This window comes from Gossypium raimondii, chromosome 3, assembly GCF_025698545.1.
Source record: "Gossypium raimondii isolate GPD5lz chromosome 3, ASM2569854v1, whole genome shotgun sequence".
Lineage (NCBI taxonomy): Eukaryota > Viridiplantae > Streptophyta > Magnoliopsida > Malvales > Malvaceae > Gossypium > Gossypium raimondii.
The window spans coordinates 22,413,623-22,485,711 of NC_068567.1; the positions used below are offsets into that span (position 1 = coordinate 22,413,623).

At 33.1% G+C, this 72,089-nt stretch overlaps 3 protein-coding genes across 4 annotated transcripts; 2 read left to right on the forward strand and 1 right to left on the reverse strand.

Moving 5' to 3' along the window:
* Nucleotides 1-19,607: 19,607 nt before the first annotated feature.
* Nucleotides 19,608-31,731, forward strand: LOC105793873 (biotin carboxylase 1, chloroplastic). 2 transcript variants are annotated; one of them, XM_012622746.2, is made up of 17 exons: nucleotides 19,608-19,773; nucleotides 19,888-19,957; nucleotides 20,485-20,810; nucleotides 21,749-21,890; nucleotides 22,696-22,794; nucleotides 22,892-22,948; nucleotides 23,588-23,659; nucleotides 24,185-24,274; nucleotides 24,919-24,978; nucleotides 26,526-26,711; nucleotides 26,806-26,898; nucleotides 26,982-27,063; nucleotides 29,732-29,838; nucleotides 30,240-30,315; nucleotides 30,762-30,808; nucleotides 30,911-30,973; nucleotides 31,477-31,731. In XM_012622746.2, exons 2-17 carry the CDS (start codon nucleotides 19,907-19,909, stop codon nucleotides 31,534-31,536), a joined length of 1,611 nt encoding a protein of 536 aa, XP_012478200.1. In that variant the 5' UTR covers nucleotides 19,608-19,773; nucleotides 19,888-19,906; the 3' UTR covers nucleotides 31,537-31,731. The 2 variants fall into 2 exon arrangements, with proteins under 2 accessions (XP_012478200.1, XP_012478201.1); XM_012622747.2 differs by lacking the exon at nucleotides 19,608-19,773 and adding an exon at nucleotides 20,097-20,163.
* Nucleotides 31,732-41,475: 9,744 nt separating this feature from the next.
* LOC105795749 (uncharacterized) lies at nucleotides 41,476-42,287 on the forward strand. Its single transcript, XM_012625412.2, has 3 exons — nucleotides 41,476-41,532; nucleotides 41,628-41,903; nucleotides 41,967-42,287. Exons 1-3 carry the CDS (start codon nucleotides 41,476-41,478, stop codon nucleotides 42,285-42,287), a joined length of 654 nt encoding a protein of 217 aa, XP_012480866.1.
* Nucleotides 42,288-51,879: 9,592 nt separating this feature from the next.
* LOC105793874 (uncharacterized) lies at nucleotides 51,880-54,355 on the reverse strand. Its single transcript, XM_012622748.1, has 3 exons — nucleotides 53,997-54,355; nucleotides 53,545-53,696; nucleotides 51,880-52,713 (listed from the first exon to the last, which is right to left on the reverse strand). The coding sequence occupies exons 1-3, from the start codon at nucleotides 54,238-54,240 to the stop codon at nucleotides 52,036-52,038; spliced, it is 1,074 nt and encodes a 357-aa protein (XP_012478202.1). The 5' UTR covers nucleotides 54,241-54,355; the 3' UTR covers nucleotides 51,880-52,035.
* Nucleotides 54,356-72,089: the final 17,734 nt, after the last annotated feature.

The following is a 72,089-nucleotide window of genomic DNA, read 5'->3' on the forward strand; positions in this document are numbered from 1 at the left end:
TCACATTCACCTCTTCAATTTTTCCCTTAGAACAAAAACTTTGGAGAATAAAAATTGTTTGATTGACTTTTGTAAATAATTGAATGTGAATTTTATAAAATTGTTATAGCATGTCATGCATATATGAGATAAATCTGCCATATAGTTTAGGAAAGAATGCCACATGTACTTGTTATGCATATATTGATCATACATGATTAAAATTATATATAAAAAACCTTGCATGTTTTTCAAAATATTGAGTGGGAGAATGTGCTTAAACAAGACCTACGGTGAGATTGTGGTAGGTATTATCATGCAATAAGTCAAGAAATTCTACCTTTAAAAGTGGACAACTAGACAAAGCATGCCACTCGGTGAGATTGTCCCACGATGACTCATTTGTAGTGCATGATGCGATAGGTGTTGAGTTGATGGTTATACACTCAAGATCTTATATTTAAGTAACACCCCAAGGAGCTCAAATTAAGTTAGAATGATTGCCAAATGTTACACAATTATTAGTATGTGTGAATGCCTTAGGAATTAGGTTCATGTACTACTTGGATGGAAATTCATGTTCTTACTAGTTGATCGTGATCACCCCACGGTAGCTTAATACAAAGATATTAATATGTGACTGTTTTATTTTTAGTTTGAAAATGGCACCAACTTCTTTATTGAACATACACACTGAAAACAAACTAAATGGAACAACTATAAGGATTGGAAAAGGAACCTGATAATTGTCCTGAGCTGTGAGAAACTTACAACAATTTTTGATACTAAGTCCCCTTTAACAACTCAAGCTAAGGTTAGAAAACGCTGCGAAGAGTCTGATGAGATAGCTTGTTGCTATATGCTGGCAAGCATGACAAGCACTCTATATAAGCAACTAGAGAGCTGTAAGATTGCTAAAGCGATTCAAGATAAGCTAGAAGACATGTTCAGAGGCCAAGCTGGATTGGCTCGACAGTCTGCTATAACTAGCTTGATAAATGCCCAACAAAAGCCTAGTATTCTGGTCAAAGACCATATGATTACTCTTATGGGATACTTAGCCGAGGTCGCAGATAATAAGGCCAATTTGGACCAGAACACTCAAATTAATATGGTTTTTAAGAGCTAATCTAAAGATCTAATTGGTTTTCGGGCCACATTTATCCTTGGCAACAAAAACCTGACGCTTACATGACTGATGAAGGATTTACAATCCTATGAGTTGATGTTGAATGGTAGTCAGTCGATCCGAAGAGCAAAAGTGAATATATTCGTTGCTTCTTCCTCAAAAGGGAAGTGAAAGTGCACTAAGAAAGACAAGGCTAAGGTTTTGGGCCACCACAAGTAGAAAGAAAGAGAACTAGAAAGCCTAAAGCCTAAAGAGAACTAGAAAGCCCATGAGAGTAAGTGCAAGAGGTGGTTACGAGTATTATGCAACATTTTTTTATGACTATTCCAAATATGTGTATGTATACCTGATGTACCACAAGAATGAAACCTTTGATAAATTCAAAGAGTTTCATGCTAAGTGGAGAAATAACGAGGTTTACCCATAAAGGCATTTAGGTCTGATCGATGTGGGAATATTAATCTAATGAGTTCTTAGGGTACCTCATAGAGAATGAGATTCTATCCCAGTTAATCACGTCGAGCACTCCATAACAGAATGGCATGGCAGAGAGGAGAAATCAAATGCTGTTAGACATGGTACATTCCATGCAAAGTTAAATGACGTTGCCAATCTCTTTTTGCGGATACATTATACAAATGGCTTACTATATTTTGAATGATATCTCGATTAAGGTAGCATCGAAAAGCCCATACAAATTGTGGCATGAAAGGAAGTCAAATCTTAATCATTTTAGGATTTAGGGATGCTCGACCCACGTATTGGATAAATATGTGTGGAAGTTGGACTCGCGGACATAATTGTATATGTTTGTACAATATCCAAAGGGAAAAAATGGTGGTTTGTTTTATAACCCAAAAGAGCAAACTGTTATAGTCTCAACTCGTGCTAATTTCTTTGAAGAAATTTACATGAATGACTTCAAACCTCGGAGTAAATAGGTACTCGAGGAGCTTTTAGGAAATATACAAAACCTTATGGAAAGGATTTCAGGACCAACTTCTAATAGTAGACCTACAAACAATCTAAGCATAGGGAGCTTCATCACAATGGGAAGGTCTCTCATATGCCTGAGTTCTTCCAATCTGAAAAGAGTGTTTTTAAGATTGAGTCTACCTAACAAAAAGATAATGATCCACTCACATATGATAAAGCGATGTAGAGTGCTGATTCCAAGCTCTGGGAAAAAGCCATAAAAACTAAGATGGACTCTATGTATTCCAACTTAGTGTAGGAACTTGTAAACTTACTAGAAGGGATAAAACTCATATAGTGTAAGTGGATCTAGAAGAGGAAAAGAAATGTGGAAGGAAAAGTCAAAACTTATAAAGTCAAACTTGTAGCAAAAGGATATACTAAAAAAGAAGGCATCGATTACGAAGAAACCTTCTCTCCGATTGCCATGCTCAAGTCAATCCACATATTGCTATCCATTGCGGCGACTCTCAATTATGAGATCTAGAAAATGGGTGTCAAGATAACGTTTTTGAACAGATATCTTGAAGAGAGCATCTAAATGATGCAACTCACCGAATATATAGCTAAAGGAAACGAGCATTAATTTTGAAAACTACTTAGATCCATATAACGACTTAAGCAAGCATCACGCTCATGGAATCAACGATTTGATCAAGAGATCAAGACTTTTGGATTTGAGTAAAACATAGAAGAACCTTGTGTTTATAAATGTTTAGGTATGGAAAGGAAATATTTCTTATTCTATATGTTGATGACACTCTACTCATTAGAAATTATGTAGGGACATTGTTATCAGTTAAAGTGTAGTTAACCCAACAGTTTAGCATGAAGGACATGGGAAAAGCTAATTTTGTTCTAAGTATTCGAATACTAAGGGATCGAAAGAAAAAAGTGATAGCTCTGTCTCAGGCTTCATACGTAGACAAGATATTGGAGCATTATACAATGATCGATTCGAAGAAGGGATATCAAACCCCCTATTTTGGGATTTCATCTCTCTTTACAAGACTATCCTAAGACAAGGGAAGAAAGAGAGAACATGAGAAAGGTTCTTTATGCTTCAACAATAGGAAGTCTCATGTATGCTATGCTATGCTATGCACACCCCATATATCTATTTTGCAATAGGATTGGCGAGACGATATCAGGCGAATCCAGGACCAAGAAATTGATAAGAAATTAAGCATATAATCAAGTATTTTAGGAGAACGAGGGATTATTGATTGTGTGTTTCGAAGAAGATTTCACTCTTATTGGATATACTAATTTTGACTGCCAAACGTGTTGGGATTCAAGGAAATCAACATCAGGCTATTTCATTGTCCTAAACAACAATTCTATAGTGTGAATAAGTGTCAATTAAGGTTGCACTGCTAAGTTTACTATGAAGGGCCAAATATGAGGCATGGAAAAGCTATGTCACTGTAATAGTGTGGGTATAGCTAAGCTGAAAGAAACCATACAAAGACAAAACACATTGATAAAAAGTATCATAAGGGAGACAGTAGTGTTTGACAGAATAGTAGATGTAGTAAAAAATTTCATATGAGGACAAAGCTTGGGGATTTGTTTAGCCAAGACTCTTATAGTTAGAGGGCTCTTGAGAAACATATGGAGGCCATAGGAATGCGAAACATGACTCATCTACTTCACTAAGGCAAGTGGGAGACTGTTGGATCTGGTGCCTTAAGTGTAGTATTTTCGTCCAAGTAACTTGTAATTTTTTGAACAGATTGATTGATAAAATTATAAATTAATTACATTAGTACTTTCTATATTTTCCAGACATGGTTTTTGCACCCAAAGCAAAATGGAAGCAAATGTTGGTTATTGGTTGTCTAATGTTTAACTAACACTAAGTGGTATAATGTGGTCAGATCGTGATATGGAAAGACAACTTGTATCAGTAGACCAATATAAACATGTCCTTCGTCTAATCAGAAATGAGCAAACTAATTAAAAGACTAATATGTTGTCTATCAAGTCCAATTGGAGAGATGCCTTATCTTGGCATCAAAGCGGATGACTCCCAGAAGATAAAGAGGTTGATGTGACTAACTGGGTTGACAATGCATCGGAGATGACCCAAACAGAATAGATCCTGAATCTGTTTATAGATTTATTCACTTGTGATGTCCATAGTGTAGCATACCTAAATCCTAAGTGGATGACAGACTATGTATGCATGACTCATACACTTTGATGTAAGTAAAAGCTTGAGTTCAAATAGATAAGGAATCAAAAGCTAGTGCATTGGGTGTACAACTTCTACAATACGTAACGTCATTCAAAATAGTGGAATTCATGGCCCTAGACATGGGTAAATGATATTCTCTCTTTGGCATTACATGATTGATGAAAACTAAAAATAGTCATAATTTGTTTGTCTTTGTGATGAAAGACTTAATTACTATTCTATTGTAATTGAGTTTTCATAAAAGAAGATGTAATGGTTACCAAGAGATAAAATATTATCATATTGGGAGAACAAATATTATCCCAAAGAGATCAATGATATCTTATGAGGGTAACACACTTATGACAAGGTCATTAGACGAGCACTGAATAGTTGATTTTATAATGGTATGTCATGGGGGAGAGCTCAGTCACAATACTATATTGGAATGAATTCATGACTAAATGAGTTTACAATTAATAGGCGAAAAGCTTAAACTTATTATAAATCATTTAAGCCCCAACTAAATATGTCCAATTGGTCACTCCGCTAGCTCGTTGAAACCAAAAGTGAATTGTATGTTTAAATAGAAATTAACAAAATGAATAGAAAAAGAGAATTTGGGAACATTTAGGAATGATTACGATTTTCTCCGAAGTGGAGAAATGAAATCATTTGGAACTGAATATAGGTTTCCAAAAATGGAAATGATCCATTTGTAATGATTTTATGTTTTTGAGTTATTTTGAAGCCCGAAAATGAAAATAAATCATACTGTCATAGTAAACATATTGAGTTGTGAAATATTGAATGAAATTTCTCAAAATTTTACCAAGGGTAAAATCATCAAATTTTTAACGGGGGTAAAATTGTCAAAATTTTATTAGAGGTAAAATTGGGATGGGAAAATCATTTAATATATATAATGAAGTATATTTTAGGAAATAGAAAAATAGAGTCGAGTTGGATCAAATTACAAAGTATTGGGGTTGAAAAGCTCGAGAAGTACTTGTAATTGGACCGGATGTGAGAGAGGCCCAAAAACCCTTCTTGGACATGAAGGGGTGAGAACCCTAATAGGAATACTAGGGTATGCCATCTACCCTAGTTCTATTCTAAGTAGGATGTTGCTTTTCTATTTGAAATAAACCACTACAACTCAACAAGGGTTTTACCTTCTCTTCCTATAAATAGATGACACTAGTAGAGTTATTTACACAACTTTGAAATATTGTTACTCTTCCAAAAAATAGAGACGATTTATTCTCAACTATCACATATAGTTTTTTAGAATATCAATTCTACATGTTTCTATTAAAGACGAGAGAATTTTCATTTTCACCTTAAAAAGGAGAGATCTTTTTTCTAGTTTTGTGTTTATATTCAATTGGTTCAAGCCCACACTCAAAGCAGTTTGTGATATGAGAATAAGGAAGAAGATTGTTTGGTTGAAAGCTAGGAACAACAAACACCCGCTAAGACAAAACACATGTCTGAATTCAATTGGTCAAGTGAGTCACAACTATGTCTTTATCTTCTGGGAGGCATCTCCTTAATTGAACTTGACAAAATCTTAGGAGAAACCCAGTTCGAAAATGGTTTCCTTACACAGCGGAAAATATTTTTTTTTAAAAAATGAGCTAGTATACGAGTCATGCATAGATAATTTTTCATCCACTCAGAATTTTGACTTGTTACACTATGAACGTCATAAGTGAATAAATCCATAAACGAATTCAAGATCTATTCTTCTTGGGTCTAGTCTGTTGTACTGATAGCCTAATTAGTCACATCTATGTCTCTATCTTCTAGGAGTCATCTGCTCCGATGCCCATGATAAAGTATCTCTCCAATTGGACTTGATAGACGACATATTATTCTTTCAATCAGTTTGCTCATTTTCGATTATACTAAGGACATGCTTAGGTTCGTCTACTAAAAGAAGTTTTCATTTTGTATTACGATCCAATCACGTAATACCGATTAGTATTAGTTAAACATTAGATAACTAGTGAGCTAGTATTTGCTTCTATTTTTTTACATGCAAAAAAATGTTAGTACAATATACAAAAGGTATTAATGTAATTCTTAAATAATTTTATTAACTAATCTGTTAGAAAAAATTACAAGTGTACAAAAAAAATATACTACACATAAGGCACCAGATCCAACAGACTTAGCTTTCCCTAATGGCATACAATTACGAAAGCTACTTGATCAATGCTCGTCTAAAAACCTTCTCATATGTGTGTTACCCTCAACAGGATATCCTTCATCTATTTAGGATAAATCTGTTTTCCCGATTTGATCTTATTTTATCTCATAGTAACCATTACATGTTCCTTTATGAAAAGTCAACTATTATCAAATAGTAATTAAGTTATTCATCACAAAGACGAATAACTCCTGGCCATGTTTACTTTTCATCTATCATGTAATACCAATGAGAAGATATCATTAATCAATGTCTTGGGCTATGAATTCTACTATTGTGAATGATGTTATATATTGTAAATGTCATATACCCAATGCAACTGCTTTTGATTCCTAATCTATTTGAACTTAAACTTCTTACTTACATCAAAGTATACGAGTCATGCATACATAGTCCATCATCCACTCAGGATTAAGATATGTCAAACTATGAATGTAACAAGTGAATAAATCCATAAACGGATTCAGGATCTACTCTACTTTGCTCCAGTCTGATGTATTGTCAGTCTATTCAATCACATTTATGTTTCTATCTTCTGGGAATTATCCACTCTGATGCCCATCATAAAGAGCCTCCTCAATTGGACTTGACAAACTCATGGAAAAAAGTCTGATTCAAAAACGATTTTCTTCCACAGTAGAAAATAAAAATTTTGAAAATTAATTTGGTTTGTGATATTTATAGCAATAAACCCTAAACCAGATTTGCACATGTGTTTTCGGATAGACGAATCCTTATCGTTCCCAACTTTCAACCAAATGATTTTTTTTCTCTATTCTCTTACCATGAACTATTTCGAGTGTAGACTCAAATGAATCGAATCAAACACAAAATTAGGAATAGTTTTCTTTTCTTTAGTGTGAGAACGAAAATCTCTTCTCAAATAGAAACCAACAAAACCATTATTCTGGAAAATATATTTAATTCTTAGAAAATAAAAGTCTCTCTATTTTTGGGCAAAATAATGATATCTGAAAGTTGTGTAAAGAGCCCTACCGGTGTCATCTATTTAAAGGGAGAGAAGGTAGAACCCTTGTTGAATTGTAGAAATTTATTTCAACTAGAAAAATGAACTCCTAATCTAACTAAAAGTATAGGTGGCGATAACACTAGCTATTTTTACTAAGGTTTGTCGTCCACCCCTTTTTACATAAGGAAATTTTGGGCCTCTTCCATATCAAGTCCAATTATAAGTATTCTTTAGGCTTTTAACCCAATACTTTATAATTTGATCCAACCCAATATTTGTTTTTCTATTTCCCAAAATAAATATCAACATATTTCCAATTAAATACTTTTCTCAACTCAATTCTAATCCAGCTTAAAATCATGACGACTTTACCATAAAAGAATCTATGAGAAAATATATTTAATATTTTCATATTCAATGGTTCACTATGACCAAATGATTTATATTCATTTTCGAATTTTTGAAAAACATAAATTCATTTCCAGGTCATTTTTATTTTTCATTTTCATTTAGAAAAAATCACAATCCATTTCTAAGTGCTTCTATTTCTCAATTTTCATTTTCATTTTGGAGAAAACCATAACCATTTCCAAATGTTTCCCATTTCTTCATATTCACCATTTCTGTTCATTTTTATTCATTTGACTCAACATGCAATTCATTTATGGTTTCAACAAGCTAGCAGAGGGATCTGTTGGACATATGTGATTAGGACTCAAATTATTTATAACTAAGATCTAGCTTTTCGTCTATTAATTATAAACTTATTTAGTCACAAAATTATTCAACCATTGTATCGTGACTGGGCTCTACCTAACGACATACCATTACGAAAGTAACTTGATCAGGGCTCGTCCAATGTCCTTGTCATAAGTGTGTTACCCTGATTAAATATCCTTGACCTTTTTGGGATAATATCCATTCTCCCAATATGATCTCATTTTATCTCATGGTAATCATTACATCTTCTTTCATGAAAATTCAATTACTATCAAATAGTAATCAAGTCATTCAGTCAAAAAGATGAACAACCCATGACCACGTTTCCTTTTCATCAGCCATGTAAAGCTAATGAGAGGATATCATTTACCTATGTCTCAGGCTATGAATTTCACTATTATGAATGACACTACATACTGTAGAAGTCGTATACCCAATACACTAGCTTTCGGTTCCTTATCTATTCGAACTCAAGCTTTTACTTACATCAAAGTATTTGAGTCATGCATACATAGTCTATGATCCACTCAGGATTTAGGTATGTCATATTATTAACGTCACAAGTGAATAAATCCATAAACAGATTCATGATCTATTCTTCTTGGGTCAAGTCTGATGTGGAAAGAAAAATTCTATTCTTTTATGTAGAAAGAAAAATTCTTTTTTCAAATAGAAATAGGTAGAATCATTATTCCGAAAAATATGCTAATTCTAAGGGAATAAAAGTCTCTCTATTTTCGGGCAGAATAACGATATCTTAAAGTTGTCTAAATAGCTCTACTCGTGCAATCTAATTATAGGGAAAGAAGGCAAAACCCTTGTTAAATTAGAGAAGTTTATTTCAAATAGAAAAACGAACTCATTTTCTAGTTAGGAACATAGGTGCTGACAACCCTAGTTAATATTAACTAGGGTTAGCCATCCACCCTATTAACATAAAGGGCTTTTGGGCCTCTTCCAAATCAGGTCCAATTACAAGTACTTTCCAGGTTTTTAACCCGATACTTTATAATTTGACCCAACCCAATATTTATTTTTCTATTTCCCAAAAATAATCTTCAATATTTATATTAAATATTTTTTTCATCCCAATTTTATCCCCGATAAAATTATGACGATTTTACCCCTGGTAAAATTTCTGAGAAAATATATTTAATATTTCACCATTCAACTTGTTCACTATGATACTATGATCGAATGGTTTATTTTCATTTTTAGGCTTTAAAATAACTCAAAAACATAAACTCATTCTTCCAATCATTTCTGAGTAATACATGTTTATTTACAAATAAATCATTTCTCATTTTCATTTTCATTTTGAAAAAACCACATTCATTTCCAAATGATTTTATTTCTCCATTTCAGAGATAACCATAATCATTTTTGAATGTTTCTCATTCCTCTATTTCTATTCATTCGGTTTATTTTGATTCAAACATGCAATTCATTTATGGTTTCAACGAGCTAGTGGAGGGACTGATTGGACTTATGCAATTGAGGCTCAAATGATTTATCATTAAGTTCTAGCTTTTCCCCTATTAATTATAAACTCATTTAGTCACGAAGTCATTCCACTATAGTATCGTGACTGAGCTTTCCCCAATGATATACCATTACGAAAGCAACTCGACTAGTGCTCATCCAATGACCTTGTTATACATGTTTTACCCCCATATGATATCCTTAATCTCTTTGGGATAATATTCGTTCTCCCAATATGATCATATTTTATCTCATTGTAATCATTACATTTTCTTTCATAAAAAGTCAATTACTATCGAATAGTAATCAAGTCATTCATCACAAAGACGAACAATTCGTGACCACGTTTACTTTTCATCAACCATGTAATGCCAATTAGAGGTTATCATTTACCCATGTCTCAGGTTATGAATTCCACTATTGTGAATGACGCTACATACTATAGAAATCGTACACCTAATGCACTAACTTTTGGTCCCTTATCTATTTGAACTCAGGCTTTTACTTACATCAAAATGTACGAGTCACGCATACGTAGTTCGTCATCCACTCATGATTTAGGTATGTCACAATATGAACGTCACAAGTGAAAAATTCATAAATGGATTCAGGATTTATTCTTCTTGGGTCCAGTCTGATATAATGTCAGTCTAGTTAGTTACATCTATGTCTATCTTCTGGAAGTCATCCGTTCTGGTGCTCATGATAAAACATCTCGCCAATTGGACTTAATAGACAACATATTATTTTTTTCAATCGATTTGCCCTTTTCTGATTAGACTAAGGACATGTTTAGGTTCGTCTACTAATATAAGTTGTCTTTCTGTATCATAATCCAACCACGTGATACCATTTAATATTAGTTCAAACATCAGGCAACCAATTATCAACATTTGCTTCCATTTTACATTGCGTGCAAAAATTATTTGAGGACAATCATAGAAAGTATATTAATGTAATCGATGAATTTTTTTATTAATAATTTTTTTCGAAAAAATTACAAAAATCATTTTACTACACTCAAGACACCAGATCCAATAGTGACCTCATGAACGTCAGTACAAGAGGTTGTTACAAGTATAGGCCTAAAATTTTACCCAAGCTTGCCCATATTTGTCAATAGCTAACCCAAGCCCATTTTAGGTCTGTCAATATTATTTTTTTAAAAATATATCTATATTATGTTAATTTAATATTTAATATTTAATAATTTTTTGTTTATTAAAATTTTATATATAATTATCTTAACATTTTTTAATGTTTATAGTATTATTATATGTGGAAAAATATTTTGTACATTGCTAGTAGAGTTTTTAAACTCCACAAGTAGGGCAATGAAATTGATAATTTCCTACAATGGTATAGTAAAATATTAAAATAATAAATATTTTTAAAAAGAGACACATGCCAATTTTTTAATGTTGCTTGTGGAATAAAAAAATACACTATTAGTGTACCAAATACTAACCCATTATATATTACTATAGATTTAACTTTTAAACGAGGTTAAATTTTTTTTTTTGCTTAAACCCATTTTTCTGGCCTAATATTTTTACCCAAATCCTTCTAAATTTTAGGCGAACCTTCGAATATGGTTTGGTGACTTGGCCTAGGAACAAGTGCCTATTCCATACCCAACTTTAACCTTGGAAATGATTTCCGGTCTTGCTTCTATTCGAAATTTTAAATAACATTTCATAAGATATTAATTTTTAGAAAGTTCTTTTTTCAATTAAACTGGCCTGCGTTTTATTCAAAAAAAAAAGTAAAGTAAAAAACAATTACCTTAACTAAAAATAAAGGCCCATAAAAACCAAAACCGGCCTTATTACAAAAACCTAAAAAGGTCCAATCCCTAAATAAACAACTATTCTTAACAAAACCCTAAAGAAACCATCCCATAGCCAGTCTTCATCTTCGACGGTCACTCGCCTTCTCAACAGATCTTCTTTCCAAGCTTCAGAAAAATGGTCGTCAACAACCCAGATCTTCTTATGGTCAAAGGCATCCTTTATGAGCGATTTTACTCGTTGTTTGGTTGTTGTTTCACTAAAACAAATTTTAGATTTGAAAGGCCTTACCTCTGATAACTCTTGAAAAGAGTTATATTTCATGCCTTTAGTCCTAGCTAATTGCTTGCACTTAAGCAAATTTAGTTTCATTTTAGGACATTCCATTCGTATTTTTCATTGCATTACATTAAGAAGATTGGACTGTGCTTAAATGTTATAATATGTTACTTTTACTTGTTTGCATGAAGGATTTGTTTGGTAGTAATTGACAGGTGCAGGATGCGAAAAAAGAAATAAAAGAATGAATGTTTGTCGTGGCAAAAGGTTAGATAGTTTGCCAACACGAATATCATGGCAATTCTAGGAAGACTAAGTCAACACTCAACGCATAACAGTCTTAGCGCAACTCTACTTGTACCAAAAAATCTTCCTAAAAAAGAGGAAAAAAAGATCATGAGATCATGGGCTGGTAACCATCTACCTTAAAGGAAGAGTTATTAAACCAAAAAGAAAATCTAAAAAAGAGGAGAAGATATCTTGGGTTGTTGGATTTACCTTAGGGAAAAAGCCAAATGAGGAAACCCAAAAAGGAGGAACAAAGGTAGAGATCCATAGGCGAAACTAGAAGGTAGCGATTGAGTAGAGATGGAAAAAGAAAGACAAAAGCAGTCTCTTTCAGCCACCACAGGACACTGTGCCGCTAGAGTGTAATCTAGGCACGCGAAAGTTGTTTTCCCGACGTTCTTTTGTTATTTCTTAACTATTTCTCTATAAATTGATTTGATGAAAACGATGTTGAATGATATTTTGGTTTTGAATTTTATTTGCCAACCCATGAGTTAAATCTTATAGGGTTGGGATTACTTGATGAAAGCTTTATTTTTTTTTGGTTGAAGCATAGATCTAAATTAATTTACTATTTCATTCAATTGTTTTAGTTCTAAATTGTATGTGTGCAATCCCTAGACATAGATGACTGTACAGCATGCCCATAAACTAATTTAATTTTGAAAAGGTTGGATTAGTTGGACCGAAATTGAATGATATGAGCAAGTACTTGATAGATACTTATAGTAGACTCTTGACATAGAGCAACGTTCATATAGAAGGAAACAGTGCAGGGTACCGTATTAAAGGCCTATACACACGGGAAAGGTAACTTGAGGTTTTTGCTATCGAAAGAAATAGACCACTTTAGAACTTTTCTGAGCAGTAAATTGATTATGATTTTTCCGAGGCAATTCTGACAGTAAGGATAGATTCTTAGTAATTCTAACCTTCCATATCAATATTGTATATCCCTTATCCATCACCGTAGTATATTTGTTATAGCATCCTTAGTTGTTTATTTGTTTAGTTACATATTATTCATATAATCATTTTCATAATTGCCATTTCATTTTTACTCTTGCGTTGCCATAGCATTTTCAATTATTCATCAGTTACACATTTTGTTCACATTAATATTCCTTTTGTTTTCCACTCCATCCTTATCATTATTTTTCTTAACATTAATTTAAATTTATTATAATAACTTAACCATTTGTATACCTAATCCTATCCCTGTGGAGATGGTCTCACTTATCACTTTATTACTTGATTTGACGTGTATTCTTGCGCAAATCGTATATCATTTCACACGCGAAAACCACTTTCCTCCTTATTTTCTTCTCTAAAAAATTGAAGTATTCTCCTTCTAACACTTTAATCTTTAATTCCTTATCTTTCAAATTTGCAGTGTTCTTTTGATTTCACCATAATCCTGTCAACTACCCATTCCTCCACCTTGTATGTCATCCTCAACAGCCCAGGCTACCGAACTAGAGAGGCCATTAGCCAGATAAGTATTCGCATCTTTGTTTAACCCTTTTTTTGCTATGATATGTGCTACTTTCTTTGTTTGTCTCCATGCATGCTTAAATTTACAAGTTATAAAATTGCTCCTCAATCTTTTGGCATCTGAAATGTAAGCCCTAATTTTATATATATCCTCTTTCTCACTTTGTATCTTTTTAATAATAGTTAATGTGCCACCTTCAACTTCAACTCTTAAGAAGCTTGACTCTACCCCAAATCTAATCGCCTGAACACATGCAAGTGCCTCTGATGCAAACATCGTTGGTATGTACCCGTTATTTTAAACTTTTACTTTTAAATCTTGACCGGTTGAGTTTCTAATGACGATTACTGTATATGACTTCCTATGTTGTTTATCAAATGTAGCATCAAAGTTGACTTTAACATTCATGCCCTCTGGTGGATTCTAGTATTCATTTGCCTCAATACTAACAAGTACTTTCTTGTTAACTCATTCCAATTCCCGCAAATATTCTGTAATGAATTGAACCAAACTTGCCCATATTTGTATCTTATTTTCATGAACCAATTTATTTCTAGCTTTCCATAATCCCTATGTTGTGCCCACTATTGTTCTAATTCGATGCTTAGATTCTGTTTCAAATAAAGCCTACATCCTGTCATTATACTATAACTGATCTTGCTCCAACGTCCACCCGATTCCTAGTTTGGACCAAACATTAGCTGTAAATGGGCAGTCTCTAAACACATTATCTGTGGTTTCAGTATTGTTTAAACACCACAGATAGTTTATTGCATTCCCCAATCTACGTTGATATAGATTAGAAAGAGTAGGTAGAAAGTTATTTAAGGTTTTCCACATCAAGATTTTTGTTTTTTAGGGTAATTCCACCATCCATAGTTTTTTGTACATGGGTTTGTAATAATTTTGATTTGCTTGTAATTTTTTTGTTCTGTCATTCTCTATTAAAATTTTGTAACCACTCTGTACCGGATAAACCCCTGAAGCTTTTCCTCGTCATAACAATCTATCTGCTTCTTGCTCAATAGGGAGGGGAATCCATAGAATCCTCTCAGCATCTTCGGGATAAAATGTACTTCTAATTAGCTCTTCCTTGCAGCAATTTGAATTTTGTTCAATTAAATCTGAAACATATACTAGATTCTAGTCAATTTCTGATAATTGAATCTTCTAATCTTCAGTGCTAGAGACCCACGCCTCATTCCAAATTCGTATATGCTTTCTTGAGCCAACTCGCCAACACATCCCCTTCTTAAGAAGTCATTTTGCTAACCATAAACTTTTCCATGTATATGATGGTAAGTTTCCTAATCTTGCTTGCATGAAATTTGAATTTGGATAGTACTTCGTTTTTAATGACTTTACTAATAACGAATATGGATAACAAATTAAACGCTAGCCTTACTTTTCTAACAATGCCACATTAAACTTCGATAAGCATCTAAAGCCCATTCCACCATCTTCTTTCAATTCATCAAGCTTCCTTTATTTACTTCAATGAATTCCACATTTATCATGTCGTTTTTGCCACCAAAATCGACCCATAATGTTTTCCAATTCCGCACAAAATGATTTAGCTAACAAAAAGCATGTCATAGAGTAGGTAGGAATTGCCTATAGTACTGCTTTTATAAACACCTCATTTCCTCCTATTGACAAAAATCTTGTACTCCACCCTTTAACCTTATTGATCATCCTATCTTTTAGGAGCTGGAAAGTTCTTTCCTTATCCCTCCATACAATATTTCGTAGACCCAGGTATTTCTTTGGATTTTTTGAGGTTCGTACTTCCAGTATGTTTACTAATTGCTCCCTCTTCTACTCTGAAACATTTGAGCTGAAATATGCCATTGACTTATCAAAGTTTATGCATTGACCAGAACAAATTTCATACTCTCATAAGATAGTCTTAAGGTTTTGGGCTCCCCTTTTTGTAGCATCCCCAAATAAAATGCAATCGTCTGCAAAAAGTAAGTGTGTAATAGTTGGACCCTTATGACATACCTTTGCCCCTTTAATAGTACCTTCCCATGACGTTAACCTTATTAAAGATGAAAGGCCTTCACTACTAATTAAGAATAAATAGGGGCTTAATGGATCACCTTGATGCAACCCCTTCATTGGTTTGAACCAGTCGCCCATCTCACCATTCATGAATTCCGAATAATTCATTGATATTACCGCATGATTATGGACACAAAGGGCTCTCCAAATCCCATTCTATGCAAAGACCACTCCACCCTATCATCACCTTGTTCATGTCTAGCTTTTGAGCTAAACTTCCATGTTAGCCCATTCTTCTCTATTTTAGAGAATGCATTAATTCATACGCTAATAGAACATTATCTGTAATGAGTCTTCCTAGCACAAATGCACTTTGGGCTTTATCGATACATACACTTAGTACTTTTTGGAGTTGATTAGCCACTGCCTTTGATATAATCTTGTAAATTACTATACATAGGCTGATAGGCCGAAAATTCTTGAGGTTGGTTGAACTCGCCACTTTAGGTATAAGAACAATGTTTGTCATATTAACCCCATCAAACGGACCTCTGTCATTTAATATGTCAAGATAGAAATCTCCAACCTCTTGCCCAATAGTATGCCAATATTTTTGGAAGAAAACTGCCAGAAACCATCACTCCTAGAAGCTTTGGTTGGCCCCATGCTTTTAAGAGTAAGAATAGCTTCTTCTTTAGTATAGTTTTTGGTTAAGCCTTGATTCATTCTATCCACAATGCACACTTCAGTCCTTGAAAGTATGTACTTAGGATTGTCGATCCTTCCTGAGGAAAATATGTTTTCGAAATATCTCTTTGCCACCTCAACCATCTCTCTTTTGTCCGTAATTATTTGCCCCTGTTCATTCTTGAGGTCATCGACCCGATTTTCTCTTCTTCTTTGAGACGCAAAATTATGGAAAATTTTTGTATTTTTATCTCCTTATTTTAACCAATTCATCGGCGCTCATTTGCTCCCAAGACCTCTCATCTCTTCTTTTTCAATTTCCAAATTTAAATGAATTTTGGCGTCAATTAATTCTGCCAAATTCTCATTCGTTCTCTCTATTCCATCGAGTTCCTCAATTCAAGCAAGTAATTTCCTTGATAGCCCTTTATGTAATTTTTTTATTCCTATTTCCCACATTTGTAATCCTTTCCTTACTAATTATAATTTCTCCATCACCCCTCCCCTACTTATCGCTCATAACCTCTTCACTTCCTCTTCACAAGAAATCTCAATGGTCCACCATGCTTCAAATCTAAAACCTTCCATTCTTTTACTCATCCCCTTTTGTTTAGTTTGAAAAAAATAAAGGGCAATAGTCAAAAAAGGGATGAGACAAATGTTGGATTGTGTATTCAGGAAATAGATTGATCCATTTTCTATTTGTAACCCCTCTTTCAAGCCGTTCTTTAATATTTGTTTTAGGAAGGTTCCTTCATTCCCACGTAAACCACCTACCAACATCTCCCATTTCCTTTAATCGACAATCATTTATAGTTGTCCTAAATTCTTCCATTCGACCTTCATCCGTTGGCAAACCCCTTTCCTTTTCAAAAGAGTAAAAAATCTCATTAAAATCACCACAAACCAACCATGGCGTAACTTGCTCCCTCCCCAGTCTCCTCAGTATGTCCCATGCCTCACTTCTTCTTCGAGTTTCTAATACCCTATAAAATCCAATCATTCATCAAGTTAATCTTACTTCACCATCCTTAATGTCAAAATCAATGTGATTATTAGAAAAACTCCTTAATTTTATCGATACCTCACTTTTCTATCAAAGGCTTAACTCGCCCCTTTGTTCCTATTGCCGACACATCTATACCATAATGAAACCTGCATCATCATCTAACTCTTTCCATCAGAGAACTGTCTAATTTTGTCTCCATAAAGAAGACAACCTGAGGACTAACCCATGGACATTCCAACTTAAGATTTTCATTACGTCCAGTTGGCTTGCCAATTGGCAACTACCGATATCAATTTTGTTGCAAATTGTTCATTTTTGTTCTCCTGGTCCAACCTCGCCTGCATGCGTAAATCTACCTTGTACTTGACTGTTTGACCTATGTCTATTTTTCCCTTCTTTATTCTCCAACGGTAGCTCCTCACTTTCCTCATCCATATCTTCCTTATCCCCCTCACTTAACAATACTACCCTTTTTCTTATGTCTTACCTCCCCCTACCTTCTAAATTAAACCCTAAAGTATGGTTAATAAACCCCAAGTTATGTCGTGTATCGAAGCTACTCATCCCTTTGCAGTTATTCCCAACTTCTTCTTTGCCAGCTTCTTTCCCATAATTTCTCCCCATATTGTCTTCCTTCAACCATATGCTTGGCGTGACGCTTGCTCTCCTTGGGTGTGCCCTTAATGATATATCCCATCCACATCCTACATCTTTCAACCCTAGATTAATCCTTTTTTGGCAGAATCTATCTCAATGCCCCAAACATCCACAAAGAAAACAAAATAAGGATAGTTTTTCATATCGAAATTTCACATAAACTGAATCTGACTGGGAAATCAAAATCTTTTTCATCCTCTTCAAGAGCTTTCTAATATCTGTTTGAACCTTGATGCATATAAAGTTTCTAAATCCTTGATTAAGCTGTTATGTATAGTGTTCCAGAAATTTACCAACAAAATCCCCTAATTGTTGCACCACATAATTAGAAAAGAAACCCGTCGAAAATCATGAACTTGCACCTAGAAATCAGCATACACCAACAATACTAAATTCGGATCTTTGCCATCTTTTAGTCTATGAAGCAAAATGAGATGGTTATTGAAAGTCCATGGCGTTCCACTTATCACCCGTTCCATATCTATCTCATAAAAGAATCAAAAAACGTAATGTTTCTCAATTAGGTTAGAGATCTGAATTCCCCCCAACAAGTGCCATAAAATAGCCATCGTATTCTTCATTGCAGGAAAGTGAACCACACTGGCTACGAGGTAGCATCCAACTAAGCACAATTCATATAACGATCTTTGCGGTCTAGCCTCCGTCGCAAATTGCATGCCTTCATCCTCTTCCTCGTCAAGGCTTAAATCTGCCAACTCCTTCTCCATTAGTGCCATCTCTACCGCGCTTCAGCAATCGTAAAAACCCTAGACTTTGTTAGACGAAATCGTGCTACTTTGATAGCAAACTTGAGTAATTAACTATTCATGGCTTTTTTTTTGTTAGAATAAAGAAAAGAATTAATTCTAATTTTTAGAAAGTTAAATGGAATATATAGTATAAAATTTTAAATGAAATTTTATAAAAATCATAATGAAAGATATGAATATATTTATAAAATTATAATATAAATTATTACAAAATTAATATAATAATATTTTAATAAAGGGTGAATTACATCATTAGCCACTAAATTATGGATAAGTTTTCGTTTTGGTCACTTAACTAAACAAATTTACAATTTGGTCACTAAACTATTCAAAGTTTTCAATTAAGCCGTTAAATTTTTCAAAAGTTTTTATTTATGTCATTTGGATTATTAATTTTTTTAAAGTTCCACTAGCGAGCTTCAAACAACGATTCAATGATTGACATGGTGAATCAGTACTCTTCGATGAGTAGAAGAACATATTTTAGATCCAAGTTGATCTGATGGTCAGTGGTGGGGATTGGAGAAAAAAACATTTTAAATTTTGGTTTACAGATTTGTAACATCTAAATCTGTTTCATAAAAAAATTAAATAGAAAAAAAAAGATATTAATGCAAACATTTCGAACAAAAAAAAGTAATATATCATTAATTTTAACAATCTAATTACTTAAATAAAAATTTTCGAATACAATTTTTAATTTATAGTGACATTTAAGACAAATTTAAGTAAAGCCAACTATGACCCTGACCCGTAAATCTTAATAAAAGGGTCCAACTGCCCGACGATTCTCAAAAGTAAAAGAAAAAAAGAAAAAGAAAAAAAAAATTTGTTATGGGCATGAGTCGAGCTGTTTTTCCTTTTTCCGGCCCAATCCAAACAGAGCTAAGTGGGTGCTGACAATTGTGAGATGCAAACGTGGAATGAAAACATTGGAGGAATGGACCCAACCGTAGAGATAGAACCGTAGGGAAAGGTCTGGGCTTATATGCCTGATGAGTGATAACCCCAACCATTTAGGCGGAGCATTCAATAAAACACTTGCCTCGTTTCCATCGACAACTTCTCCATATCTCTCTCTTCTCTCTATTTCCCCATCTCCCTGTCTCACTACATTGCTCTGATTCTTGTTCACGTCAAGCTTGGTATCTTTCTCTCTCTCTTTCTTTCTTTAAATTGTGTTTCATTAGATCTATTTTTTTTTATGCTTAGACATGTAGCACTGAAGCTTTGGCTTAAATGGGTATTTGCTATTGTAGGCATTTTCTGTTTTTCTCAATGGCAATGGATGCTTCACTGACTATGTGCAAGTCGGTCACATCACCTCCTGTAAGTCTCCCTTCTCTTTTCGCATCATAATTTTCACTTTGTTCCTTCTGCTGGATGCTAGATTCTTTCTTCTATATAGTTTTGGAAATTGGGTATAGATTCCTAGAGTGAATTCCGGCAATGCTCCGATGTTTTCTAGTTTCCTAGGACGAAATCTGCCAAAGCTCCGATACCCCGTTAAGTACTTACTGTGATTTTACGTATGGGTAATTCCTCAATCTCTTTGCTCCCAACAACATATTTTCTTTATCTGGTGGTAAAAAAGAGCATGCTTTTTTGGGGAGATGCTATTTTACACTCACGTATCTAATCGCAAGTATCTTACGTATTCATATCTAATGATTTTCCCACAAAGTGCTAATGAAACTTATAAATCACATGCATTAAATCCTAAGAGCTATTTGATCGATTGCAGACATCTCTAGATTGCCTCTGATAGAGGGATAAACTTTTAACATATCGTTAATCAAAGTTTCGAGTTACTTTATTATGATATATAGCTAATATCATGGATTCTCCTATTGAAGGGCTTATTCTTGGGGAGAAGTAGAGTTATTAGGAGTTCCCAGTGTACCTTTATGGTGGGAAGCAGGATCAACTTTCCTAGGCAGAAAGCTCAGTCAACCCAAGTTAGATGTAAATCTAGCAGGTGTGGAGGAGCTCTTGGTGCTAAATGCCGTGCTGAGAAAATTTTGGTGGCAAATAGAGGAGAAATTGCTGTTCGTGTAATCCGAACAGCTCATGAGATGGGAATACCATGTGTTGCTGTTTACTCTACAATTGATAAGGATGCACTTCATGTGAAGCTGGCTGATGAATCAGTTTGCATAGGCGAAGCACCAAGCAGTCAATCGTAAGTAGTCATATCTTGAGCATCTATGGTTTCCTTGTTATGTTTCTATTACAATTGTCTTAGCTTTTACATCAAAGTTTGTTATGAAATTTGTCTTGTTAGATGCTCCTCATTTAATCTTTATTTGTTCATTGAATTAGAGATCTGTAGTTTGGAGATTAAGAAAGAAGGGGACTGAAGCAATTACCACTACAAAAACACTGTTTTAAATTGTTCTGTTAGATAAGTTTCAACTAGCAATAGTGCTTGAAAAAGACTGATTTAAATTATATCTGTTAGATAAGTTTCAACTAGCTATAATACATGAAGAAGTACCGAAAGTCTTATGAAGATTTAACTGGAAATAATTTGCATGTAACAATTCAATGGAATTTGGAAGGTTCTTATCATTTTGGCTGTTCTCTTTTATCACCTCTGCCCTGTGTTAAAGCCTTGGCGAGGTCTATTTATGTGTACTAATAGCAACAGTGTTAAGTTTTAAATTATTTCCAAATATATTTTGGGCTGAAAAATGCGAATCTAGTTAACTTTGAATTCTGGTAAAGTTTACTACCTTCTTTTCTTCTTTTAAGAGTAGGAAGCTTAATTTCATTTTGAATTCAATTGAAAATTGAAAATATGTACAAGGCCAAAAAAGACCATTTATACAAATCATGAAGTGTATTTTGTTGTCTTCACTTGAAGAATCAAGTATAAATTCTCTTTAGATTGTTTCCACTTCCATAGGCATATATTATCGAGCATATATAAGCCATCTCTATATTCTTCTTTAATGCACATGCCTTGAGTTCATTCTCTGCTTTTACAATCCTTATCTATGTTTTTGTATTCTGTATTGCAAGCATACCAAAGCATGCTTTTGTGCTTAGGGTTTGTGTATTTATTCAGTTTGAGTATGATAACAGCTCAATTTGTATGTTTGGCTGTGTTTTGTTCAGGTATTTATTGATTCCAAATGTCCTATCTGCTGCAATTAGCCGTAACTGTACTATGCTTCATCCTGGGTATGGTTTCCTTTCTGAGAATGCGGTTTTTGTAGAAATGTGCAGAGATCACAGGATCAACTTTATTGGGCCTAACGTAAGTGCACAACTGTCAAGTTATTTGACAATAATTTTATTATTGGAAAACTAGTTTTTTTCCCCCTAATTGATTGGAGTATTCAGTATGGCATTTTCCCGCTCAAAAGCAACAAATGTGCATAATGGTGGATAACATATTGATATATAGAGTTGCAACCTGTGCTTTCTATTGAGACTGGTGAAGTTAGTTTTGGTACTCATATTGGATACCTTAGAGGGCCATTAGCCATTGGCTAATACGAGCTACCTAAATACCAAAGTGTTTTTAGATGTTTGAAATTGATACTGAGCATAGAAAAGCAAAATTTCTTCTGAACATACATTTTAATTACTTCAAAGTTTCAGTTAGCTATATTTGAGTGCAGCTCATAGATCCACTCATGAGATGATATATCTCTTTGCTTGTTTCCTCATCCTGAATGTTCGTTAATCTGAATTTGCTGCTGTATTTTGACTCAGTTTTGTGCAGTTATTTTAGCCTATCTTTCTTAGTTGGAGTTGCTTGCTTTCAGCATTTAGTTTCAATTCATCACTGCAAAATAATTCTGTATGGCAAACAGATTGCTTGACAATTTGTGAGATATGTCTGCTACTTCATGAGGTCACTAGAAATTTTATCTCCAAGACTTGTTTACTGTGGCCAGATTCTTTTTCTTTTAATTCTTTTTGCTAATAAGTTTGATGAGTTTTAAACTAAATCTTCATGAAATTCTTTTAGCTCATATGTCCGGCTTGGATACTTTTTGGTTTTAGCTCATCCTCAGCCCTAATTTAAAGAATAAATTCTGGCTATGCTTGGGCAGCCTGACAGTATTCGTGTTATGGGTGACAAATCAACTGCACGAGAAACAATGAAGAACGCGGGTGTTCCTACTGTTCCGGGAAGTGATGGATTGTTACAGGTATTATATTTTGGGTAAATAAATGTTTATGCAGCTCAAACATAGTATTCATATTGTCAGTTTACAGTTCTTTTGTTAACTTTCTGTTTTTTTAAAGAGTACAGAGGAAGCAATCAAGCTTGCCCATGAGATTGGCTTTCCTGTGATGATCAAGGTGATTATTTTGCTCCCCAGCAATCAATTTATGTTCTATAGTGTCAGTTTAATTTGCCGACTGAACATGCGAATTTGGTGCACCTTTTCGCTATTCTACTTATGCTTTGTTTAGAAAATTTAGATTAAAATTTCATATATTCTCGTTAGTTCCAAGATTAAGTGTTAAAAAGGAAACAATCTAGCAGACATGCATGCTGACTGGAAAATTGGCCTAAAAGCCTATATTAGGAAGAGAAGACATCTATGTAAAGCAGATCCAGGAATAATAATGGAGAGTTATTCCTTTTTTTTAAAAAAAAAAATAAAAATTGATTTTTGAGTCCTATCCTAGCATATAGTTCATAAACCTTTCTTTTGCTCTGGCTGTATCTTCTTGAAAATCATTACGAAATCTAATATCTTCTATTGATCGCCATTTGAAAATTATTAGGTGTTCATTTTATTGCTCCTAGAATTGTAGTGGTTCAATGGTGGTTTTTGTTAAGGGATGCAGTGAATATCTTGTATTCTTTTTCTGGCACTGTTATCAAAAGACAGCTATGAAATATGATTTTGAATGTCAAGAGGGTACCATTGTTTGTGAAACTGCATTGAAATCTGTGTTAGTCATTAATTTTTATTCTTTTATATATTCAAGGCCACAGCAGGTGGTGGAGGGCGTGGAATGCGTCTTGCTAAAGAGCCTGATGAGTTTGTGAAGTTACTGCAGGTATTACTTCAAATACGAGTCGCTCTAATTATTTTACAGATCTCCCTTTAGAAGTCAGTTTTATGTAATTTATGTAATCATTGGATTGTCATTTGATTCATATCTGCTTTTCTATTTGTCCTCCTGGGGTAGAGCATAACTGATGTGAATATGGAATACATCCTTTTCCTGATTTGATTTTTAAATGGATTTTTGGAACAGTATTTGTTGATAAGAGAGAAAAAAGGAAAGTAGGGAAATAATGTAGGTTTGTTTACTTGCTTGAAGGCACCACTGTTTACTCAGGAGTGTTTCTTTGATCTACTAAACAATTACTTACATTTTTTTTTTCTTTTCACATAATTTCTTGATCCATCTTTTACACAATATGTGACAAAGTTTTTACTTATTTTTTTATATATACTCTAAAATGCTGGTTATATCCCTTTGAGGTAGAAATGAATGTTCTCCAAAAAGATTGGAGCATGCATTATCTAACTGAAGTGTATCTCCTCTCAGTTTTAATTTAATTTCTACACATTACAGCAAGCCAAAAGTGAAGCTGCAGCTGCATTTGGAAATGATGGAGTTTATTTGGAGAAGTACATCCAAAATCCAAGGCACATTGAGTTCCAGGTTATTTGTCTGTGCTTTAAGTTCCCTCCTCTTTTTGGGCTTGAATCACTCTTAAGAATGTAAATCTGGAGAGCGTACTAATGGAGTTTTTCTTAATAGCTAGAATGTTTTTGTGGTGACATCGTATAATATGTGACAGTATTTGTGCTAGGATAATTGTTGTGGTTTAGGGGGAAAAACAGCAGTAAACAAAGAAATAGAAAAGATAAACTCTAGAAAACTTAGGTTATAAAAAACCTCTGGTTTTTCTATTAATTCAAAGAAAAGAATCAGAATAATAATCATGGCTGTAAAGCCTACAACTTATTTAGATTTTCTTTCTTGCAAGTAAAGTTATTAGGCTTTCTTGCAAACAAAGTTTTATTCCAAGCCCTAGGTTTAAATACTTAAGACAACTAATAACCCTAGCCGTCTGTAATATATCTAATACTTAAAATAAATATTACAAGATAAAACTAAAATAATAAAATATTATAATATAAATAAAGCTCCTGCGTCAATAATACTGTGTTTTCCTTAGCCTTCACTGTTGGCTTCACCTGTGTTTAAGCCATAGTGTCCTTTGCTTCATGTGTTCTCTGTTATAGAATATAGACTCCATGCAAGTTTTTGATTTTCCTATGTTATGTGGTATGGTTTTGCAGGTTCTTGCGGATAAATATGGTAATGTTGTTCACTTTGGTGAGCGAGACTGCAGCATCCAGGTACTATAACCATGCTTAGCCCAGAACTTTGCTGCATCTTGTTTTAGCAAATCAATTCATAAAGGAATCACTTTTAACCTTCAAAAAAGAAAAAAAAGAAAAGAAAGAAAGAGCCTACTCAACTTGAAGGCTGAAGTTCTGGAAAGGCAAAACCATCTTTAGCTACTCCTTTAGAGTATCTGTTAAAGCTTCTCAGTTCCAAACTCTTTGTAATGTGGGACATAATATATTTGAAAAGATATGCCTACTTATATGTATGGTGTAATAGGGTCAGAAAACTAGGGATCTTAAGACTTGTGGCTATTATAGGAATTATTTTTAACGTTTAGGAATCAGACCAGGTTTGTAGCAATTGAAATTTATCTTAAAAAATTGCTGAAACTGAAGGAAAAAGGTTTGCTTGAAATTCTGGAAAGCAATAATATTAGGAATTAGGATTTATTGGTTAATTGTGGGATTTGTCTGATGGAAATTGATGGGTACTTTGGGGCAAGAATTTGGTTTGATAGTCATAGAAAAGAGGATGTGATTTTTCTTTGAATGAAAATGAGTGATTCTTGGCATCCATTCCTTAATCAACTAAAACACTCAAAATGTAATATGTTAAACCCATCTTGAAATATGATGATTTCAGTTGTAATGGTTCTTGAGGATTAACTCTACTAGAGATAGGATTCCTACTACAAAGTTTACTAGAGCATATGAAATTCAATGTCTCACTTATGAGTGCTAGAGTATGAATGACAGACCCTTCTACAAGTCCAACATGGGCACAGCAGAATACATGTTGGACATGTGAGGGCTCGTTAAAAAAAATCAGACACAGTTGAAAACATGGTCAAGACACTGCTGGACACATCCAGATATGAGTAGACACGTCTAAGCACATGATGAATTTCGTTTTTCCTCTCAAATATGGAATCAACCATTGATATTTCACCTTAACCTTTGCTTTGTTTTAACAAATATAGTCATCTCTTATAGTATTTCAACATATATTATTCCAACATCATAGAAGGTAAACGCAAGTTGTCAAAATAACAACTAAACGGAGACTAGATGCCGATTTGAACTCAAGGGAAAACTTTACTCCTAGAAGCTCCAAAAATAAGCTAAGCTTGACAAGCTAACCCTTGGGTGCATAAATTGGATCTGGCCCTCTATAGGAAAATAACTAAAGTTAAAAAAAAACCTTTATGATTAGTACTAAAGTTATAAGTATGAAAACAAATAAGTTAAACTTTTCATGGGTTCATCACAATGAATCAAACAGGTCTGATCACTAATTTGTGTTAGTAATTAAAGCATCTTTCTCATGATAATAACTTCCAAATATTGTATCCTTATGTTAGGAGGAGCAAAAATGCTTACAAAGGCTACTAGGCTAGTGGCTATTTCTCAATCTTTGCTGCAAGATGTAATGTGCTAAAATTTAATTGTTTTAGCAGCACAATGTTCTCTATTGCTTTTGCTTTATTTCCCTTTATTATTTGAACAGGTAACTAGCTTACTGATATAAAATGTTGTTGAATGTGACTTCTATACAGAGACGTAATCAAAAACTTCTTGAAGAGGCTCCTTCTCCAGCATTGACACCAGAGTTGCGGAAGGCCATGGGTGATGCAGCAGTAGCTGCAGCAGCATCTATTGGTTACATTGGTGTAGGAACTGTTGAGTTCCTATTGGATGAAAGAGGTTCCTTCTACTTCATGGAAATGAACACTAGAATTCAGGTCAATAAGGATTGGGGACTCTGATTCATGCATTACCTATTAGCAGATTAATTAGAAGTGCTGCTAAATGTGTATTTTCATCAAATAAACTCAGGTGGAGCATCCTGTAACTGAAATGATTTCCTCTGTTGACTTGATTGAAGAACAAATTCGTGTAGCTATGGGAGAAAAACTGCGCTACAAACAGGTATTGAAATGCAAAAGGTTAAGTGAAATGCTTTGGACCATAGAACACAATGTATTCAACTGCTCATAAATTATGATTTGCAGGAAGATATTGTGCTCAGAGGGCATTCCATTGAATGTCGTATCAATGCAGAAGATGCATTTAAAGGGTTCAGACCCAGACCAGGTATGTGTTCATTGTAAATTTTTTTTCTGTTTGTGTGCAAAATTATTGCAATGGTCTCTTTTTTGAGAATTGCTACATTAAGTATTTTATTGGATATTTTGGTCCTTTGTACACAATGTTCTAACATAAATATTTTGGAGCCCATCACATTGGTAGACTACTTTTCCCCCAGTTCTCCATCATTAACATGGTACAAGAGCTGTGCAAGCTGTGCTGAGTATTTACCCTTCCAAACAATAATAGGAAGATATAAACCGTTAGGACAACACAGAGAAGAATTTGATGACCAGAAATTTGTTGGAGGACTGGATTGTGCTCATGTATTTGAAGGAGGCTCTCTGTTGCTTGACGGTGCATCTGGTGTATTCCTTCAAGTTAGGGCAAGATAATCAATCAGGACTTAAAGAGTGACCTGTATTTTGTGGAGTAGAAGCAATAGGATTGGGCTCAACCGGTAAAGGTGTAAGAATTATAGTAGAGCATCTTCAACTGAAGTAACATCAGCATTTATTCAAAACTAGATTATAAGACCAGCATCCTAAAAATATACAAATTATTGATCAATTATCCAATTTTCCTGACCCAGTGAAAGTTGAACAAATGACACAACCAAAGATTCGAGGAAATAAGAAGGTTTGCTATAGAGGAACAAAGTACAGAATGAGAAGATTGGTCATTGAGAACTGAAGAAGGCATTTGATTAATGAATCAGACTATGCTCTTGCATGAAGGAATTGGAGTTAGAGAATACTCCTGAGTGTTATCATTGTGAAGTACTCAAATAGTGAGAGTAAATTGAGATTAATTTCAGCATGAAATTGCAAACAACTCTTGAGTATTATCTTCGTGAAGTACTCGAATAGAGAGAGTAAATTGAGATTAATTTCAGAAAGAGAAGATTGACCATTGAGAACTGAAGAAGGCATTCGACTAATCAAATAACATAGTTTAAGTAATTTGTCAATCCAAAATGTTTAGGAAAATGCATTTGATATGATAAACAATGAGTAACCGTTTTTTTTCTTCCTGTTGTGGCCCCTACAACTGATGAATCAGACCATGCTCTTGCATGAAGGAACTGAAGGAGTTAGAGAATACACTTTAGCATCATCATTGTGAAGTACTTGAATAGACAGTAAATTGAGATTAATTTCAGCATGAAAGGGACATGAAATTGAGAACACCTCAGAGGATCTTTGATCGATAAAAACGCGGAACACAAGAATAATCATTTGCAAAGGTAAGTTATGAAATCCCAATTTGGAGGTAACATAACAGGGATGTCAAACAGCTGAGTGGACTATCATAAAGGAATTTTGAGCTTGTTTATTGAAGCAGGGGACCAAATCAACTACAATGATGGTTTCCCAACTAACTCGACTGTCACTTAAGACAACACGACTAAGTCTAGAATCCACTGCTTCATATTCTCCAAAGATGGGTGACCAAGATGACAATGAAAATTGAAATGGTGGAAGCAACACTGACATGCAAAAAGTTGCAATAGATCAAAATAGTAGAGCCCATTTAATTCACCCCATCTCCGATATTTTTTTCCGCAAATCCTGGATAATATTAGAATCAAGGAAGGTAACAACAATTTGGTGTTTTGGTTTGCTTACTAATAGACATGATGAAAGGAAAAGGAAAACTGAGGTATGTATTCAATAGAAAATGGGGAAAGTAAAGAACTAGGCTGCGAAGCACTAGTGCCAGTGGGTAACAAAGTTGTTAACAAAATGATAGATAACAAATTAGTACTTGTCATATAGTCATTGGCACCATAATCGAGAAGGAAAGATTTTGGATGAGAAGAATTGGACGATAGACAGGTAAGAGGAGTACCGTTTTGAGCTAGAGCCCCATGACAATAAACTTGTTGAGCTTTCTACTATTGAAGGGATTTGGAATATTCATTTGCTGATAAAGTCACTGTCTTCTGTCTGTTACCTATATGACACAGGTTCAAACTCCGTCATCTCCTTTCCTCCCACAATATTGTAATGATAAAAGAAAAGTCACTTCTTGTCTTCTGGTCATCCCCTTGGTAATTGTAATTACCAAGCAACTCTTCATGTAGCCTAAATCCAGTGTTTTATGAAAGAACTAAACATGTTGATGTGGATTGTCATCTAGTTAATGAACTTTTGCAGAATGTGATTTGTTGACAATCTATGAGACCTATGCACCAAGACCAACTATTAGATTTGTTTACCAATACTTGGTTCTATAATAAGATATATTTGTACACTATTCTGGATAAGGGATATTTTAGTTCTTTGCACTTAGTATTCTAATATAAATAGATAGGAGGCTACTACATTGAAAGACAATTTCCCCAATGCTCTACCTGATATTAACAGCCATCATCAGAACCTTTATGTTGTTTCCTTTTATTTAAAAAATTTCCCTTGTTCTTCTATACTGGTATCATTCAATCTTGCAGGTGCTTTTTTTTTCTTTTTGCCAAGTGCCAACTTTATTAGATGTAATCTTCTTCTTTTAACATTATAGGATATATAGTTTCTTTTATTGTTATTTTTTATATTTTGAAATTTATGCTCAATTTCCTTGAGGCTTTCAAATAACTGAAAGGATAGAGAAGAAATGGAATGCCTGGTATAGTATTTTGATATTGTAAAAAAATCCTGTGCTTTTCCAATGACAGGGAGAATAACATCGTACTTGCCATCTGGAGGCCCATTTGTTCGAATGGATAGCCATGTTTATTCTGATTACGTAGTTCCTCCAAGCTATGATTCATTACTTGGAAAGGTTTGTAATATATATTTCTTATGCTATTCAAGTTTATGACATGTAAGGTTATGCATGTATGAGCTGCTCGATGCAAGGTCCTTGAAGGTCCAAGAATGTTTGTTTTGGAAGAGGAGAATTTTAAATCTTTTTTTCCTTTTCTTTTAAAGAGTAATAAGAATACCATAAATTACCAATGTCAAGGTGTGTACAGTAAACTGCATTAAGTTTTGGACTTTGTTAAGGTTATTCTTTACATAGTAAAACATGAAGCAAAGTTTTATGTGGAACCGCATACATTTTTTGATTCATGTTGCAAGGTGTTGCTGCAGTTACTTTGTATGCAGTTTTATAATTTTCTGGGCTGCTTCACTAAAATGCGAACTTTAGCTTTGACATTGTTCTATGTTTATCTGTTTTAGCTTATCGTATGGGCTCCAACAAGGGAAAAAGCAATTGAGCGCATGAAAAGGGCTCTTGATGACACTGTAATTACAGGTACTATTATTGTCCAAGAGTGGACTTTGTTCATTGTGCTGTACTATTTCTATCATTTACTTTTGTTTTTCTGTGGTAAATTCTTTTACACTTTCACATATGTGAGGGTCTATGGAACTTTGGGAGAAATCCCTTCAACCAGAAGAAAAGTAACTTTGTACATCTATTTGAATGAGCAGCTGACACCATTGTCAGTTTGACTCCTGTTGTTTCAGTTGGTGCTAACGCATGTAACTGAATATGCTTGTGCCAAAGGAGTTGCTCGATTTTCTTTTATCCAGTATAATCTTTCTATCAAGAAAACGTCTTCCTCGTATTGTATTTGTATGTAATTTGAATATGCACGTTACAAAGGAGTTTCTCCATTTATTCTTTTCAGCCTAATTTTATTTTCAAGAGAAAGTCTATCCCTCAAGCAATCTCCTAATCCATACCTTTTGTTTCAGGGGTTCCTACAACAATTGAATACCATAAACTCATCCTTGATATTGAGGTTGGTGGTGCTATCTTTTGAATGTGGGATGTGTATGTTTAGTGGGTGAATATGCTGAGGTTCATAATTGTTTAATCTAATTGAACATGATACACTTAACAGGACTTCAGAAACGGAAAAGTTGACACTGCTTTCATTCCAAAACATGAAGAAGAGTTGGCAGCAGTAAGTAGTTGATTTACTTTATTAAGAACGTACCTTTTAATAACTTAAGATTTTGAAGAGTTTGTTCGTAGGATTTAGGATGCTGAATATATATCAGTTGATAATTTGGTTTAGTTGAAGGTTTTGCATTTGGTGTTAATGGTGTGTGGGCCATTTCTTAATTTCTATTGTAACAATTTTACAAAATCAGGGGGGCTCTGTTTCGTTTCACATTATTAGTCATTCCTCAATCCTCTTGAATCTTAGCTAAAACTTGAACATAGTGGTTAGTTGTTTTGCATAAAACAAAGCCATACATTTTTATGCACCACAACAATTGGGGAGAACATCGAGATTGGTCAATCTGTACTGGCAGAAACTGTTATAGGAATTGTGTTTTATTTTCATGATGATTCTTGTGCAACATAAAATTGAATTAGTAATTTTGTAATAGGCATTTTGATTTATTAATGATAGAGCTTACGCTCTTCATTGTTTTTTCTTTTTCTTTTTGGTGCCTGCAGCCACAGAAAATGGTAGTAGCAAAAAGCCCAGCCAAAGAATTAACAAGTGCAACTGCTTAGATCAAAGATGGTTTATTTGCAACTTGTGTAATGATTCATGCACTGAGAAAATTGTTTGAAATTTTGATAATCCACTCTTTCGTTTCAGTGTTGTAATGTTTGCATAATGGTGAGTAGAAATCGTTGATATGCAGACATTCGTCTTGCAGTTAAAAACTATCAGAATTAATGACTAAAGTTGGAAACTTTAGTTTCTCTTTTCCCTGTTTGTGATGATTCAGTAGTCGTGACTATCCTGTTTGTCATCCGCCAACAAATGGCAGTACGGAAAATAAAATATATTACTTTAATAGAAAATGCGGTTAACAAAAAAGAAATGAAATGAGTTGGATTGATTCAATATGAAAATATACCTTTTCTATTATGCATGTAAATCAGCACTCCCAAGTAAGTAGCTAAAAATTCAAAACATGCACTTCTCATACACGCACAAGAGGCTTTTTTCGTTTTGAGAAAACATGATGATGTTATATATATATTCTTTTTTAGTTAATTATTTTCAACATGAAATTTATGGAGATAAAAGAAATTTAAAATAAGAAAAAGTAATCCATATATGTTTCCACCTTCAACTTTGAAAAAAAAACCCTAATACTTGAAAATTGGGCAAGAGCCTAAATTTTTCAAAAATTATTTGAATCAAAATAAAGAAATAGTAGAATTATAACTTATATTGTTATCCAAGAGAATCCATTTGCATCAATGTCTCAAATATCTTCAATGCAGTCTATTTTTTTCATGGCAGGCTTCTTCTTTTTTTGTTGGCTGCTAAATGTTTGAAGACTAACTTGAAAAAACCCTGTGGGAGGCGGCAGAGCTAAAAATGACTTTCAACTTTTTCTAGTATCTATTCCTAAAAAAAGTAATCTGCAATTACCATTTAAAAGCATCAATATTTACAAATAGCCAAATACACAAATAAAATAAAATATTAAATACACATCTTTAAATCAAATAACTTTAAAAAGTAATCATGTAACTTTGAATCAAATGTTGTTAAAAAGAAATAAACTTTAAAGCAAAATCCCAAATACCTTCTCAAAATATGTACATGCTAATCATTCTCCTTTCATAGTCTTCTTGCTGAAGTTTCCTTTCAATTTTGACTAATTTGTTTTAGGACTTCTTTTGTTCATAGAAAGGGGGTTGACAAACAAAATGAGAAAGCTAAATTTTTTTACTTGACTAAAAGGGTTGACTTTTAAGTTCTTTTCAAATTAAAGGGATTGTTGTTTTCATGTTTTTTTTCTTTTAATTTATATTCTTTTACCTATCAATAATTAAACCCAGTCATCAAGTTTTTCCCACATAAGTTTTTTTAAAACATGTGTTTTTCACCCGTTGCCTAAATGAGTTATACGCCCTAATGTGAACAAATTCGAAAATGTTAGGCTTATATTTGAACAATTTGAAAGGTTTTACCCTTAAATGGGTAACCGGTCCTTATTTGAGCATTTAGCCAAACACAAATTAAAAATTAATAAAATAAATTTACTTTTAACCTTTTTTTCATGCTACATGAATTTTAAATTGACCTATATTAACATGTGGAGTGTAGATTATAGCTGTTCATGGGCCGATCATACGTGACTCGATTTTAAAAAAAATTCAAACCTAAGCCTATTTTCAGGGCAATCAAACTTGTTGATTTGTTTTATTGTTTAAATATTAAAAAAAAACTCATATTAATTTATATTATTATAATTAAATTTAAAATTAAAAATACTTTATTATTTAAATTAAATTTGGGCCATTTTAGCCTGACTTGACACAAAAATTCCTTATCCAAGCTCTACTCATGGACAAGTATAGTGTGAATCAACTACTCTAAAAGCAACATCCAAATTATTCCCTAAATTGGTCAGTATGATGACCTATTTAAATATATATTTTATATAGTTTAGTATCTTTTAAGTATATGAACTTAGAGTTAAAATCAAATTACTATTAAAAACTATTACAATAATAGATGAAAAGGATATGACAAAAAGTTAACATAAGAAAATAACTAAAACATGCATGATATGAAAAATAATATGAATACAATATTAATATATAAACGCTAATAATCATATATATATTTTATATTACTAAGATGCCTGAAAGTTTTGCCTAACCAATTAAAAATAATAATTTTAAAAAAAAATCAAATCAATATTGTTAGCGTTATTTTTCAAATGTTTTGATATAACAAAATCAAATTATAAATTCTCTCTTAGTCAAATTTCCGATTTATGATGCAACCTTAAAAACTATTTTCAAGTACTATCAAACTCATAAAATTGTTCAACATGTTTATAAATATATTTCATGCATTTGATTTTTCAAAACACTATGGTAAATATCCTCTCAGAATCATTTTTATAAAGATTGTGAGAGTTCTATTGATACAAGTAAGTCAGTAAGCACCCCAAAATCTTCAACAGACTTCTATTGGTACAAAAGAGCTAATGTACCAATACAACTGAATTTCTATCAATAACCATGAAAATTTCTACCAAAACAAGGTCGATAGTGAGCCTTCAAGAATTCTCCTACACCTTCTACCGATACTGTTAAGTATGACTCCTATTTTCAGTCAAATTTAAGAAATAATCTTTTAGTTAAACTCTGTTTATTTGTTTCAGTCAAATACTGATTAGTTTAGATTATTTTATTATTATTTGACATATGAATTTAGCCTATAAATAGGCTCTTTTACAACCTTAGTATAGACACCCATTAGATTAGAACTCATAACACATTCAGAGAATTTTGTGTTTATGTTTTGAGGGTTCTTTGTTTTTTCGGGTTTTCGGGGTTTAGTTTATCTCCATCCTTTGTACTCTTCGTTCTTTTGCCATTATAGTAAAATTATCTTTGTCCGTGGTTTTTTATCCTCTTTGGAGGGGTTTTCCACGTTAAATTTGTGTGTTCATCTTCTCAATTTCTTCTGCTATTTTTACTTGTTTGTTGCTTAATCGGGTCGATCACTAACAAGTGGTATCAGAGCTAGTTCAATTTTCATAGATCAGCCCATTCAGATATGGCAACAACAAGATTTGAAATTGAGAAGTTCGATGGTAAGACAAATTTCAATCTGTGGCAAGTTCGGATGATGGCAATTCTAGTTTAATCCGGTTTGAAAAAGGTTGTTACCAGGAAAAAGCCTGAAAATCTAAATAAAACAGAATGTGAAGAGCTTGATGAAAAGGCCTTGTCTGCAATCCAGTTGTGCCTCACGAATACGGTATTGCAGGAGGTATTGATGGAGAAGACCTCATCCATTTTGTGGAAAAGGTTAGAAACTCTTTATGCGACTAAGTCTTTGGCTAACCGTTTAGTGTTGAAACAACGTCTATTTACGTTTCGCATGAACGAAGGTGAGCTTCTTAGAGATCACATCAGTCAATTCATTACTCTTTTAAATGATTTAAGGAACGTTGAGGTTCATAGTGATGATGAAGATCAAGCTATGCTATTATTGTGCTCTTTACCCCCTTCATACAAGTCTTTCAAGGAGACCCTGATTTATGGCAGAGACAAAATCTCGTTCGAAGATGTGAAGGGTCATTTGTTGAGTAGAGACAAACTCGACAATAAGCTTCATTTGGATAGCAAGACAGATAGGCAAGCTTCCGTTTTGGTAGCATTAAAGAAACGAGACAAAAGGTTTCGCTATTGTAAAAAGTTAGGTCACGTTAAAGCAGATTGTTATAAACTGCGAAATAAAAGAGCTGCTGAGAGTAACGGGGAAGATGTAGCTGATGCTAATTTGATCGATGAAAGCGGTGATGATTTCTTGTTAGTGTCAACGAGCAATAACTCCAAGCTCACGTCCGAGTGGATCCTAGATTCGGGATGTTCTTTCCACGTGTGTCCCAATAGAGAATAGTTCTCTACATACAGTTCAGTTGAAGGTGGAGTTGTTCGCATGGGAAACGATTCATCTAGTAAGGTAATTGGCATTGGTACTGTTAAAATTAGGATACACGATGGGACGATTAGGACACTCTCAGATGTTAGGTATGTACCTGATTTACGAAAGAATCTCATCTCCTTAAGTATTTTAGACTTGAAAGGATGCAAAATCAACATCGAGTCAAGCGGCATTAAAGTATCTCGTGGAGCTCTCGTTTTGTTAAAAGGTAAAAGAACTGGCAGTCTTTATATTCTGGAAGGTTCTACAGTGACCGGTGAAATCGGACGTCCCTCGTCCGTTACAGAGTCGAAGCCAACTCATTTGGAGCGGAGGCAACTTGGTCATAGGAGGGAAAAATGTATGACCGTTTCGTTGAAAAGAGGTTCTCTTTTGGATGTAGGTTTTGAAAAGTTAGGGCACTGTGTTCGTGAAAATCAGACTCGGGTTAATTTTGATTTGGCAGTGTACAAGTCGAAGGCTAGAAGTCTTCCAGTTTCTAAGCATAGATTCGACTTAGTTAATTCCCTGCATAGTTCAAGATAGGCTCGTGGCGGGCTTTGGCAAAGATGGTGTTGTGGAAATATGAGTCAAGGTGGAGATTTGTTAAGTATGACTCCTATTTTCAGTCAAATTTGAGAAATAATCTTTTAGTTAAACTCTGTTTATTTGTTTCAGTCAAACACTGATTAGTTTAGATTATTTTATTATTATTTGACATATGAATTTAGCCTATAAATAGGCTCTTTTACAACCTTAGTGTAGACACCCATTAGACTAGAACTCATAACACATTCAGAGAATTTTATGTTTACGTTTTGAGGGTTCTTTGTTTTTTCGGGTTTTCGGGGTTTATTTTTATCTCCATCTTTTGTACTCATCGTTCTTTTGCCATTATAGTAAAATTATCTTTGCCCGTGGTTTTTTATCCTCTTTGGAGGGGTTTTTCCACGTTAAATTTGTGTGTTCATCTTCTCAATTTCTTCTGCTATTTTTACTTGTTTGTTGCTTAATTGGGTCGATCCCTAACAGATACAAATGCTACGATGTATTGCCACAAGTCACTTTCTCTTGAAACCCTGATACTTATGTCGACACAAGTCCATTTGTAGCAATACAACAAGCTCAAATGGTTAGATTTTTAAAGAGTTATACTGATACAAGTGAAGTTGTATCGGTACAAGTTCTCTGCAAATTACAATTAGTGCTCGAATTTATTACTGCAATGGCTCTAATCCAAGTCTAACGTCTCCAAAGTAGTTAGAGGACATAAATACAATTCAAGGGCTCCACATTGAAGACAAGAAACAGGTTTGCAAAGTCAATTGTACATAAATCCAATCTTTTCTTTGTTATTCTTTTTGTTCTTTATACACACACTTGGGTAGCAATTTCTTTCAATCTTTCAAGTGTAGTATAGTCATTAAGTAAGCTTGATCATTGTAATATCAACCTTTGAGAGGTATCTTTTATCTTTAATCTTGTTTCTTATTTTTGTGAGGGTTTTCTTAATGTTTTGGGTAGAAAACCTAATGATTGTAAAGCTAATTGAAAAGCTAATTGTACAGGTTAGTCCTTGTCCTCAAAAGGTTACAAATTAGTGAATTTGAGAAAATTCTTAATTGTGGTTGAAAGTTCTCAAAAGAGTGTTCAGTAAAACTATTCTAATTTTATTAAGTAAAGAACTGAATGTAAATACAAAAAAGACTCATAACCTAACTGGGAAAATAATCCCCTTATTCTAGTAAACTACTAAAAGATAAAAAAATATTCCTAAAAAATCTCAATTTATTATTCTAAGATTTATCTACCTAAATAACTTAAACAATATACCTAAAATGTATGGGGCTTTACGTATTTCAACACCGTCCCTCAAGTTGGTGCATATATATCAATCATGCCCAACTTGCTTACAAGAAAATCAAAACTTGTCTTAGAGAGCCCTTTGGTAAGTATGTCAAGAATCTGTTGTTTTGAAGGAACAAATGACATGCACACTTTGCCTTCTTCAACGTTCTCCTTGATAAAGTGTCTACCAATCTCAACATGTTTAGTTCTGTCATGTTGGATTGGGTTGTAAGCAATGCTAATGGCAACTTTGCTATCACAGTACACTTCATTGGTGACGTTATTAGTTTCCTCAGCTCTTCCATAATTCTCCTTAAGCACATCATTTCACAAATTCCTTGAGCCATTGATATAAACTCAGCCTTTGCACTACTTCTTGCTACAACACTATGTTTTTTTGCTTCGCCAAGTCACAAGGTTTCCCCAAAAAAATGTATAGTATCCTAATGAAGATCTTCTATATGTTATTGAGCCTGCCCAGTCTGCATCTGTATAAGCTTCAATTCTTCTTTGTTTGGATTTCTTAAAGAATAAGCCTTTGTCAGCTGAACTCTTCAAGTATCTCAGAACCCTAAACACTACTTCTTCATATTCCTCTATTGGGGAGTGCATAAATTGACTCACTAAGTTAACTGAAAAAGTTATGTCTGGACTTGTATTAATAAGTAGATTAATTTACCAACTAGTCTTTGGTATTGCCCTTTATCAACTGATCTTCCTTCTTTATTTTCGAATTTTACATTTGGATCAATTGGTGTGTCAGCTGGGCAACAACTACTCATCTCAATCTCCTTTAAAAGATTAATCATAATATTTTTTCTAAGAGACCACAAGACCCTTATTTGATTGAGCAACTTCCATTCCAAGGAAGTATTTTAAAGGACCTAAGTCCTTGATCTCAAACTCCAATGCTAGATGCTCTTTGAGACGCCTTATTTCATCCACATAATCTCTTGTAAGAATGATATTATCAATATAAACTATAATAACTATTATTCTATACTTCTTTGTGAGTGTTAGCAGAACATTGTATGATAGGCTTGTCCTTGCGAGTAACCTTTGTCACATCCCAAAACCCGGCCTACTAGTTTTGGGTTAGTAAAATTAGGCCATTAACTGGAGGTTGTGTTAGATATCAAAAATTAGGGTCGAAAGTGAGTAATTAAAGAATTCAAGTGGCATATTTAGGTTTTTGTTTTATTAACTAGCTTAAAAAATTTAATTTTGAGGTACAATTAGAAAAAAAATTTTAATTTATTTAGGACCTAACTGGAAAGGAAAAATTAGGAGTGACCAAAAGAGCAAATTGCAATTTTTGAAAAGTGGTCTCCTACATAGACATTCACTTCTTGTTCTTTCAAACCCCAAAACATTCATAATTTTCAAAAAGCCTAAAATCAGAGAGTTTTAACAAAATCAATTCATTCTTTTAAATTTATTAACTCCCTAAACACCAAAACAACCCCCAATTTCAAGCGAAAAACTGTGATTTCTACCCTAAATCTACCATTTTCTTCTTGACTTGAAAAGCCGAATTAAAGCTGTCGATCATCGTTTTCATCAAATCCAGGTAATATTCTGACTTCCTAAGGTTAAATAAAGAGTGTTGTTAATTCAAATCAAGTTTTAAACTATTATATTTAGATTTGGTGCTTTTAAAGTATACTTGGATTCAAAAATGACAAATCTTGTAATTTTGAGTAAACTCATGATTTCAAAGTGATTTTTGATTCATTATAACCTAATTAGAAGGTATTTTACTTCAATTTGATAGTTCATAACCAAATTTTTAAGAATCAAGCGTCTTCCCTTTTTTCATGTTCTTGAAAAGCTTCAATTTTTCAAAAAATTTAGGACCATGGATTTAGGTGAAATTAATGGTTTAGTTATGAAATTAAATGATATTTAGGATTATTGGAATCAAAATTGAGGATTAGAAACGAGATTAGAATGTAGAAATGAGATTAGAATTTTGAAACTATAATTTTGATAAAATTAACAAGTTTTTGGTAGTGAAAAAGGAGAGGCTTGAATTGTGTATTTCTTGCTATTTGGTAGTACTCAAGGTTGTTTTTGGTGAGTTTGGAATGTGTTTGTTATGTGTGTTAAGTGTCAGATCAATTGGGAGTCACTACAATCAAGTCTAAAGGCAATAAAAAGCTTGTTTGAGCTTTTAGCTTGTAAGCGGAAGCGTGATTGGTGAGTGTCCGGAGTCACTATCAATATGCGTGATTCATAATGTTAATTGGGAGCTTAGAAGTAGCGTAAATTCCTATCATAAGTTTCAAGTGTAATCCTTTCTTATACTTTTTTTTATTATGAAAATATGCATAATGTATGTTGAATTGTGGAATGTGATGCTGATGTAACAAGTAAAGTAAGTGAATATCGGTATGTGGTATGTGATAATATGATTTTAATGCATTCATATGTAATAAAAAATGTGATGGCTCAATGAGCATAGTTGTGACACTTAAAGTGTAATTAAATATGAATTCGATAAGCATGCATTGTGTACAAGTTTGTGATGTAAATGGATGAATATAAATAATGATGATGTGCATTAAAGCACTAATTAAGTATGTGTAGTTGTGGATATTTTGGCATTGTGATCTCTTGAAACTGTTGGATATAGTTGACATGCCAAACGATTGTGTGTACTTATCTTTGTGTTGTGATTTGAACATTGAGGCCCCAAGACATATTGGAAAGTTAAGACAATGTCGAGCTAAGCTCCATTGATCGGGACATGTTGGTGTGTTAGAGGGTGTTTAGCTTTATGCTACACTTATGGCATATGTTAAACTCTTTAAGTTATTGGTGTGATGGAGATCCGTTTATCCAATGTGTGGTGATAGAGCCCACTTTTATGTTTCATAATCTTATGGTGCCAAATTATCATTAAATGACTTATATATGAGATATATTGTGTGAAATTGTATGTGAGAGTATACTCTATTTTTATGAATTAATGAATTGTGAACACGTAATTTTGACTCGATTAGAATATAGTTGTGAATTTGTTGTAGTATGGCCTTGCCTGACTTTTGATGTTGTGTATGCTTTGTGGTTATTCCGACATTCACTGAGCATATTTAAGCTTACACACTCACTAAATCTTTGTAGATAAGTAGTGTTTTCAATGTGAGCGGTGGGACCAAAGAAGCAATCCTAGCAAGACAATAAGTTTAAGTAGGTGGTGTTATAAACTTTGGGTAGTTTGAATAAAGGAAATGATGGTTTAGAATTTCGTTTGATTATTATTATTTGTTTATTTTGATTTTGGACTTTGGAGTTTTGGTATTGTTTGGATCTATAATATGAATGTTTGATGATTGGTAATGTGTCTAATGATGCATGTTAAAAGGAATAATCGTTGAGTATGAGTGTGTCCTTTGTTTTGTTGTGTTCTTATTGAATTGTACAGTGGTATCGATACTCGAGGCTTAAGTATCAATACCTCGATGTTAAAATGTATGTACAGAAAAATAATAGCTTAATTTTGTATTGATACCCTTTCACGAGTATCAATGTTTAGGGTAAAAATAATGATACCTTTGTTTATGCATCAATAAATGTTTTTGGTTCGAAATTGAGTTGAAAAAATAGAATGCTGGAATAGTACCGATTTTCTATTCAATATTGATACCTATTTTACTAAACATCAATACCTACTATTGTGTATCGATGCCTACATTATTTCTTTGGAAATTTGCTAAATGGTCTCTCAACATGTATTTATACTATTTCGAATGTCGCATAATGTTTGTCTAGTTGCAATCACCTCTAAAAGTGCTTAAACTAATAAAAATTGTTCTTGCTTGAATCTATGTGTACATGTGTAGTTGTTATGATGTTGATGTAGTGTCTTATAACTCGGGTCTAGCGGTTGGATTGAGTGAGGGGTATTACATTTAGTGGTATTAGAGCGTAAGTTCTCTAACACTTAGACCTAAACTAACGATTTACGAGCTGGGGTTATGTAACCTATGTATCGAAAACCCAAGTGGCAAGATTTTCCTAGTACTTAAATTGTTTGATGTGGATACCTCTAATTGAAATTGTATGATTTTGGGGTAGGATTGGCAACACGTTGCCTCTGTATAAATGCTTTTTTATAGGGACATTCCTTGGATGATTTCCCCCCCACTCACACATTTGGTTTGTTTGTGTATGTTAGATTAGATACAAAAATGCCTCGTAGACGTGTGAATGTGAATGCGAATGCGAATGCGAATGCTCAAGGGATGGTACATCCTCTACACCTCCTATGATGTTGTGTAGATTGAATATACCTAATGAGGGTGTTTGCCCTCTGATGGAAGCCATGATTGGGGCATTTTAGAGGATTACTGGTGCTAACCCTGCTCCTGCTCCTGCACCTGCCAACCCTGCACTTGTTAATCGAGGACTACCACTTGAACATCTGCTGGCGTTGGTTGGTAAGGAGTTTACCGGAGTGAAAGGAGTCGATTCGACTGTAGCAGAATACAAGTTTGAAAGTGTTCAGAGGATCCTCGAGTTGATGTCCTGTACTGACGAGGAGAAGTTGGGTTGTATAGTGCTCCTACTTGACGTTGAAGCTCATCGTTGGTGGAATACGATGAAGAGGGGTACTACTGTAGATCGTTTGACTTGAGATTATTTCTTGAAAATGTTTAAAAGGAAATTTATGGGCGAGTAGTACATAGAAGCCTGTAAACGGAAGTTTTTAGAGCTAGTTCTAGGTAGTTTGACAGTGGTTGAGTACGAGTCAGAATTTGCGCTACTTAGTCAGTATGCTCTTGAGATTGTCCTTACTGAGAGGGATCGATGCATGAGGTTTCATTTTTGGCTTAATCGAGAGATTCAGGTTTATTTGGTAGCTCAGAATACTGAGTTGTTCGATGAGATGGTTGAGAAAGCTAAATATGTTGAGGAGACTTTGGTTGAGCTGTCGTGCTCAATAGTGACTGAATCGAGAAAAATGGGACGTGATACTCAGGGTTATGATAGGAGTGCATGAAACAAGTTTCAACCAAGTCAATTTGGGCGGCAAGATAGTGTTGTAGTTAGCATTGATGGATCATCGAGTGGTTCTGGATGGCTGCTTTGTGGACATTTTGAGAGTAGGCATTCTGGAGAGTGTCAAAAACTGACAGACAAATGTTTCAAGTGTGGCTTTAAATAAGACATGTTGAGGGATTGTCCAAAGAGGGTTTAAGTTTCACAGCCTCAGAGTTCTGCACCTGCACCTATGCCTGCTAGAGGCCATGGCCGAGGTAGAGGTGCTAATGAGAGACAGGTTGGGCAGCAGGTTGTTGCTCAGACCTTTGCTACTAAGGTTGAGGCCGGAGGACTAGCTTGCATATATACTATTAACGAGCTGCAGAATCAAGATTCGGTCGTCAAGATTGCAAGTATTTTTATCTTGTAATAAATCCATTTATTCTTGTTGGTAGATTTAGGTTTTACATCTTCGTAAATTTTGAATGATTTAGGTAATAAGAGGAGAATCCCGATAGAGACTATTAAATTAGGAACAATAATTATGAGTTCTTTAGATGAGAGTGTCGTAGTGAATAGAGAAAATTGTTAGTGAAGTTACGGAATGACAGTTCATGGTGGTGAATAGGATATTCAAGAAAAGTCGTAGGAAATTAAACATAATAGGAATCAAAGTTGCATAGTGAAAGCGTGGTGGTTGGTTTAAAAGAAGAAATAACAAACTTCGTGATTAAGCAAATGACGTGTCAATAGGAAATTTCGAGGAAAATTTTTTTTAAAGGGGGAGAATTGTCACATCCGGAACCCGGCCTAGTAGTTTTCGGTTAGTAGAATCGGGTCACTAACCGGAGGTTGGGTTAGATATTAGAAATTAAGGTCGAAAGTGAGTAATTAAAGAATTAAAGTGGCATATTTGGGTTTTTATTTTATTAACTATCTTAAAAAGAAATTTAATTTTGAGATCTAATTTGAAAAAAAATGGATTTTAATTGATTTAGGACATAACTGGAAAGGGAAGAATTAAGAGTGAGAAAAAGGGCAAATTGCCCAATTTTTGAAAAATGATCTCCTACATAGAGCCATGCACATCTTCTTCTTCTTTCAAACCCAAAAACATTAAAAGTTTTCTAAAAACCTAAAATCAGAGAATTTTGAAAAAAAATCAATTCATTCCTTCAAATTTATTAACTTCCCAAACATCAAAACAACCCCCAATTTCAAATGAAAAACGTGATTGCTTCCCGAAATTTGTCATTGTTCTTCTTGAGTTGAAATCTCGAATTAGATTTGTAGATAATTTTTTTCATGAAATCAAGGTAATATTCTAACTTTCTAAGGTTGAATAAAGAGTGTTGTTAGTTCAAATTGAATTTTAAACGATTATATTTAGATTTGGTGTTTTTAAAGTGTGTTTAGATTCAAAAATGGAAAATCTAGTAATCTTGAGTAAACCCGTCATTTCAAAGTGATTTTTGATTCATTCTAACCTAATTAAAAGGTATTTCGCTTTTTAAGAATCAAGCATTTTTCCTTTTTTCATGTTCTTGAAAAGCTTCAATTTTTTGAAATATTTAGGACCATGGATTTGGATGAAATTAATGGTTTAGTTGTGAAATTAAATGATATTTAGGATGTTTGGAATCGAAATTGAGTATTAGAAATGAGATTAGAATGTCGAAACTTCAATTTCGACAAAACTAACTAGTTTTCGGTGGTGAAAAAGGAGAGGCTTTAATTGGGAGATTAGGAATAGCCTAAACCCCTATTCTAAGTTTCGAGTGTAAGCCTTTCTTATACTTGTTATCTTGTTATGAAAATATGCATAATGTATGTCGAGTTGTGGAATGTGATGCTAGTGTGATAGGAAGTGTAAGTGAATAATGGTATGTGGTATATGGTATGTGATAATTTGATTTTAATGCATTCATAGGTGAACAAATATATGATGGCTCAATGAGCATATTTGTGGCAGTTAAAGTGAAACTAAATGTGAATCCGATAAGCATGCATTGAGTACAAGTTTGTGATGTAAATGGATAAATATGAACAGTGACGATGTGCATTAAAGAAATAATTATGTGAAGTTGTGGATATTTTAGCCTTATGATCTCCTAAAACTGTTTGATATAGTTGGCATGCCATAGGATTGTGAGTACTCACCTTTGTGTTGTGATTTAGGCATTAAGGCCTCAAGACAGATTGGAGAGGTAAGAGGATGTCGAGCTAAGCTCCATTCATCGGGACATGTTGGTGTGTTGGAGAGTGTTTAGCTTTGTGCTATACTTATGGGGCATGTTAGACTCTTTGAGTCATTGGTGTGATAGAGATCCGTTTATCCAATGTGTGGTGATGGAGCCCACTTTTATGTTTAATAATCTCAAGGTGCCAAATTACAATTAAATGACTTATATATGAGATATATTGTGTGAAATTGTATGTGATAGTATATGATACTTTTATGAATTAATGAAGCATGAACACGTAATTTTGACTCGATTAGAATATGGTTGTGAATGAGTTGTAGTATGCCTTTGTTTAACCTCTAATGTTGTGTATGCTTTGTAGTTATTCTGACATTCACTGAGCTTGTTTAAGCTCACACACTCCTCACTAAATCTTTGCAGATAAGTAGTGTTTTTGGTGTTTGTGATTCGGCCAAGAAAGTGATCCTAGCAAGGAAATAAGTTTAAGTTGGTGGTGTTATAAACTTTGGGTATTTTGAATAAAGGCAATGTGGGTTTATGATTTCGTTTGATTATTATTATTTGTTTAATATTATTTTGGACTTTGAAGTTTTGGTATTGTTTGGAACTATAATTATGAATGTTTCATGATTGGTAATGTGCCTAATGATGCATGTTGAAACCAATAATCATTGAGTACGAATATTCATTTGTTTTTCTATGTTCTAGTTGATTTGTGATCTCTTGAAACTATTGGATATAGTTGGAATGCCAAACGATTGTGAGTACTCACCTTTGTGTTGTGATTTGGACATTGAAGCCCCAGGAAATATTGGAGAGATAAGAGAATGTCGAGCTAAGCTCCATTGATCGGGACATGTTGGTGTGTTGGAGAGTGTTTAGCTTTATGCTATACTTATGGGATATGTTAGACTCTTTAAGTTATTGGTGTGATAGAGATCTGTTTATCCAATGTGTGGTGATAGAGCCCATTTTTATGTTTCATAATCTTAAGGTGCCAAATTATCATTAAATGACTTATATATGAAATATATTGTCTGAAATTGTATGTGAGAGTATACGTTATTTTTATGAATTAATGAAGCATGAACATGTAATTTTGACTCGATTAGAATATGGTTGTGAATTTGTTGTAGTATGCTCTTGCTTGACTTTTGATGTTGTGTATGCTTTGTGGTTATTCTGACATTCACTGAGCATATTTAAGCTTACACACTTACTAAATCTTTGCAGATAAGTAGTGTTTTCAATGTGAATGATGGGACCAAAGAAGTGATCCTAGGAAGGCAATAAGTTTAAGTAGGTGGTGTTATAAACTTTTGGTATTTTGAATAAAGGCAATAATGGTTTAGAATTTCGTTTGATTATTATTATTTGTTTATTATGATTTTGGACTTTGGAGTTTTGGTATTGTTTGGATCTATAATTATGAATGTTTGATGATTGGTAATGTGTCTAATGATGCATGTTAAAAGGAATAATCATTGAGTATGAGTGTGTCCTCTGTTTTACTGTGTTCTTGTTGATTTGTACAGAGGTATCCACACTCGGGGATTAAATATTGATACCTCGATGTTAAAATTTATGTGCAGGAAAATAGTAGCTTAATTTGGTATCGATACCCCATCACAAGTATCGATACTCGGGGTAAAAAATACTGATATCTTTGTTTATGTATTGATAAAATGTTTTTGGTTAAAAATTGAGTTGGAAAAATAGAATGCTAGAATGGTATCGATTTTTTATTCAGTATCGATACTTGTTTTACTAAATACCGATAACTACTATTGAGTATCGATACCTACGTTATTTTCTTTGGAAATTTGCTAAATGATTTGTAAGCATCTATTTAAACTTTTTCTTATATCGTATAATGTTTCTCAGTCGCAATCACCTATGGAAATGCTTAAGCTAATAAAAATTGTTCTTTCTTGAAGCTATGTGTGCATGTGTAATTATTATGATGTTGATATAGCATCCTATAACTTAGGTCCAGTGACCGGACCGGGTGATGGGTGTTACAACCTTGTTTTTTAACAACCTAAGTGAACCATTCGAACCAAGCTCGAGGAGATTGCTTTAGGCCATACAAAGATTTCTTGAGCTTACATACTTAAGTTCAAAATTTTTCTTCAAAACATGGAGGAGGATTCTTCACATTCTTCTTCAAGTTTTCCATTTAGGAAAGTATTTTTCACATTGAGCTGCTGTAAAGACCAATCAAGATTAACAACAATGGATAAAAATTATCTAATAGAATTTAACTTAGCTACTGGAGTGAATATCTCAAGATAGTCTATGTCGTATGTTTGAGCGTACCTTTTAGCCACTAGTCGAGCATTGTATTTGTCTAAAGATCCATCCAATCTGAATTCGGTTGTAAACACCCATTTACAACCCACTATTTTTTTCCTAGAGGTAATTCCATTGTTTCCTATGTAGCTGTTTTTTCAAGAGCACACATCTCCTCTAAAACAACCTCATTACATTTAGGAATCTGTAAAACACCTTTCACATTTTTGGGTATTTCCACAGTATCAAGACACGAAACAAGCTTCATGACCGTGAAGTTGAGTTTGTGATTGATCTGGTTCCTGGAACTGCATTGATATTGATATCACCGTATCGTATGGCACCAGCTGAGTTAAAAGAGTTGAAAGCACAATTGCAAGAATTGTTAAACAGAGGGTTTATTCGACCGAGCGTATCTCTTTGGGGTGCACCTGTGTTGTTTGTAAAAAACAAATACGACTCCTTAATATTGTGTATTGACTACAGACAATTGAATAAAGTCACAATAAAGAATAAGTATCCCTTGCCACGTATTGACGATTTTTTTGATCAACTATATATCTATTTCCATATAGCCGATTCGTATATTCATTTTTCACCCGATGAACCAAATGTAATAACGTCAGATACATGGGAACGATGCTCACACAAGCTATGGGTCGGGATGTTAGGTTACACGATGCTGCTCACACGAGTTTTGGAGAATCCATAACAAATGTAGGACTTCAGCCATTGGTAGGACATCCAAGACTAGCACCCGAAATAGTAAATAACCCTAATGACATGTCATTTGTATCCTAAGCATTCACGACGTTCATACGGGTCGTGTTTCATATATATATCATTTAGTCATATACACATTATTTCATAACAAGAATTCATCCATGTAGTTTCCCATTTTCAAACATAACCTTTAATTTAATTAACGTTACAACTTAGTTCATTTCATCCCTTACCATTTAACAAGTAAATGAACTCAATCACAACATATATAGATAAATATTAAATAAAAAATACAACTAATTAATTTAACTAATTTACGAACTTACCTAATCACAATAACTACGAACACGTCAACGAAGACTACTCGACCACTTTTCTTTTCCCTCGATTATCAACCAACTGATCAATTTTTGATCTAAATATGATATTTTTTATTCAATTAACCAGTTCAAATAGTTTAAAACACTTAAATTCACATATATAACCCTTTATCAACATTTTACATTTTTACCCTAAATTTTACCTTTTATTAAAATTAGTCCTTAAACTCAAACTTTCAAATCTATCACAATTTAACCAAATCAATGCTAGCAATTTTATAGTCACTATACAGCCCATATTTATCAAATTTTCACAAGAATTTCATGTAATTTTACTATTTTAACAACTTAGTCCTTAAACTTTAAAACTAACCAAAATCATTTTACAAAATAGTCTTATTTAACTATCAAGCTTAACAATCTATCATCAAACTTCAAAAATAAAAAATTATCAATGACATATCTCAAATTTAACATTTTTACTTAATTAGTCCTTGGGTTAGCAAAATTAAGTTACAAAGATCTTAAAACATAAAAATCATAAAAATGGACTCAAAACACATATCATGCAATGGCCAAAAGCTTCCTTCTACAACAATGAAGAATTTTGTTTTAAGAGGAAAATGGTGAAAAATTGGTAATGTTTTTCTTTTATTATAAATTAATTAACATTTTATATAAAAATAAAATATATATATTTTTCATTCAAAACCGTCCACTATATAGCAATAATGCTTATTTACCATTTAAAACCATCAGCTTATATTTTTATAATCAATTAACCCTTTCAAATTAATAGCGATTGCTTTTTGTGACTTTTACGATTTAGTCTTTTTTCTTTAATTAACTATCCAATTACCAAAATTTTCGCTCCAAATTTCAATTTTCCTATATAAAAACTCCATAAATATTTAATAATATTTACGAGCTCAGTTTATGGAAACGAGGTCCCGATACTTCATTTTCCAAAACCACTTGACTTTAGGGACAAACCACTTGAACTTAATTGTTTGTCCAATTAAAAAAATTTATCAAATCAAAATTCAATATAATATTATATTTGATTCGTAAATATTAAATAAAAATATTTATGGACTCACTCATCGGATTTGTGGTCTCAAAACCACTGTTTTTGACACCATTAAAAACGTGTTGTTACAATTTTCTTCAAATTGAAGGTTCAATTCTTCAACTAATATGAGCTATATTATAATGTTGGAAGAGAATGATCCATCTCTATTCAAGACTCGGTAATATATATTTTTACTTGTATGAAATGATTATATGTATAATTTAGGAATTTATCTAACACTAATAATTTTAATGCAGAACATTTCTCAAATGATTTAGAATCTCAAAAGATTGATGATAATTCATGAGAAAGACTTTAATTTTATTATTTGTGATTATATAATGTTTTGAGAATAATATTATTATATGGTTTTTATAGTCGATATTGTATTTTGTTTTAGTTATTATTTAGTATGGAAGAAGTTCAATGAACGTTTTGTAAATATATGGTTTTGGTAATTCAAATGATATAACTAAAAAGTTTAATATTTTTCTATACTTGGGGGGGGGGGGATTCTATGAATTTCATAGTAATGCAACACATGATCATTCTTTGGTACAATTTAATCCTACAAAAACATACAAAATTCTTATTTTTTATTTTTGCTCGGCCAATAAGAGCTTTTATTAAAAGGAAAAACCACTAAAAGTGCTAAACAGACTTTCAAGATACAATATCTCAATATTAACAAAAAAATAACCAAATTGTTGGGCACACCCTCAAAGTTTAAATTATAAAGTTTTTCAATCATAAGGAAATAATTTGACAATTGCCAACCAAGGGATCACACAAGAAACAATCCCCATATATTGATGAGGTGAAGGCCATGAAGCTAATTGGTCAGTTAGAGGTATTGAGACGAGGTCCTTAAAGCCAAGGATTCAACAACACTTCTTTTAACAATATAAGGATATTACATTTGCTCACAAGACCATGGTACTCACTATTGGAACTTGCTATGTCATAACTCATAATGTACTCGTACAAAAATGCTAGTCAGTGTTGATTGCCCCTTCAAGTAAGATCCAAACAAACACCTAGTTTTATCAATTAATTATTAAAACCAGTCATGCTAGTGCAAGATAGGCACAAAATGCAAACATATATCCAAATTCATAACAAAGCAAAAAAAAAAAAAAAAACACTTGAAACCACAAACTAAAAATCGAATCCGAACGAGTTTAATTCATGGAGTCTTTGCAATCATATTCATCAGCTTTCAATGACGATGCCCCTTAATTTGTTGTGTACTTAAGCATCTATAAATCATAAAAACAACAAAAGAAAAAAACCTCATCGTTAAGACTTTTATGACATTGGTTAACAAGATAGTTTTCATGGATTAAAGTTTGAACTATAAGGAGATGAAAAAGTAATATCTAAAAAGAGAAATCTGAGAAGCATCAAAGGGTTGCATGGTATTTGCAACATGGAAAACAAATGTACAACCATAATAGAATTTTAACATCTAAATTTCGTAAATCTTATTCTTTTAAACAAAATCAACAATAGAATTTGCAAAAAAATATGTAACAAATATAAATTTCATGAAACAATAAATCACTGAATGGTACATGTCTTAAATACAACTATAAAAGCAAAGAAAATGCTTCATCTATATTAATGCAGTCAATATGATGGAAATCTCTAAAACTTTAACCATTACTATTATTGAAAAGAGATTATAGAAAATAATGCTATCAAATATTTACAAAGAGAAAGCTTTGATTTTGCTTTTAAAAGAACTCAAAAATAGCCATAACACAATCAAAGTTCCCATATTGTATACTATTACTAAAAGAATTAAATTCTAGACCGAGAACAAAATTGAAGAACAAAACTCATAATTTCACTAAATTATATTATGTAATTCTTTTGTAGGTAGCCATGGCATTACTCAAGTGATAACTAAATAATTGACGTAAACTAAAGTTTTCATAATTTACAATGTATGCTGCCAAAACCATGATTTATAAAACGATAAACTAAAGAACTTTATTTCTACGTGAATGAAGAGTTCTGATTGATGCTATTTCTTGATTCGAGGAAAACAAATACAAGTTAATTGTGCAATATGAACAATTGAGTGAGCTATAAAAGTAAGATCCTTTCACACATTTCTATTTCAATACAACAATCTTGTGTAAAGCTTAAATTCTCCATAGTTTAGGTATATGTGAAGCAATTTTGTGTTTGCAAGAGGAAAACTCTAATTCTCCATACAAGAATTGTCCTTTTAAATCTTTCAATTATCTGATAACATTGATATACTATCAAAAACAAAACATGATTAAAGAAAACATAAGAACCCAAAACTTGAAGAAATACCAGACCTCATAAAACAAATACAATGTTTACTGGATATGAATACCTTACATAAAAAAACGGAAGAACATTAAAATTGGATAAACTCGTACATGTGGTTTGTAAATGAGTGATATAATTTTTTTTTTAAAAATTCCAAAAATTTTGAACAAATATCCAACCCTAAAAAATAAGGAAAATTAAAAATTGAAATGAACTCATACTTGTGATTGGTGAATGAGTGATATAAACAACAGAGAATCGTACGATGAATTTTTTTTTTTTTTGGACGACCGGCATTTGATGTGAACTCCATGAAGAAATTGATGAAAAGAGACTAAAGGAATTGATAAATGATCTGTAACGGAATTGAGATTTATTTATTTTTTGGATGAAGAGATTTGAGTTTTAATCTAAATAATTACTTTTTTTAAATTACCAAAATGATGTATCTACTACATGAAAAGTGTTACAAGTGACCTGATATCCCGGCCCGCCGTCATGACTTTCTTCAGGACAAGCCAAAAATTGAAGCTTTTTTCTTGTGCTAAATAGTGCTAAGTATTACAATGCAAAATACTGAAAACCAGGCCTTCGATCATACTAATCCTTACCAATTTAACTTTAATGTCTTTATTACATACAAATATTAGTAGCAGCGAAGTTTATAAAGGAAAGAAAACGTGACATAAGCAGTGGAGAATAGAAAACAAGAATGATCCATTAACTTAAAAAGCCAGTTTATTTTCTGTACATTTGATTTCATATATACCTACACATCATGATTAAACATACGGATTGATTTCTTAATTCTAAAATCACCCATTACCTGTAGGGAATAGGAATAGGTATCTATATATCTTGCTTAGGCTTCCGGCTCAATTCTGAGTAGTGACCGCCCATTTCCTGCAAAATCTCCATCCACAAACTTTCTGAAGATGAGTCCAATGTGTCTCCAAAAATCAGATTCGGACTACAAGCAGCCACATACCAATATTCTGATTCAATTTCCTCTATCAGCTGGTCCAGCTGCCACCCGGCATAACCGACAAAGAACTTGAAATCCTGAGACTTAAGTACTCCTCTCTTCACCAGCTCTGCAGCTTTATCCAAACTATTTCGAGCACCGAAACAGAGGCCAGGAATCACCTCTTCAAACCCAGGGAACTTCAACTTTTTACCAACTCTTAAAAGAAACATACTCGCTTCAAGAGGCCCTCCAAAGTGCAGGGCACATTCAGCAAAAGTAGTAGCTAATTCATTATTAGTGGGTTTCATGTGTTTGATCTTCTTGTGCACCGGGCGATTAATAACAACTCCAAATGGCCCCTCTTGTGGGTGTCTGGTTCCAGATCTTAGAAGGACAACAACCGTTCTTTCAAAGGTGCGAACTCCGTCCAGCTTCTCTGTGGCAACAAGAACACAGCCAGTCTCTGGCACAGAAAGAGGGTGGGCCCATTTTTTGCCAAGAGGTTTCAACACATGAGGTGTCTCACCTTGCTTATGAGCGCCAGATTCTGTCTTCTCTACCTGTTAAAATTTATACAACAGATTTAGACTCTAGTGTTCCTAGAGCAAGAACAGTGATAGTAATGCTTGATGTCCTTAATCTACATTTTCTTTTATAAGATGGTCAATGGTTACCCAGGCTTTGCATGGCTCTAATCTCCAGCAGATTCCAAACAATATTAAGGGCGCACTCCCGCATTGTAGTGCATTCAAGGCTTTGTCAGGTTGAAAGCACCATGCCAGAGAGGGTATAAGAAATAAAATATATTATTTGGCTTGCCCCCTGGTGCTTAGGCACCCTCATTGACTACAATAATCTGTATCTTAGAGTAAGTAATTTTTTATGAACTTTTTTCTATCTTAAATTGGATAGGCTAGATTACTTTCTTTCCCCCATTATTGCCAATGTCCTAACTGAGGAAAGAATGGTTAAAATAATGCTTCAAGAAATCCTCATGTAGGTCCTAGACATGTCAATTGAACTATAGGTTTGAGAAACTAGACACCATTTGTCCGTCAGAAACAATGAGGGAAAGAACTTTAATTAAGAACTATCATATAAATAGATACATGTTATACATATATATATTTGGACGGTCAAAGTTAAACCTTTTTTTCTTGAATACTTTCAAGGTTCCAATCTAGGGATCAAATATCTACATGTTTGCTTCATGTAGTTTCTCTAGTCAAGTCCAACAACTAAGATGAACCATAAGCTGGAAGGTAACATTGGACCTCAGGATCCTGAGATCCAAACTGAGTAGAAGGGAGAAAGGAGAAGCGTCCAAATAATTTTACTCCTTAATTATTGAAGAAGCAGCAGGTACATAATTAAAGGAAGAAAAATATCACCTGGTAATTCTTGTATAACACTGCTCTGAACTCTCTCCAGTCTGTGTCCGTATAATGAGAGTTCTGAGAAGCCGAGTCATAAGATTTATTGCCGTCCGGAGAATTATTTCTTCCTGAACTCTCTTCATTGGGAATAGATTGATCACCATTTCCTGGATTCATTATCATAAACATTCTATAACTATGTTCAATACCAGTACATAAATCACTAATCTTTGAGAGTTCTACCAATTGCCTCTATTCAACATATGAAAGCAAACATTACCTTTACTTTTCAATTAATTGATCAGACACTATCCATTAACGTTCAAGATCCCCAATACTTGAACAAGTCACTCTTAAACACATGACATCAACAAGTAGCTTAAAAACCCATAGATATAAACCACAATTATACAAATATATATATGAAATCTCCCCCAAAAATTGCAACAGAAAGAAAAATGGCACACCAGAAGAAGAAGAGGAATTATCGTCATTATTCTTCTTAGTCATAGCTTTAACAGTGAAAGAACGAGCGGCAGATGAAGAGAGCCATCGCCTTGAGACTCTAATGTCAAGGATTCCGAGTTTTCCAATCATCAAGGAATTGGGTCTTTCAGGAATCGAATTCCCCTTCAACAACAAAGCCCCAGCTAAACCAGCAGCAGGGTTACAAGTGTTTGCGTTCTTCACGTGGACAGTCCACAGATCCATCTTTAGCAAGGGAAAATTCAGCCACTTGATCTCTTTTTCCTCTAATTTTTTCCTGCCCGGAGGGAAAACAATTCCGTTTAGAAGAAGAGGAAGTTTATGACGAGGGAAATCTGAAACGGATATCATATATAGGAAAATGTAATACTATTGAAATTATATTTATAAAAGGTTAAAACTACCTATACTCTTCTAAAATTTGGAATTTGAACTCTAAAATTTTATTTAAATCAATTTAGTCCTCTATTTTCAAATGTCCCAAGTGCAACATTTAACATTTTTTTGGTTAAATTTGGGTTTTACAAGGTTATTTTTAAAATTATATGACTATCAAGTGAGTTTTTATTTCAAAGTATCGAACCAACGAAATTAACAAAAAATTAATAATGTTAACCATTGGACTGAATTTGAAAATCTAAAAGTAGATTTGCTAAATTCTGAAAAAATGTGTAAAGACTAAATTCTAAATTTTTAAAACTACAAGAACTAATGGCATATTTTAACCATTATAAAATGGTAAACTCTTATAAATATCATTTTATATTATTTTTAAGTTATTTTATTTAAACGTCAAGAATATTATTATATTAATATTCAATCTTCTAAAATATCATTATATCAAAATTCATCCTTCATTAAAAGGATATTAATGAAATTTAGGTGATTTAGTTTTGTCGATACAATGTATAACAACAGAGAATGATAAGGAAAAGATTACAGTAGTGTAGAGGAGGTTAGGAGCTGAAACTAAGACAAGTTGATAAGTTGACTAAAAAGACAATTGCTTAGGGTAACTTTAGGTTGTTGGAAGATCAATCCCTTCTTCATTGTTCCTCATGTATTTATAGGAAAATTTCTCTTGTCCACTAGTATGACGTGACCGAATAAGCATTCAATCCACTAAATGCATATTGGATCTGGTACCCTAAGTATAGTATTTTTGTTTATATACATTTGTATTTTTTTTAAATTGGTCTAATAATAATATTCATTAATTACATTAATACCCTTTGTATATTGTACTCGATGGTTTTTGCACGCAAAGTAAAATGGAAGCAAATATGGACTTAATGTGTATCTAACTAAGCAATATTATGTGATCAGATCATAATATGGAAAGATAACTTGTATTATTAGATAATCTAAACATGTCATTAGTCTAATCGAAAATAAGCAAACTGATTGAAAGACTAATATGTTGTCTATCAAGTCTAATTGGGGATATGTTTTGTCTTAAGCATCGGAGCGGTTGACTCCCAGAAGATAAAGACATAAATGTGACTAACTGGATAGACAGTACATTGCAAAGACCCAAGTACAATAGATCTTAAATTCGTTTATAGATTTATTCACTTGTGATACTCATAGTGTGGCATATGTTAATCTTGAGTGGATGATGAACTATGTATGTGTGACTCGTATACTTTGATATAAGTAAAAGTCTATGTTCAAATAAATAAGGAACCAAAAACTCGAATCCTGGATATATGAATTTTACAACATGAATCATTATTCACAATAGTGGAATTCATAGCCCAAGAAATGAGTAAATAATATTCTCTCACTAGCAGTACATGATAGACGAAAACTAAACGTGGCCACTAGTCGTTTGTTTTTGTGATAAACAAATTAATTACTATTTGATAGTAATTGACTTTTTATGAAGGAAGATGTAATGGTTACCATGAGATAAAATAAGATCATATTGGGAGAACAAATTTATCCCAAAGAGATTAAGAATATCTTATGAAGGTAACACACTTATGACAAGGTCGTTGGACAAGCACTGATCGAGTAGCTTTTGTAATGATATGTAATTAGGGAGAGCTCTATCACAATACTATAGTAGATAAGTTCGTGAAATGAGTTTATAATTAATAGGCGAACAACTAAAACTTAATTATAAATCATTTAAGCCCTAATTATATACGTCTAAATTGGTCTCTCTGCTAGCTCATTGAAACCAAAACCAAATTGCTTATAGAATCAAATGAACAAAAATAGATGGAAATGATACAATTAAAGAAATAGATCACATCCGAAATGAATGTGTTTTCTCATTAAATTAGAATTGACTTGAGAATTAATTTAAAATATTTCAAACTATTATTTAATCAAATCATTGAAGTTTGAAAATAGAATTAAATTAATTAGTCATTATAAATCCATTAAATATATTTTCTCACGATTCTTTTACGGTAAAGTTGTCATGACTTTAACGGAATTAGAATTGGGTTGAAAAATTATTTAATTGGAAAATTAATTTATCTAATTAAATCAAATTAATAAATAATATTTATTTAGGCAAATAGAAAAATATGTATTAGGTTGGATTAAATTATAAAGAGTTGGATTAAAAGTTTAGGAAGCACATATAATTGGACCCAATACAAGAGAGGCTCAAAACCCCTCACAATACATATGGGGCAACAACCCTAGTATTAGGGTGTGCCGCCCCTTTCTCCTAGTTAAACTAGAAGACTATTTTTTCTATCAAATAAATATTATTTGTGTTCTACTAATTCATCTAAGATTTTTTAGTCTCTCTCTATAAATAGATGACACTGGTAGAGCTAAAAATATAGAACTTGGAGATATTATTATTCTGCTTGAAAATAGTGAGAAATTTATTTCCTAAGTATAAATTCTATTTTCTGGGAATAACAATTATACCGGTTTCTATTGAGAGGATATTACTTTCCTATTGAAAGTAAGAAATTGTTTCTAGTTCTGTATTTGATTTGTGATTGTTCGAGGCCACACTCAAAGCAATTCGTGGAATGGGAATAGCAGAGAAGGTTGTTTGGTTGAAAGCCATAAACGTTTAGGGTCGTCTTACTCAGCTCAAATACATTTTGGGAAAAGTTTATTGTTATAAATATCATAAACTAACTCGGTTTCCAAAATTTTAGTTTTTCACTGTGATAGAAAATCGTTTTAAGTGCCATAGGTACCCCTCATTAGAATGAGAAGTTTTAAGTTTTAAGCTTTTTATTCACCATTTTAGTTTGAAACGTCGAGTAGTTATTTGATTTGATAAAGTAAAGATTGTTCACCATCCATCCATTACAGATCAAAGAACTATTTATATGAATAGCAATTCCTTTATTGAATGTCACAGAATAACTGTCATTAAATAAACATGTTACAGAAATTAAATTCCTCTTAGAACGAGGTACATAAAATACATCATTTAAAACAATCTTCCTAAAATTATCAAAATGTAAAATAACTTCTCTCACTACTTCGGCTGAAACATAGCTCCCATCTCTGGTCCGCAACAAGAGGCTCATGTCATGCAAACTTCTCATTTTGCTGAACATTTATAAAGAAGCACACACATGGTTAGTGGCTCTAGAATCAATAACCTAGTTGCCAATTGTAACACTCCTAACCCGGCTCTGTCACCAAATTAGGGTTACAGAGCATTACTGTACAATTCAGAACATTTAACTTTAAAACAGAAACCATTATGTAAATTAAATACTAACATTTAATAACTTAATTTAATTAAAGAAAAAATACACTTATGGGACTTAAATCGAGCCTACGATGCCCTAAATATAGTTTAGAAATATTTTAGGATAAATTTGAAACAAAATAGGAAATTTTGGAAAAACTTGAAAATTTTGGAAAAAGGGGTCACACGGCCGTGTGACTTAGCCCAGACCGTGTGGACATCCAAAGTCTGGCGGCCATGTCGCAGCCTGTGTGTCTGCTCGTGTGGGTGTTCAAAATAGGGCCACACGATTGTGTCGTAGGCCTTGTACCAGATTGTGTTACATACTAGAGACACACAGCCATGTCGTAGGCCTTGTGAAACCTACATCTAAAATAATAATGACACACGACCATGTGGAGTGGTCGTGTGTGGTACACGACTGTGTCAGCCCGGGTCCCGAATAATCTCTAAAACAAGTCATTTCTTGCCCAATTATTTACACATCAAGCCAATCGTTTACACATACATTCCTATGATCAAAACACATTCAAATTCACCTCAAATCATACCAAAATAAGTATCTTATAAGTTCTAATCAATATGTCATTCAAAGGCACCACAATTTACATACCAATTCAATGCCTTCAAAGCCAAATTCCATACTTTAAACATACTCACACACTCTCACACCATTGAACTATTTCATCTTCATATCAACATGTCATAAGACACCTATTTACAAGACATTCAAAAATGACCATATGACATAGATTTACCTATGCATTTACAAGTCAAATACAATTATACACAGGTAAACATAAACCACATCACATTGGCCATATAGCACAATTACAACTTCTACTACATGCCATTTATAACAATTCCTCAAAATAACCAAAAACTACCAAAATGAGTATTAGATAGTGTGATCGTGATCCAACGTGGTTCCAACTGTTTGAACTATTCGATGATCTATAGGATAGAGAAAAATAACTACATAAGTCAATAATATTTAATAAGCTCATATAAACGTAACTTACCACTTAAGCTCAATTTATTTAACTTATGTATAGTACCATTTGCATGCTTAATAGTTAACCATTCCCTATATACATCACCAAGCTCACAAGTTAGTGAATTCGTACATGAAACATATAATTTATCCATATTGTGCACATAAATTCAAAACAGAGTAATAAACATTACCTTTATCATCATTCCATCTTGTATCATTCATTCCTTTTCTATCAATTACACAAATATTTTCCATTTCATAATTTAACACGTGACATATCATATATTTATGTTCTCTTAAATTAAACCAATCAATCATTGCTCATAAATCATATGAATACTTTCCTCTCCTATCCATAACATTACACATGGTTAGTAGATATAATTAAGAATATATCAACCTATAAAACATAAAACGTATCATGAAATGGATTTCACTGCATAAATGGTCCATTACATATTTCATTTGTTACCTTTTCCATCCCATTACACATATTACATTTTCCTTTTTGTATTGCTAATAACATATCTCATCTCATATACACACTTTTCCATTTTAAACTTTAAATACTCGTTGAACCAAGTAGAATAACATCGGATACTCGGGAAATGCTCACACATAGTGTGCCTTTAGATGTAACTGTAACCATATCATATAGTGCTCACACGAGTTATAAAATGGGTCTGCTCACACGAGCTGTGGGTTAGAATGTTAGCTACACGAGCTGTGGAGAATTCGCAACAAATGCAGGACCTCAGCCATCGGTAGGACATCCAGGACCAGCACCCGAAACCGTATAATCCCTAGTGACATGTCAATTGTATCCTAAGTATCCACGAGGTTCAAACATGACATATTCCATATTCAATCATTTTACTTCATTCCATTATACCACTTCCAATTAGAGGTGCTCACGGGACAAGCGGCTTGGCCCAGCCCGACGGCCCGCCCGAAATATGGGAGGGTTTGGGTAAAAATATAGGCCCAAAATATGGGTTTGGACAAAAAAGCGAGGCCCGTTTAGAAAACGGGTCGGGCCTCGGGCACCACTTTTTTAGCCCAAGTCCGGCCCGGCCAGGCCCGAATATATAATAAATATATATTTTTTATTTTTTAAATTTTAAAATATTTTTAAAATACTTTTTTTAATTTTTTTATTTTTAAAATAAATTTTTTGTGTTTATTAAAAGAAAAGGGCCGGGCCGGGCTCAGGCTTAGGAATTTTTTTTTGGCTGGGCCTGGACAAAATTTCAAGCCCAGGCTGAAATTTTTTTTGGGCCCGACCCGGCCCATGAGCACCTCTACTTTCAATATACATCCATGAATTTCACATTTTTCATACATAACCATCACTTTGAATAATATCAACAGTTAGTCCAAATCATTAGTTAACATTTTGAAATCAATTAAAATTATATAAAGCATAACATTTATTAACCATTCATTTAAAACAGAAATTAACAAGCTTAATTCTTATACGAACTTACCTCTACCAAAACGATTACGAACTCTTTGCCAACGACTAATCCTCTATTTTAGCTTTTCCTCGACTTGTGTCCGTTTGAATCGCTTCTTGATCTAAATAATAATTTCACTCAATTATATAATTCAAATAGCTTGAAATAACCAATTCAAGCCTATAACCCATTTTAATGTGAATTTATAAATTACCCCTAACATTTTAACTTTTATACAATTTAGTCCATAAACCCGAAACTTGCAATTTAACCACTTTTAATTAAAATTCATGCTAGTCAATTTTCCCTTAGTCTTTAACAACCTATATTTTTCCTCATTTCACACAATTTACATTGAATTTTATTATGTCAACAATTTAATCTCTAAATATTAAAATCATTAAAAATTACTTAACAAAATACTTATATTTAACTACCAACTTTAATAATCTATTCATGGAAAGTCCCTAAACTTTTAACAGTTTTACAAATTGACCCTCAGACTAGCTAGATTAAGCTAATACGATAACAAAAACATAAAATTACTAAAAACGGACTAGAAAAACATACCATGCAATTGAAATTAAGTTTGGCCAAACCTCCCCAGAGCTTTAATGGTGGAAACGGTGATAGAGAAAAACAAGCATGAAGATGATGTTGTTTTTCTTTTAATTCCACTAATGTTACTCATTTTAAGTTATAAAATTAACATATATTTATTCATTTCTCTGCACAAACTTTCCACTATATTGATTTATGGTCTAATTACATATTAAACCCCTTTCATTTTGTTGTTAAACACAATAGACCCATATAACTCAAGAATGACTGACTTTTACAACATTTGCGATTTAGTCATTTTTTACTTAATTAACTATCTAAACATTAAAATTTCTAGACCAAACTTCAATACAACTATATAACCATTCTGTAAATATTTAATAAAAATATTTACGGGCTTAGTTTATAGAAGCGAGGTCCTGAACCTCATTTTCCAAAACCACTGGACTTTAGGGAAAAACCACTTGAACTTAACTATTTGTTCACTTTGCAAAAATAATCAAATAAAAATTCAATATATCAATATTATTGACTCATAAATATTAAATAATAATATTTACGAACTTACTCATTGGATTGGTGGTCCCAAAACCACTGTTTCTAAAATCACTGAAAAATGGGTTGTTACACCAATTGGTTTTTCCACTAAGCAAGCTTCAATCACAAAGAGTTTCATAACTTTGCCCTTTTTGGCTAGGTAATCTTTATACTCCTTGTAGTTTGATCTAAAATTTCCTTTTTTGTTGAAGAAGAAATATTTGACCTTTTTAGAATCTTTCGACACCTTAGTCGTCTTCCTATCCACATGAGGTGGAACTAAAAACTTAGTCGGTTTCTTTTTTCCCTTACCTTTTTGCTTCCCATTAGAGGACGAAGGGCCAATAGCTAAGTTTGCCTCAGATCTCACCTGAACCTACTTACCACCATTCAACATCAACTCATAGGATTGTAATTCTTTCATGAGTTGAGTCAATGTAAGCGTCTTGTTCCTTAAATTGTAGGAAACCCTAAAGCCAATGAACTCATTGGTCAAGGATTTGAACACCATTTCAATCTGAGTGTTCGTGTCCAGTTCATCCCTATTGTCCTTCGCTTCCACAAAGAATCTCATAAGCCTAAGCTATGTTCTTTGACTGGGGTGCCAGGTTTTTGTTGGGAGTTCATCATATTTGTAATAGTGGATTGTCTAGCCAATGTGACTTAACTTTCGAGCAATTCCTCCAAAATTTTCATGATCTCTTTAGCAATATAGAAATTCTTGTGCTACTTTTGCAGCACACTACTCATACTCGTTAAAATATTGTAACACCCCAAACCCAATCCGATGAATTAGATCCGAATATTGGGTTTTACCACTCTAATACAAATGTACTTAACTTTTCTTACACATATTTCAATCGATTTGAACAAATTACTTACAAGACTTCATAATTCAATACATAAGTATAAACATTGAAGAATTATAGTTATAATACAGAGGGAATTTGATTACAAGTATTACTAAAATGATATTCTGGTCTAATGTAGTTATCCCGATTCAAAGGTTTCTATGTGTCAAACAAACTCGATCATGCTATCAAAGTTTTCTCTATATGCATAATAATCTGATACGCTGCTCTTTGGGCGTAGTCTTGACATCGTTTCCCCTAGGCACAACTTCACATCAACCTGAAACAAAAAACACAGTCCATGTAAGTTCATGAGAACTTAGTGATATATAAGCATTTATACGTTAGTTGTTGATTTCCATCCACGGACGGATAGTTCATCACCATCAGCTCCTTTTCTTAACATCAGTAGTTGTTTGTCACCAAGAGTAGTTTACCATTAACGAACATAATCCTTTATTCTATCTACTATAACATGGTCAATTTCCCTTAACATTTTTTCATTAGTGGCTTTATCCTTTCAGAACTTATTTCGTTCAGACCAATCTTAATCGTGATCCCCTTACTCAATACTCTTCGCATGACAATGTTTGAATTCACTTTCCTTATCTTATCTATCGTTGACTATCCTTTCTTCTTACTGTTCACTGATAGATGACCTTTATCAAACTATCAGACGTAGCCTTTACTCAGGTTCATTCCCTAATTTTACTTAGCCCCATACTTTGAACTTACCACATGCTCTGGTGCATTCCAGTTCCTCTATTCTTATTTTAAGACCTTGTAGGATATGTCATAACATTTCATATGAAGCTCGCCACATAAGAAGCTCTTTAGAATATCTCATTAAAGGTGTAACATGATATGCCACAGGGGATTTTCCTTCTGAATTTATTACAACTATCGTTCCTTTGGAGTTTACCATGAATACCATTTGTTTCTCTTAGGGTCCACCACAAAGGTGTGTCCTTCAGATGATTGCCACAAAGGTCATTCTTTAGAGCGCGCCACAAAGGCTTTCTTATCATAGCTCGCGGCAGATGCTTTCTTTTTCTAGCGTGTTCACAATAGGGATTCACCTAGACTTACATTTCATGGGGTTTGCTCCTCATCATTCAGGGTCATACAAAGAACCCTTTTTGGGTAATTACCTTCTTTTAGTTTTTTTTCCGTATGATGTTATAGCCTAACTACTGTATTACACGATATGGTGTCATAGCTATGGACTCTTCCTTTTAGAGGTCATGTTTAAAGTCCCGATGGACCTGTTTAGACAAATCCACGGAGACAGACACAGACTCATCATGCTCAGACCCATTCTTATCAGAACAAATCGTGTAGCATACAAATAAGGCGCATATACACAATCCAGACATCTAGATGCAACCATACTTCACATCGACCTACTTGAACTTAAAAAATCTATAGCAAGTATGCAGATCATTCTCAACAAACATTAGCACAGTCACAGACATACTTTAATAACCACACATAGGGTCACATACATAGCATATTGTAACCTTAAGGATCACAACATCATCTTTCAGCCACTTTCTTACAGATCTAGAAGTACCATCGACATACAAACAAAAGTCAGCATAAAGATTCACCTGATTCTCTCCTATTGCAATTCAAAGCTCCAGTCAGAAGTAACTACTTAACGTAGTGTAATCACTGGTAAAGATCTAAATATTCAACTTTAGCTCAAGAGAGAGAAAGAAATACTTTGGGTTCTTTTAGATCTAGAGAGAAATACTTCTTGAAGAAGGAAGAAGAAAAAACTCCCTCTTTTAGACCTAAATATCTATATATAGAACCCATGCTCTTATTGGAACCCACCACGTGTCACACACTTTCAAAAATACCTTTATAAATGATTTACATTTGTAAATAGAAATCTAATATTTTTATATTTCTAGTTTGTCCCTTGTTCATTTCCAACTACCTCGTTAGAACGTAACTAGCACAACAACTCAATAAATTGGGAGTACAATACATTTGTCAACAATCTCCTACTTATAAGGTTCTCAACATTCTTACCAAATCTCTTCTTCTTTATAACTTAATACATTTTAAGAACAACCCTCTCTTAATAATATGATACTTACTATGCATTCGACCTTTACGCTAGAATAAAAATTGCGTGGATATCACTACGCCACTAAGGTTACTCTCGATTTACCTGCCAAATCCAGAACCTGCCGAAAGCTGGGTGTTACAAATATAGCGTTAAGTAACCAAGTCAGAATCTCTCCAACAATTTCTCGCTTTGGGCTGAGCTTCAAGCGGGCAAGGTTCATCAAGGACGAATTTGCATTTCTCACAGCTAAGAACTATCAACAAATTCTATTTCCATTCTTGAAAGTAATCCCCATTCAATATATTCTCAGTAAGAATGCTAATAAGAGGAGTATGGGACATATTTGAACTGAAAAACAATAAATACTAACAAGTTACTATATTTGTATTAAGCAAATATTTTCATTTCAGCAACATATCAAGAATGTAGTATGATGCATGTGTCTTGTACTAAAACCTTGAAAAGAATATGTTCCGTTGTTATGATCATTCTCACACCCATCAATTATATCGCCTTGGGGTCCCATGATTAACTAGTAAGAACATGCAATACATCCAATCAAATTGTGAATCTTTATTCTCAAGACTATACACCAACCAATGATCGTTTAATGTTTGACCATCATTTCTAGCTTAAATATCATTTCTTAGCAAACTATTTAATAAAAGACGATCTTGAGTGTGTAACCATTGACTTAACACCCATCATGGACATGCTTTCATTTGTGAGTCATCTTGGGACAATCTTATTGAAAGTCATGCATGACTAGTTATCCTTAAAAGGAGATCCCATCCGGTGAACCCACATGATAAAGTTTTCCTTGGGGTACGATTAGGGTAGGAACCAGATTAAAACTTTATCATGTTATCACTTAGGGACTATCAATGGAGGTCGTAAGTCTTGTTCAGGGACCTCCCACTTAATACTTTAAAAGCAATGCAATGTTTTTTATCTCAGATTTTAAGAATGATCATACAATAGTCCTAGTGGTATTCTTACCTAATCTATATGACATGCTTCCAATATATGCATGGCATGTTATGACAGTTATATAATATTCACATTCATTCATTCATAAGAATCAATCATAGAAAAAAACAATTTTGATTCTCTACAATTTTTTTAAGGGAAAAACTGAAAAAATGAATGCAATTTATGCACCAGGTAGGGTACGAAGAAAGGGAGGTGAGCCTTATTTGATCATTTAAAAACCAAACCTTTCCTTGCCAGAGCCAATCCTAAACATGCACCTTTTTATTATCACATTTTTCACAGCAATCAAATAACCTAAAAAAGTGAATGGAACAATACAACACCTGAATTTTCAAATTACCACACTTCTTATGTTTTTAATCAATCAACTATGGATTATCCCTTACATATATATATCATAATTATAATATAACATAAAAATTATAGAACAAATATATAAAAAGATAGGTAATTAAATAAAATTGTTGTCCAAGGTTTCTATGGTTCTATTTCTTGAAAATAAATGAAAACAAAATTACATAGTTTTTCACCGCAAGACATTCCTTGGGTCTTCAACCGCCATTGCTCCATCTTTTCCTCGTCATGGAATCTTTTTGGAAAAATTATATTTAAGTCCTATGCTCGTTTTCGGCTCACAAAAATTCTATAAATTAAAATAAAAAATTTCTACAAGGAGATGATAGTCCACGATCTATTTTCTAATAACAACAATCTTATAAAAAATAAAAATTATATAAGAAATATATAATATTGCATCCATTCTCATATATAACTCCAAACATGCATAAGATCTAAAAATGTCACTTTCTATGTAATCGAATCATTCAAGAAAAAGAGAAATATGTTTTGATTACTTGTTTATACTTATAGATAGAGCACAACTTGGCTCTAATACCAATTGTTGGAAAATTGAGTTCAAAAAATGCTGCAAAAATAGGTTTAAAGGAAAACCAGAGTTTTAATTTTTTTTCTAAAAACACGAACTTAGTTGTGTTATCTAAAGTAATAAACACTTAATCAAAATCATACATTTCTGATTCGTCTAGGACGAACGCTTTGACCGAGTAGTTTTCTTCATTATCCTCAAGCTCAAGTTTGTCAAGTGTGGGTTCACTTTGAATTAGAAAATTTTTCACAAAATTACTAGTGGAGTAATTTCATAATTTATCTAAACTTTTGGGGTCAAATTATAAATAAAAATAATATCTCTAGAAATTTTTTGAAATAATTTTTAAAATAATTTCTTTAGAGAATTTTCTCTGTACACATTTTCTTGAATTCAAGTGTGTGAGACTAATGATCCATGCTCTCTTTATATAGGGAGAGTCTAGAGAGAATTCAACTAGAATTAGAATTAGTCACATTAATATTAAATTAATAAAATACTATATAGATGAATTTTGATTTTAATTTAATATTAAATTTGTTGAAATAATATTATCTTTGGAAAAGTTAATTTAAAATCAAATTATCTGGTAGAGTCCCACTAGGAGTATCATTTTCCCACTACTCTACCGCTAAAGAACCACCGCTGTCAACCACCTGCCGAATCGCCACCGTCATAATCGTCATTGTTGACGGTGCAAACGCTTGTGGAACGACCCCCCAACACCCCAAACTATCACTGCTTTGCTTGAATGGGTCTAGCCGACATGACACCTTATCACGAGGCCACCAGTATCATGGTTAAAGTGAGGCTAGTTGTTCGAACAACTATCCTTATACCCAGCCTACCCCTCTTTCCTGATCGACAAGTGCCTGCCCAAGCTAGTTGTTTGCACGACCAGCCACACGAGGTGTAACATCCCTCAGCTAGGCGTTCACACGCATGGCCCGATGCTATCGATGAGGTTGGTTGAAACCCCAAACAACCTGTTCTAACAGCTTACTACCATGATTGAGGCACTAGCAAATATCTAGCTGGTGCGGTAGATGGTTCAGCTGTTGTTGGTTCAATTCGGGCCAATGATAGCCCGACCAGTTTGGTCCAACAATCGGTTGGACTGTCAACCCTGTTTCACACACCAGACCCAATTCAACCAATTTTGAGTTTCGATCTTGGTTTTTGGTTCTCGAGTCTAATTTTCAAGTTCAATTACCCATTGGGGTAATTGTCTGACTTAAAAATTGATTTTCAAAAATATCATATTCATTTTAATTAATTTGATTAATTTAATTTTACTTGATCAAAATTAATTTTCCCAAAAATCACTAAGATTTTCCAAATTAATTTTTCAAGGAAGTTCTTTAATCAAATTCTCTAGTTGAACAAATTCTCACGACTGCCTAATTTCATTCCCCATCGAATAAATCAACTCAATTAAATTATTTTAAAATTCATAGAATTTCATTTTGATTCAAATGCAATCTGATCGAGCTTTAGTTAAGCTAGCAGAGGGACTAATCGGACATCTACAATTAGGCTCGAGTAATTGCAATTATGTCTAGAAGCATTGTTCTAATAATTTGGAATTTACTTAATTATGGAGTCAGTACAAAAGACGTTCCATGATTAAAAATTCCTTATTGTATACTCTTTACAAAATCAATTCATCCAACTGCTTTATCCAATGACCTCGTCATGTGTGTGTTACCTTCATATGATACCCTTAATTCTTTTAAGTTAAATTCGTTCATTCAATACAATCTTGTTTTATCTCATTGTCACGGTTGTGTCTTCTTAATGATTAATATAATCACTGTCAACTAATGACTGTGATAAATTGCTTGTTTGAGAACATGAAACTCTTGGCCACATTCTTTATTTATCAATCCACACAATGCTAATTAGAGAATATCATTAACTCTTATTCTAAGTATTTGAATCAAATGCTCACTTTGATTCTTTTACGGGATTATGGGATCGTTTAGATTATCTACTGAAGTAAGTTGTCTTTCTCGCAATGTAAATGTTCTTACAGTGCCACTTATCATCAATTTGAACTTAAACAATCAATGATCTAGTATTTGTTTACTGCAATTTCGCTATGTATGCAAAACATGAAAGATAGAAACATAAAAGATATAATAGTGCAATGTGAAATTAACTTTATCTATTTATTCATTGTTAAAATAAACAGAAAATAGTTACATGTTTACTACAATATGGGCACATTTCCCAACACACTATTAATTTCTAGTAATGTCATTTGGGCTGACAAATGCTCTTGCGGCATTCATGGATCTCATGAACTTCATATTTCAGCCTTATTTGGACTAGTTTGTGGTGGTGTTTATCGATGATATCTTGGTATACTTAAAGTCAAAGGCTGATCATGATAAACATTTGAGAATTGTATTGCAAGTTTTGCGCGAGAAGCAATTTCTGGGAAGCTCAGTAAGTGTGAGTCTGGTTATCAGAAGTGGTCGTTTTGAGGCGTATTATTTCGATCGAAGGAATTCGAGTTGATCCTAAAAAGATTGAAGTTATTCTCCAATAGAAATCACTAAAAGATGTATCAGAAATTTAAAGCTTCCTTGGCTTGGTCGAATATTATAGGAGATTCATGCAAAAGAATGTGTCATTTGTGTGGAATAGTCAATGCCAAGAGAGTTTTGAGAAGTTGGAAACCATGTTGATAAAAGGTCGATCTTGACCTTACTTTAATTGGGGAAAAATTTTGCAATATTCAGTGATGCTTTGTTGAATGGCTTAGGTTGTGTCCTAATGCAATATGGTAAAGTAATTGTGTATGCATCCGGACAATTGAAATAACTTGAACACAATTATCCAATTTACAATTTAGAGTTAGTTACTGTGGTGTTTGCTCTTAAGATCTGGTAGCATTAATTGTATGGTGAGAAATGTCATATCTATACAGATAAAAAAAGTCACAAATATATCCTATCTCAAAAGGAATTGAATCTAAGATAGCATCATTGGATCGAATTGTTGAAAGATTATGATTGTATAATTCATTGCTATCTTGGGAAAGCAAATATTGTTGATGATGCTTTGAGTTGAAAGTCAGTAATTGAATTGAGAGCAATATTCCATAAATTAAGTATTTGTGATGATGAGAGCCTATTAGTTGAGTTGAAAATTAATCTTGTGTTGCTTGATCAAATTAAAGAGGCACAAATTGTCAATGCTAAGTTAGTGGAGAAGGTAAACATTGTTCAACAAGGTGATATTGTAAATTTTTGCATTGATAAGAATGATTGCCTTCGATTCTATAATCAAATCTGTGTTCCTAATAATGCTGAGTTAAAGAAATTAATTCTGTGTAAGGTGCACAATGGTTTTGTAATAGCCCGTTTTTTAGTGGTGTCGGACACAGTGGTTTCGTGGCCACCAAATGCAACGAGTAAGTTCGTAAATATTATTATTTAATATTTAAGATTCAAATATGGTTTTTAAAAGGTTTTTAATTTGATAATTTATGTTTTATAAACTATTTATTAAGTTCAAGTGGTAAGACCCTAAAGTCAAGTGGTTTTAAAAAATGAGGTACCGGGAGCTCTTTTCTATAAATTGAGTCATAAATATTTTTATAAATATTTACGGAGTGTCATTAAGGTGGTATTAAAGTTCCGTTAAGAAATTTTAACGTTTCAATAGTCAATTAATTAAAAAGGACTAAATTGTAAATGGTGTAAAATGTAGTAAATATAACATTTTAGTGATTGAATGGCTAGATTATTAAGTTAGAATGGACCAATGTAATAAATAGTCCTTAGTATTGACAATGGATGGCACCAGGTATTAAAATTATAAAATATTATATGATTGAATGGCAAAATGGTAGATTTTATGAAATTAAAACAAAATTAAAAGAAGAAAAAGCCATTTCTTCTTCATATTTACATTTCAGCATGCCGAAACACCATGAGAACTCAACTTGGGAGGTTTTTCCATTTTTAATTCTTGCATGTAAGCCCATTTTGATTTTGTTTCTTGTAACTTTTATGTTTTTTAGATCGTTGCAACTAGGTCCATCTAGCCTGTACCTTCGTTTTTGAAACTGTTAAAGATTGTGAATTTTTCCATTGATGAATCTATGTGATTTTAGATGTTAAATGATGAATTTGAGATATTAGTTGTTATTTAAAAGTATTTTATTAAGTAATTTTTGATGAATTTTTGGTTAGGGACTAAATTGTTAAAATAGTAAAAGTACAAGGATTTGATATGAAATTTTTGCAATAATGGGATCTATTGGATGCTATAAGTATTCAGCTAGTCTCAATTTTGGGTAAAATGGTTAATTTGCATGTTTTAGGCTCATGAACTAAATTGAATAAAAGTAAAACTTTAGGGAAATTTTTTAAAAATGTCAAAAGTTACTAAATTGGATAAAATTAGTTATTTTACTATCTAAATTAATAAATTGACTGATATTATTAATTTACATCAAGATCGAGTAGAAAATCGAGGAGAATGGAAAATTACCAAATAGCCCCTATACTTTGGCATTTCTGCAATTTTGCCAAGTAAGTTCGTTATATGGTTACTATTAATCTTATTGAATATTTCGTACTATTTCATTATTGGTTGAATCATGGATTTTATTTAGTTATATTTAACGAAATAGAAATGCAGTGATTTTGGGCTATGTGCCTTGTAGGCTTTGTACCGGTGATTTTGGGATATGTGCCTAGCAGGCTTTGTGCCGATGTTATTTGGGCTATGTGCTTAGTAGAATTTGTGCTGGTGATTTTGGGCTATGTGCCTAGCAGGGTTTGTGTTGGTCATATTTGGGCTTTGTGCCTAGCAAGCTTTATGCCGGTGATATTCGAGCTCTGTGCCTAGTAGGCTTTGTGCCGGTGATATTCGAGCTCTATGGCTAGCAACCTTTGTGCAAGTGTATTATATCAGGCTTTGTGCTTAGTTGGCTTTGTGCCGGTGTGTTATATCAGGCTTCGAGCTTGGTAGTCTTCGTGCCAATGTATTGTATCAGGTAAGTTGTACTAAAAATATTATTTCCATTATTCGATGTTATTTCGTTTGATTCAACGGGTATGGAAAGGAAAGGGTCGATAAATATTCAAAAGACTTATGTCATGAATATATGAAAAGGAATAAAAAGGTAATGTTCAATGAAAATATGTTTATGTTCATGAAATTGATGATTTCAAGTGATGTTATTCATGTATATGACTTACCTTATGATATTTCAAGTGAATTATGAGTACATGCACTAACTTGTGTATTGATGATGATATATAAGCTTGTGTAGTTGGTCGATGTCTATGCTTATGTCTTGTGTTATGCAAATGATACGAGTAAGGAAATGTAATTAAACGGTAAGTTCATAATTGATATGTAATGTGATAATGCAAATGGATTGATGAGTTTAAGGGTTTACTTATATGTGAGAAATTTACTTTAAGTTCGGATGAATTTATCTAGGTTGTGGATAAATATAGTAATTAGTGAATTGATGTTGTTATTTGAGCTAAAGTAAGTAAATGGAAGGGTTCAAAGTCTTATAAAATCCTATTATGTTAGGAATGGAAAATATTTATGGTATTGAGGAATTTACTCAGTTTTGAGTTAATGGTTATAAAGTTGATAAACTTTGTGTGATTAGTTTAGATTTATAATTACCCATAAAGTTCTTTATTAAAATGAAATGTTATACTTAAAGTTTATACGAGCTTACTAAGCATACATTGCTTACGTAGTTATTTTCTTTTACCTTACAGATTATCGGAAGCTCGATCGGGTTGGAAGCTAGTCGGAGATCCACCAGATCCACCACACTCTCCATCAATTTTATCGGTAGATTTTGATGCTTTGGTAGTGGTTAAAATGGTCTGTATAGGTGGAATATTTCTATTGTTTTGTTGATGATAATGGCATGTAATGTTACTATGAACTTGGGAAACTTATGTTATTTTGGTGCATGTGAGATGCGGTCCCAATAGTAAGGTCATTTTGATATGTTTTGATATGGAAACTAGTTAATGGATA

Coding starts and splice junctions, on each gene's coding strand:
- LOC105793873 (XM_012622746.2), top strand. CDS start 19,907: ATGGCAATGGATGCTTCACTGACTATGTGCAAGTCGGTCACATCACCT. Junction 26,899..26,981: donor AAAAACTGCGCTACAAACAG/GTATTGAAATGC, acceptor TATGATTTGCAG/GAAGATATTGTGCTCAGAGG. Junction 27,064..29,731: donor AGGGTTCAGACCCAGACCAG/GTATGTGTTCAT, acceptor TTCCAATGACAG/GGAGAATAACATCGTACTTG.
- LOC105795749 (XM_012625412.2), top strand. CDS start 41,476: ATGCCTCGTAGACGTGTGAATGTGAATGCGAATGCGAATGCGAATGCT. Junction 41,533..41,627: donor ATGCGAATGCTCAAGGGATG/GTACATCCTCTA, acceptor GGGGCATTTTAG/AGGATTACTGGTGCTAACCC. Junction 41,904..41,966: donor CGATGAAGAGGGGTACTACT/GTAGATCGTTTG, acceptor ATGGGCGAGTAG/TACATAGAAGCCTGTAAACG.
- LOC105793874 (XM_012622748.1), bottom strand. CDS start 54,240: ATGGATCTGTGGACTGTCCACGTGAAGAACGCAAACACTTGTAACCCT. Junction 53,697..53,996: donor TAATTCCTCTTCTTCTTCTG/GTGTGCCATTTT, acceptor TAATGAATCCAG/GAAATGGTGATCAATCTATT. Junction 52,714..53,544: donor TGTTATACAAGAATTACCAG/GTGATATTTTTC, acceptor AAATTTTAACAG/GTAGAGAAGACAGAATCTGG.